General features: G+C 28.0%; 4 protein-coding genes across 4 annotated transcripts in view; 2 read left to right on the top strand and 2 right to left on the bottom strand.

Moving 5' to 3' along the window:
• The window catches only part of LOC100201758 (N-glycosylase/DNA lyase), a 32,085-nt gene extending 10,700 nt beyond the window's left edge, over positions 1-21,385 (top strand). Inside the window, exons 2-5 of the mRNA XM_065800434.1 lie at positions 4,096-4,272; positions 16,789-16,838; positions 21,130-21,189; positions 21,276-21,385. Of these exons, the coding sequence (XP_065656506.1) occupies positions 4,096-4,272; positions 16,789-16,838; positions 21,130-21,189; positions 21,276-21,338 (350 nt within the window). The 3' untranslated portion in view covers positions 21,339-21,385. The remainder of the gene's footprint in view (positions 1-4,095; positions 4,273-16,788; positions 16,839-21,129; positions 21,190-21,275) is intronic.
• On the bottom strand, positions 7,256-9,250 carry LOC136081964 (uncharacterized). The gene is made up of 4 exons (XM_065800433.1): positions 9,182-9,250; positions 8,606-8,966; positions 8,036-8,447; positions 7,256-7,932 (listed from the first exon to the last, which is right to left on the bottom strand). The coding sequence occupies exons 1-4, from the start codon at positions 9,228-9,230 to the stop codon at positions 7,549-7,551; spliced, it is 1,206 nt and encodes a 401-aa protein (XP_065656505.1). The 5' UTR covers positions 9,231-9,250; the 3' UTR covers positions 7,256-7,548.
• Positions 9,336-10,139, bottom strand: LOC136082072 (uncharacterized). Its single transcript, XM_065800650.1, has 2 exons — positions 9,745-10,139; positions 9,336-9,602 (listed from the first exon to the last, which is right to left on the bottom strand). The coding sequence occupies exons 1-2, from the start codon at positions 10,102-10,104 to the stop codon at positions 9,336-9,338; spliced, it is 627 nt and encodes a 208-aa protein (XP_065656722.1). The 5' UTR covers positions 10,105-10,139.
• Positions 21,386-31,036: 9,651 nt separating the features above from the next.
• LOC100213649 (mannose-1-phosphate guanyltransferase alpha) lies at positions 31,037-62,198 on the top strand. Its single transcript, XM_065800432.1, has 11 exons — positions 31,037-31,185; positions 32,404-32,501; positions 41,132-41,235; positions 41,716-41,923; positions 50,749-50,808; positions 53,381-53,508; positions 53,655-53,792; positions 53,931-54,037; positions 54,152-54,291; positions 57,276-57,447; positions 61,846-62,198. The coding sequence occupies exons 1-11, from the start codon at positions 31,122-31,124 to the stop codon at positions 61,944-61,946; spliced, it is 1,320 nt and encodes a 439-aa protein (XP_065656504.1). The 5' UTR covers positions 31,037-31,121; the 3' UTR covers positions 61,947-62,198.
• Positions 62,199-63,059: the final 861 nt, after the last annotated feature.

Here is a 63,059-nt window from a genome sequence, read left to right as displayed (position 1 = left end):
TTATTAAAAAAATGTTAAAAGTTATTTTATTTTAACCGCAATCGTTCAAAACAGTATTACCCTTTAGACTTTGATTAATTGTGATAAATAAAGTGAATAAAAAATTATTTGCTGGTCATTTAAAGAAGTATAGTAATATATTTTTTTTTTTTTGAAAAGGCCTATATAAGATGAAAAGTTTATGGCCCATGCAAGATTTCTGCATAGCCTCTGGGGCCAGCAGGCCGCTACCAGCAGGTCGGTGGTGTTAGAGCCAAACCATTAAGTGTGATAAGCATTAAAGTCACAAAAAGAACAATATTGGCAGAGGGATAAAAAGAAAGGGCTTGAGGGTCGTCCATAAATTAGGTCACGCTTAAGGGGGGGGGGGGGAGTTGGGGCAGGCAATTTTGTGATGATTTGCTATGAGGGGGAGAGGGGTCTCCGATTTTGTGATGCAACATTTTTTTTTAAGTTTTAAGTCTAGAGAAGACTTTCTTTTAATTAAAAGAGTATCTGACCAAACCACAACCCTCAGTTGATGTATCTACATGTTTATTGTAAAGTCAACTGTGCCTAAATCTTACTTAGTCGATATGTATACTCCGTTAACGGAGTAGTTACAGCCTGTTAACAGACTGTTACAATTGTAACAGTCAGAGACAATTTTACTAATAGAGTTTCACACCCCCCCCCTCCCGTTGGGTAAGTTTTAGTTTTGTGGACCTTTTTTTCTTCTTTTTTTTTTTGTCTATATTTTTTATTTAAAAAGAAAGTTGGTACTTTTTAAGAATACAATCCCTTTCCTCCCACCCCCTCCCCCCTCGATTTATTCGTAAAATCACCTCTTGGAACAGTCTATGTGCAGTCCATATTCTGCACTTTGACTGTATATGGTCCAAATGCAGAACTTTATTCAGTTGGTGCACAAAAGTGTGCAGCAACTAAAAAAAAATAAAACTGACTAAAAAAAATAAAAAATTTCGCCGATGTTAATTTATACAATTTATACAGAACTATTGGGTTGAAAAAAAAACATTAAATAGACTGAAAAGTAGTAATTAACTTAAAGAAGCTAAGAAATTTATAGACATCACATTTAAAAGTCGTTTAAAATTTTTTTTGGGGGGGAGTGGGGCGAACACAAAATTGTTGCAAAATATTGGGGGTAGGGGGAGGAAGGTCAATAAAATGTTACCCCATTGCAAGAGGTTGTTAAAATATGTCAAAAATTGTGTGACATAATTTATGGATGACCCCTTGGTCATTTTTATCAGAAATTACATCTAAAAGAGTGGAATCTTGAGAAGAAGGTGAGCGATAAAGAACAAAAAGAATTGTAATAGGGTAAAGTGGTGTTAAATGGAAGCACATAAAAAATGGTTGAAGGATTTAAACCTGATTTCTTGACAAATAGTTGAGTTGATGCGTAAGTATACACCCAAGCCAAACATGTGACTATTGGAGTTATTGTGTATTAAAGTTAAGTAGCCATCAATAATGAGATCTGAAGAAGAACAAATTTCAACTTAGTCTCACAAGGAGCAAGCAAGGCTGATAAATTTTGCAATTAGTAAGATTTAACTTATGGAAAGTTACTTTGAAAAACATGAATAATTGGATCTTTTAATTAATGGGCAAGATGTTTTAAGTCAATTGTCAGACGCTAATATTGATGAAGGTTTGGTGGCTCTTATTTCTTTACATTATTTGCTGAACATATCAAAGATGTTATGAAAGTTCTTTTACAAATAAATAAAGTTTTAAATTAAATAAAGTTTTTTTTTGTTTATGAAAGTTTTTTCTGATGCTTACATATTCTTTTTTTCCAGGCCTAGTTCGACATGAATCACTTAAGTATTAAATTTTTTTTTTATACAGTGAAGAGATAGCTAACAATCATTTTTCTTTAAAAAATTGTTTAACCATCTTTGCCTGGTATTCTGTAACTGCAAAACTATTTTGTACATTTAATATTGATCATTTTTGGGAGCCAGTGTGAGAAGCTGAACAATAGTCCTTTTGTTGGAATAGAGAGTTTTCCCTTTTATCAAGCTTATAATTTCATCAAAGTTTTCAGCATTTTTTTTCATGCTATTTGTTTCATGCTATCACACATTTTTGAGGGAACATTGACATGATTTTCAACTTTTCTAGTTATGTTGTTAGCTATTTCGTTGATCCATGCAGCTTTTCACTTTCCTTCTGAGAGTAAATGTTTTTATGATTTCAAATGAGATTTTAGAGATGTATTAAAGTTTTTGAGATCTTTGTTGATCTCTTTTCTTTTTACTTTGAATGATGACAAAAAATAATTAATGAATAAAAATAAAATCCTCATCTTGTTCACTGTGACTCTTCTTCTGTAAGATCTTCTCTACTGGCAATCTTTTATTTACTAGGTTGGCAGAATTTTTTCCCAGGAGCAATATTTAAAATACTTCTATTCATGACTTGTAACTTTTTTATTGTAACTTCAGCAAAATTTTCTAAAAATAATTAAATTATATAAAGCTCTTGTGTATATTTGTATAAAACTTTGTTTTGTTATGTTTTAGAAAATATAAAATAAAGAATTATAAATATATTAATAAAACATTTAAATTTTACGGTTTCTTACTATTGATTTTCTATGCATGTGCATTAAATGGATCGCAATAAGCTTTCTGCTATGGGGTACGTTTTCAAACTTTTTGTAGTATCCCTTTCACATAATATTGTTAAGTTTGATAATTCAATGTTACAGTGTAAAAGTATAATATAATTTTTTTCCTCATTGCTTAAAGTTTCAATAACATCTTCTTGACCTTCACATATATCTGATGTCACTAAGCCAGTAGAACACATCTTAATAAGTTAAATTGATATATAACTTAAGAAGTATTTCTTAAAACAAATTAATAAGAATTCTTTTTTCCTACTTTCCTATATCAGTAAAAAAAAGTTCTTAATGTAAAAATGGTTTAGACCTTCTTTAGTATAATGCTTTTCACTGATATATTTTTTTTATTCAAATAAAATTTTACAATTGAATGTTAAATATATATAACTGTACTTTTTATTACCTATATAATTGCCAAAATCTAAAAAACAAATACTCATCAATATCACACTCAGTTTTTACATAAAAATGAAGTGGGATGTGTTTTTTAGTTGTTAAGGTAATTTTCAGCTAATAATGTAAGACTTTTTTAAATATAACCTAACCATTTTTTCTTCTAAAAAGTTTATAAACCAAATTTAATACCTTATCAAAATTCTATTCAGGGTCGAATCCAGGATTTTTGGTATCTGAAAAAATTCCAGACATGGAAAAAACTCCAAACAGTTATATGTTCATGCTTATGTCAAATAAGGATGCTTTGCAAAAAATGGCAATGATTGGAGCCTGAGAACAAAAATACACAGGTATGAGGGGAGAGATTAACTAAAAATGTATGGATGCAGGTAAGGGGGAGGGGTGTTAAAGACAGTGAGTATGCCATTGAATTGCTGATGTATGCGGTTGAATCTCAAGCTCTATCTCTCCTAAAACTTGATTTTCTTTTTTGTTAAAAAATAATAATAAAGTTAAAAAAATCAATATTATGTTATTTAACATAGAATTGACTAAAAAAAATTTCAGTTTTTTATATTATAAAAAATTTATGCGTTGAGGAGGGGTTGATTTTGTAATAAATAATGTATGCAGAGTGGAAAAAGGGGTCTTTGAAAACAGTTGGAGGGAGGAGGAAGTGGGGTCTTTAATCAGTGTTTTTTTTATTTATGAATGCACCTTAAAATGAAATCTTTAGCAATCATATTTTGATTTATTTTAAACATTTAAAGAAATTTGTTTCTATTTTTTATTTCACCCAAATAATAGCCAAAATATAAAATATTTTTTCTAATTCAAATATTCAATAAGGCTTTAAATTAAATTTTTTTAGATTATTAAGCTTTGTTGAAAACACTACAGTTAAGAAAAACAAAGCGAATCAGTGAACCCAATAATACAAACATTAATTTTTATGTTTGCATTATTTAATTTTTTAAAATTCAAACACTACCTTTTGTTTTTGAATTACATTTTGTACTACAAACATTACCTTTTTTTTGTACATTATATGAATTTAGATCTTTGCTCATTGCCTGGGGTTGGGGCTAAAGTTGCTGATTGTGTTTGTTTGATGTCTTTGAACAAGAAAAATGCCATCCCCGTAGATACTCACATGTGGCAGATTGCATCTCAATACTATATGCCACACTTAAAAAGTAACAAAACTCTCACAAGCAAACTGTATAAAGATATAGGTATGTACTTTTATTGATATTTTTATATCTTTAGGAAAAATAAGAAAAAGTTAAAAATATTGATTAGTGTAAGATTAATTAGTGGCAGAAACTTGAACCTGTGTAATTGTGTAATTGTGAAATTCTACTATATTTTTAAAATTGCTTGAGTTTAAACTAGTTATAAAAACTGTAAACTGTTAAATCATTACTAACTTGATCTTTAAATAAAAAATTGTAACCACGAGCCTTCTCAGGAGACGCATGTGGTTTTTCATATTTTTCGTCCAGGCATAAGTATTTTATTTAGATAACTTGGTCACGGTAGTTTGGAAGTTTTATTATATTAGGCGTTTCAATACTTTGCGGGAAAAACTAAGTTTCAAAAACAAAGAAAGCAAAACTAACAAAATAGGAAATAAATTTAAATAAAAGAAAAAAAAAATTATTAATTTAAATAGTTTGTGCACTGTTTTTGTTAGGATTAATTGGATTAGGCAAAGCATAAAAAACAAACAAACAAAAAAACAGCTTTAAGTCAACATTAAAAAGACTGATTTTCATATATTTTATTTGTTCTTTTAAAGAGAAAAATAAAAATATAAATTGCTATCTATCTGTTTGTATAATTATAGTGCAACAAGCATGTATTGTCCCTATATGAATAGGTCTATGTAATGCATGGGTATATATTTATATACACTGATGTGATGGTTTATTCGTGTATACATACATATCTTCCTCATAGGCTTTACTTTCTACATCACTTTTTCAATTATACAATTCATAAGTCCACACACGTTTAGCTAATTTGGATAAGGCGTTTACTTCATAGGCGGAATGGCCGTGGTTCGAATCTCACCACTTTCTAATTTTTCATTGCTTTTCTTTTAAATACCGCTGCTCATTTATTTGTTTTGTAACCATTTATCTTTTCTTTTTTGTATATAAAAAATTTTTCTGTATGTTTTTTAATGACACAGGTCTCTTCACATTCAGATTTCTTATACCATTTAAGTTTCTCAGTGTATTTTCTAAGTAAGGCGCGCACACATATATACATAGTTTTTAAGCTTCAAATATACAATGCCATCAACACATTTTTCACATAGCCTTAATTATTTTATATTACCTTTCTATTCCTGTACTTTTTTTATCCTTAATCTTATAGCACTTTGTAATTTTGGATACCTGTTGCTTTTTAACATTCGACTCAGTGCACTTTGTTCTACCTGCCTCCTACCTTTAGATCTATTACAGTCTTTCACAGGAAGATGTGCAATCGCACGCCATTATATAACCAGGCAAATCATATTTTGCTTTGACGATTTGACCGCGGCTATTTTAAAAACATTTTAAAAACGTGCTAAATGAAAAGTATTCTGATTTATACCTTAAGTGAAATAATTTACATTAAAATTTCTTAACAAAGGTTTTTATATTAATAAAATGCTTTTAAATAAAGTAACAATTTACTGATAATGATTTATTTTTATAGTATAATTGACAGTTGTATATAAATTTTTTAATTTACATTATATAAATTGTTTAAGTATGCATTTTTTATTATTAATGTTATCAAAAAATAAAAAAGTTGTTTTGTTTTATAAGAGATGACATTCTATGGCAACGAAAGTCTCTTTAACTAATTGTAATATAAGAATAATTAAAGTTAATACATTTAAAAAGAATACATTAAGAAAGACAAATGTTTTAGAAAGTCATTACAATTAAATAAGTTTGATTTTAAATGCTTTTATATTATCAAAATGCTTTTTAATGTAGTAGCAAAACGCTTCTAATGAATTTTTATAAGTATTTAAAACTTTTTTTTTTTTTAATTATATAATTATGTATTTTTTATGATAAATGTTAATCTTTTAAAACATATTAAATAAATAAAAAAGTACAAATGTTAAAATAAAAAATGAAATGGTTTTTTAATGCGTAAATTAAATAAACTAAGCATTTTAGTTTGATGAGTTTTGTTTTAGTTAGGTATATATATATCAGGCCTTGTTAAGAAGCGCTACGCAGCTCGCATTTTGCTTGCGAAAAGGCGATTTGCCTATGCGTTCAGCAGTTTTGCGCTACGCAAAAACTTATATCTTTTAGAATATTTAAATTATCTTTTGATTGTCGTTAACGTGACGTTTATTCAGAAGAAATAAAGTCGTATTTAACCGCAATCATAAACTAATAGATTTTTTGTTAAAGAACAGTTTGTTAAATAATTTTTTTGTTGTTGTTAAAAATTAGTTAAAAAAATTAGGTGTTTTAAGTTTTATCTTAAGGAATTAAATATATAAATTTCTTTTACATATAAAATTTATTTTTAGTCATAATAGTTTAAAAAATGCACGATTTATTTTGATGTAAATGTTTTATTAATAAGATATTTTGTTTATTGTTAATTCAATAACGTAAAGTTTTAATGACGTTCGTTTAATTTATAAAAATAAATTATGATCACGAATATGTTATCGGTAACTGATAAACAAAAAAAAACTCTTTCTTGATTAAAAACATTAAAATGAGTTTATATATTAAATAAGAAAAAATTTATTAACAGTTAATAAAATAACCAAAAACCAAAATCATAAGAAAATAAACATAAAAATCATAAGAAAATAAACAAACATTATTTTACGTTTCATGAAAAAAATATTTTTTTCAAAGTAAAATTTAGTTCATATTTGAAAAAAATAATAAAAATAATTTTTTATATAAGAACTTAGATTTTATTTGTAACTTTTGTTATAGTGAGAAAAAAACAAACTGTTTGTATGATTTTTAACGCGTTAATAAAATAACTTTAATTACAATGCGGTACTTGAAAAGACGTGAGTGACGCAATATAACTTCTAACGATGCAAAATATATTTGATGAGTTGAGTAACTTAGAAATGCCTTACGCGTTTTCGCTACGCAGCGAAATCTCGTAACAAGGCCTGATATCTATTATTTTTGAATAATATTTTAAAAGTTTTAATTTGTTATTAATTTAGTGCTAAGAATTGTAGCACTGTGTTGTGTAGTATACACAATTAAAAAAAAGTATAAATATTTAAGCAAAAAAGTCAATAATCTAGTAATTTTAACATGTGTTTAAACTATAAAAGATATTCTAAATGGATGTGCTTTCTGAGTCCGAGTCTTCCCGCCCTAGACTACCTTCATCTTGTGATTCATAAACAAAATCACTGTCACTTTCTATATTAACTGCTTCAGACTCTGCCCAAGGCATTGAAGTGCTAGGAACTTTATTTACACTCGAGTTATTAATTTGAGGAGTAGTTATGTACCATTTTTATAACTGGTGTTTTCAATATTTTCAAGTTTTAAATTTTGTGAAATGAATACTAGTTTTCCAGCCCTTTCAATTGTTAAGCGATTTCTTTTCGCACTATGAATGTTAGAATAAGTGCTAAAACTTCTCTCACATGCTGCACTTGAAGCTGGGAGCTGAAGAATTCTAGACGCAACTTTTGATAGTTCAGTAAAGGAACACAATCCTTTCCACCAATTTATGGGTTGAGTTATTCCAACTGCAGTCCAAATAAAAAGTTTTGAAATTATACCACCCTTTGATTGGTAATTAGCCAAGTCAAACATCATAATTTCTTCGTTTACATCAGGCATACTTGCGGCAATGTTGTGTATCGCCTCACATGCATCAATCTATAAAAAGATTTTTCTTTCAATAATTTTAAAATTACTTTATTAATTTAAATAGTATTTTCAAATTTAAAAATTATAAATTTGAATTATGTGTAGTAAATACCTTTTGTTCTCCAGTCAAGACTCTGCCTTGAAATTTAGGATCTAGTATATTGGCAGCCAAGTGAATTTCTGTTAAACAAAAATCTTTTCTTTTCTTAAAGATTTTTTTGGCTTCTTCTTCTTCCTTCTTTGAGAATGGGCTAACTGTTAAGTTTTTAAAAATGTGGTCTTCCAAGAAGTGAAAAGTTTCCACAACAGTAGATAACAAGGGAGTATTTGACTCAGTTTTCTTTATTGCATCAGCTATTGGTGACAGCAATTTGAAAAAACCTTCAACCCTGTCCCAAAAAACATCTGATAAAAGAATATTTTTTGTTACTGAATTAAGTCCACTGTTTTCAGAAATAGCCAATGTTTTTAATGGTTGCTTATTTTTTTGTATGCTATCTAAGCATGCTACAGTTGATCCCCACCTTTAAATAAAATACAAAGAAATTATGATAATTTAATAAATTTAGAGTAAAGTAATTTACTAACTGAAATCTATTTTTATGAATGTATAATAAAATTAGTTACATAGCTCAATTTTTAGATGTAATGTACAGTATATTTATATTTTTAGTTTTATTACCTAGTTCGTACAGGTAGTTTCAAGGAAATGCATGTTACTACACCAGCTGATTTTTTTTGTATATCTCTAAATGCTGCAACAGATAAATGAGAATTTTTTATTTCTTTAACAATATCAGTTACTTGTGACATCAAAACAGTTAAAGTTGTCAATTTTAAAAAATCTGTGAACAGCAAATTTAAACCATGTGAAATGCATCCATAACAATGAAGATGGGGATAACAATCTTTTAGACGAGTCCACGCATTTTTCATATTTGCAGCATTGTCAGTCACAATGCCCAAAACTTTTTTAGGATTTATTTCTTCTAAAACTTTCTTTATTTCATTTGCCATATATTCACCAGAATGGCTTAATGTTCCTACATAACAATTTAGGATATATTATATATACTGTGCTATATAAATATTATAAATCTATTTACTGATACATTATTTCTGCTTACTGAAATGGTTTTCAGTGTTGTTTGTTATAAATTTAATATCAAAGTTAATTATAAAATAGTATGCATATTTTAAAAGTCTACGAGTCTGTTAAGTAAATCCATTGTATACAGTACTAGAATTATGGTTTTACCTGTAGGCAATGTCTTCCACAAAATGGGTGATGAAGAAGGTAATGTCATTACAAAGTTTATGGTAGCTTCATTTCTGTAAAGAAGAAACAGCATATAAACAAATAGGATCTGTTTATTAACTAAATAATATAGGTTTAATTGCATCAACTAATATTATAATAAATTGTTACTGTACCTTAAATTGCTCCATCCATCACACATAAATCCAAGATAATCTGCAGTTGCTACCATTTCTTTAACATTTGCTGAAATCCTTGAAAATTCATTATCTAATAACACATTTGACACTTCATGTCTTGACGGAAGCTTATAAGCAGGACGTAACTTGTTCAAAAAGATTTTCCAATAGTTATTTTCTACTATATGGAGTGGCGATCCACTAGCATATATTGCTCTGGCTAGGTGTGTATCAATCAATTCCTGCAAAATATAATGTCATACTGGTACATCAGTGAATCATGAAACAAATCTTAAATTTAAAAATCATGAACTTTTAATAAGCTAGTTGCCATATCAGTTAATTCTTCAAATAAATCTTAAAATTTCAAAATACAATACACACCTTTTCAGTTTTTGTCATGCTGTCAAACACGGAACATGGTGTTTTACTTCTACAAATTGATTCAGAAGAGGATGTTCCAAAAGAATCAGATCGTGGATTTTTTGTTTTCGGTTCAGCATCTCCAGAAGAGTCTTGCTGTTTTTGACTATGACCTGATTTATTTGCATATAGACTTTTTACTTCTTCAGGACATTTTCGACATTTTTTAATATGCTTAGTCATTCGAGTTCCGTTTTTAGAGATAATGTCAAAGCAAAAAGAACATTTAACTCTTTCCATTTTGCTAATTTGTTTCATAGGTATAAATAAATTGGAAACTACAGTTTTATTTCTCCCCCCTGTATGGCCTGTTTTACTCATTTTTATAATTAAAATTTACTATGTTAAGGAAAATATCTAAAATTTAAATATAATTAAATAGAGAACATAATTGATTATTAAAAAGAGCTTTTAAAACTCCTTATAACTTTTTATTTGCAACTCAAAACTTTGAAAGTACAGTAAATAAATTAAAAAAAAAAATAATAATAATAATAATAATAATATATATATATATATATACATATATATATATATATATATATATATATATATATATATATATATATATATATATATATATATATATATATTTATATCAAATAGTAAATAAAATTAAGTAAATGTAGTTAAGTGTAATAAACTTAGATAAGAAGTGTTTATTGTGTCAATATATAACAATAAAGTCAATAAAAATTAAATAGAGGAAGATAAAATTAACTAATAATTTTTTATACAGGACTGCTATCACCGTGTAAACCTAAACATTAATAATAAAACAATTACCTTTAAACATACCAAAAGAAAAAGAATTTTAGTCAAATTCAGCCTTAGGTCTCCTATATAAATCTGAAATTAAAATATGTTTAATAATATTGCCATTAAATTTAAATGTAGTAGCTTAAATGATGAATTATTAAATATTTCCCAAAAAAAAACAAAAAAACGACCAAAAAAACAAGAACCAAAAAAACGCATCACATCTCTCTCTCTCTCTCTCTCTCTCTCTCTCTCTCTCTCTCTCTCTCTCTCTCTCTCTCTCTATATATATATATATATATATATATATATATATATATATATATATATATATATATATATATATATATATATATATATATATATATATATATATATATATATATATATATATATAGCACACACTATATATAGCACACACCATATATATATATATAGCACACACTATTGTATAAAAATGTAGCAGTTGTCTGTCTGTGGACATTTTCATTTTCTGAGGCAAAATTGAAAACTATATTACATAACTTTGTTTAAAACCAATGTGAAAGTGATTTTTATTTAAAAAATTGAAAAAATAGTTTGATAAAGATTTATAGTTGTTTTAGTGAAAAAAAAAAGATTTTTAATTTAAAAAAACAACGCCATTTTAATTTATTTCATGTCTTTTGGTGTCAAATTAATGTGTACATTTTTAAATTTGATATCGCAAAAATCAGGTAATTTAATTCATTAAAGATTATTAATTTTTTTTTTGGTTTTGCAACTTTTACTTTTCCATCACTAAAATTAGCTTAACATATTTTATTTAACTTTAGCTAACATTTTGTGTTATTATATTTTATATATAAGTATGTAGCGGGCTACATGCTTAGGTAGCAGCTATGTAGTAGTTATGTGTGGGCTATGTAGTAGTTATATAACAGGTTATGTAATAGGTATACAAAGTTTATGTTGTAGCATTTCTATAAAAGCTATTTAGTAGGTGGGTACCCCTCGGACTATGTAGTACCTATATATTGTGCTATTTAAAAGCTACATAGCGGGCTATGTAGTAGTTATATTCTAAAAAATTAACTACAGCCAAATTAAAAATTGGACTAATTCTTCTTGCACTTGCAAAGACTATCATACAAATTACATTAATGTGAATAACTTTTGACTTGAAAATAAGGTTAAAATTAAGTAATGTATTTAACTTAAATTTTGTTTTTACATCCCTTACATTAGTGTCAAGTATTTTATGAAAATTTATTTAAAGCATATTGTGTTCTACATTTTATATTGGTAGACATATATCAGGTTGTTTTGTTTTTTCATAGCTACTTCATAAGTATGTAGTGGGCAACATACTTATGAAGAAGCTATGTTTTGGGACACAAGCTATGTAGTAGCTATGTAGCTGACTATATAGTAGCTATATAAATGGTTATGTAGTAGCTGTATAACATGTTATAATATGTTGTATCATAGCTATGCAGTGCGCGGGTAAGCTGCGGGCTATGTAGTACCTATATATCAGGCTATTTTAAAGCTATGTAGCGGGCTGCATAGTAGTTATATAGTGGGCTATGCAGTAATTATGTCCTAGAAATAATAAAAACTAATTATTTCTAATTTAAAGCATCAACTAATTCTTCCCCCGATTGCATGGGCTATGTCACTTGTGTGTGTATATATATATATATATATATATATGTATATATATATATATATATATATATATATATATATATATATATATATATATATATATATATATACTCAAGTTTTTAATAAGAAATCAGTAAATCTGAAACCACTCACTTTATAAAGCTTTCTTAAAAAAAGTTTTATTTTAAATTTTTCTATGAAAAAAATAAAATTATTTAAAGGAAACAGTAAAGTTTTTTTTAGCAAGTGGTTCAGATACTGGTTTCTTATTCAATGAAATTATTGTTTGTCATTTTTTGCCTGCCTCCATTTCATGGTTATTTATATGATAATTTTATACTTTCTATTTCTATCTCAGTTTTAATTCCTAAAATGAAAACTAATACATCATTTTGACTTTTAATGTTCTCAAGCTTTTGAGATTATTAAAGGAATGTTGTCTCCCAAGTGCTGAGACAAGTTAAGTTTATTTTGTAAAATCAAAAGCTCACGTTATTTATTATTTGTACTTTAAAAGAAATGTTAACATTTCTTATTAATATTTCAAATTTCATTAAAAAAAACAACTGATTCATTCAAAAAAATTTATTAACAATTAATTATCTTTCAAACTAAAGTTAGAAAAAAAACTTTTATGATCTCAAACTATGTTTATTCCTCCATTCAAAATACATTCGGTATTTTATTATCATTGAGTATTTTTGTTTATTCCATAAAATTTTTGTGCTTTTTTTTATACTGTAAACTAAAAATTGTTATGGCACTATTTTTATTCCAACAATTAAAAACATTTAGATTCTAACCATACACCATTTATTCTTGTCTTGATAAGAAGCCAACGCACTCTGATTGCTTGGAGGGGGCATTTGAGCTTGAAAAGGATCTCACTTCTGCTACAGCATGGGGTTCTCAGTGGCTGTTGACCTTTAACTCAAATTGAACTCAATCTTTTTCAGCTAACTGTTATCTTGAATCTTCCTATATTTATGAATGGTAATTTACCGATAAGTCATTTTCCTTTTATCTTCTAGGAATAACTCTTACTTCCGATCTTACTTAGAAACCATATATCAAATCTATTGCAAAATTAGCATCTGCAAAGGTTGCATCTCTTTATCGCGCTCACCTCTTTCTTACTCTGAATTCTATTCTTTATCTCTAAATCTCTAATCCATCCTGTATTTTATACTGTTTCCATATCTGGAGTGGATCTTCAAATGATGGTCTTTCTCTTTTAGACAGGGTGTAAAAACGCATTGTAAACACAGTTGGACCTGCTCTTGCAGCCAACCTTTAACTATTGTCACATCGTCATAATTTTGCTTCTCTTTCTCTTTTCAATAAATACTTTAATTAGGGCTGCTCTAAAGAGCTCTCATCTCTTATGCCACCTACTAAAATTCATTCTCGTGTTACTCGTCAATCAATTAAGTCTCATTCTTTTATTGCGACTGTGTATATATATATATATGTATATATATATATATATATATATATATATATATATAATATATATATATATATATATATATGTATATATATATATATATATATATATATATATATATATATATATATATATATATATATATATATATATATAGATTCATATTTGTATAGATTCATATATGTATATATATATATATATATATATATATAGATTCATATTTGTATAGATTCATATATGTATATATATATATATATATATATATATATATATATATATATATATATATATATATATATATATATATATATATATATATATATATATATATATATATATATATAGATTCATATATATATGCCCATATATATATGCACATATATACAAACTTTGACAGAAATGTCAGACTGTAGCCTTTGCAAGTCTCCAGACCTGTGTAAGACAGTTTTCACAGGTAAAATAAATAATAATAAAGCCCGTGCATATTATAATCTATTTAGTAAAAAAATATTATTGATGTTGACGTTTTTTATTTAGTTATTCTTTAACAACTCCTCATATGATATAATTTTAACATAGATGAAAAAAACTTCCAAAACTTCAAACTTCAAGTTTAAATTATGAAATTTTCTTTTTTAAATTAAAAAACCAAAAAATATAATTTAGTTTGTGCTAAAAAAATTTTTTATTTGATTATGATGTAATTTTATGTTGTAAAAAATAAAAAAACAAAATCAGTTGAAAAAACAAAATTAAAAAAAAACATTTTTTTCAAATAGCGAAAACTATTCCATACTACTTTATAAGTAAAATAATTAGTATGCTAAAATGCAAACAAAACACATGCATGCTTTGCAAAACCATTAGGATCATTCCATGCCAAATTGACCAAAATTTTAGGATTTCAACATGGACCACCTTACATTTTGATGAAACTTGGTGGGTTGGTTTATATCAATGAGAAAAACACTTCCTAAAAATTTCAGCACAAAATCTTTTGTGTTTCATGAGATATTTAAAATTTCTCATTTTTCTAAATGTAAAAACTTTAGTTGCGAACACATGTTTTGTTCATACTTTAAAGATCTATATTTAAAAAAAAAATTTCAGAAAACTTTCTAGTTTTTTTAATTGTAATTTAACTGTAGACTTACTTTAATAAAACTTTAACATTAAATTTTCAAATGTCACTTTATCTATAATGGCTACCTAACAACAAAATTATTTTTTACAAAAATAGAAAGTTGATTTTTGATGAGTCAGTATACAAAATCTGCAATTTAAGAAGTGAAAAGACATATTTTTTAGTTTCTATAAATGGCAGTCCTCCAAATTTTCAGAAATTTACTGATAAGATACAATTCAATAAAAAAATACGGTTTCTGATAAATAGCTCCAGTTAAAACTTAAGAAATTGTGCCTTCACTTCAAACCTCCAGTATCATAGGATCAATACTGATTTTAATAAGATTTATTTTTCTACTGATTTAGTTTTTACTGATTTCATAAAAAAAAATTAGTGGGTACTTATAGGGAAGTTACAAAATTAGAGCTATAAAATTTGCACAAATGCATTAAAAACAATAAAAATAGAGATGTTGATGTACTTTAGTTTGTATTATATATTGTAATACAAAGTATGTATATATGTAAAAGTATTTCATATTCAGTACTAGAATTAAGTCCTAAGTTAAGCCTGAATTAAACTCAGTTTTTAAATAGCTCTAGCCTCTTCCCCCTCTTTCCATTAACTTTTTAACATTTTTGTTTTAACCTTTTTTTTTAACATTTTTGTTTTAACCTTTTATTAACATTTTGCACATTTTTGACCAGAACTTAGAAAAAGCTGTAATTGAACATTTCTCTTTTCACAGTGTGTCTGTCATGAAACGTATTTACTATATAGTTATTACTATATGGAAGAAAATAAGATAAAATGTAAAAGTGTTTCTATTATTTCAAATAGTTTGCCTTAATTTACTTTGTAATAAAAGGTTGGTTCCTGATTTGCCCAGGGTGGCCATATGGGTTGGTTTTCAATAAATAATAATATACTATCAATAAAATAAAAAAGTGATGAAAAAGGCATTTGTGGTTTTTGCGGTAACTGGAAAAATCCTATCAGGTGTTAGTTAGAACATTCTTTATTGTTTTATTTGTGAAAAACTCATTTGAGAAATCAGATGAATAATAAATAAAACACAAATAGTTTATTTAAAAAAAAAAAAAAAATGTTTAAATTGAATTTAAACAATGTCATTAAAAGTCATTGTAATATTCAGTTAAACACCAACTTGGGCATCTTCCGTATTTAAAATTGTTGCGTAAGGCTTCTTAGTATATTGAGCAGCATGTGCACAATCACCTCCTATTTTTGTATTTTTTGCCACAGTACCAATTCTTTCCAAATACTGCATTCGTTGTTCCACAATCCCAGCACCGAATACAGATGTAATGTGAATCACATTATCAACGTTACTTTTAATTTTAGACCAGATTGTTTCCACCAAGTTTAACATTGGTCTGTAGAGTCCTAAACGTTACAACTGAGCTGGAGAATTTCTAAACATCTTTTCTAAACGAGCGTGACATGGAGCATTGTCTGTTACAATGAACAAATCCTCTAAAAGACTCCCGGATGTAACTCACTGGTGAAACATAACCAACATCTACTTGTTACAAGAATACTTATTCATGTGAATGGTATTCAGTTGCTTTAGTGGGTTAGGGGGTACAAGGCCAAAACAGAGATAATTAAATAACTCCATTCTTTTTCAACATAATGATTAGATGTTTGACTTCACAAAACAAGTAAAAGAAATACTAATAGAGCTGTAACTAACAGCAATTTCATTCAATAAAGATTAAAAGAATTTATCGAAAGTTACACTTTATCATAATTGTCTGCAATCTTTATAAATAATGTTTCCAATATCAAATTAGACAAAAACAGAAAAAGCTATCTATCTAAATATTGTCCATAATGTTAATATCAAAGTATTAATCCTTATAATTTATTTTATAAATTGATATTTAGTTTTAATGTTGATAATATTAAAATATCTTTTTAATAATTTAATTTCTTATTTGCAATAAAGTTAAAATATTTCTAAATATATAATTATTTTATTTATTGTTTTTTTTTTAAGGGAATTTTTTTCGTGAACTTTATGGTGAATATGCTGGATGGGCTCATTCTGTAAGTTCTTTTGATACTAATTACACTGCCCAACAGTGATTTTGTATCGGAACCAAAATTAGTTATTTCTTATGCATTTCCATCTGCTGAATTCGAAAATGACATTAAAAATGACATATTAGCTCTAGTTTAAGAATTAAAAGCAAAAATTTTCTCTCAAGGCAAGGGTTGAATTAAGTGATCGCGAAATGAAAAATCCGGAAAAATCCCTGGTCTTCAAAATTTTAGTTTATGCAAAACCGTGTACTTTGTTTTTAAGGACGAATCAACTTAAATTTGTTAGCGAAAAAGTTATAAAGTATAAAATAACAAACTTAGGACTACAAAAGTAATAACACTTTAGTAACTTCATTATAAAAGTAATAACACTATATAAGTGTAATACTTTTACAACGCACTTATAACTTTTATAATTCATTCTTAGTTCAAACAACATAAGTAATCCCAAATTTTAATTGAAGTAGAAAAGCATCTAGAAAAATAGAGTGGATATTTAAATAATATTTATAACGTGTTAAAGAACTTAAACAACTTCATAAAAACGCACTATATAAAAAGTTTAGCATTACAAAAAAAGCTTCTAATGGTCCGTAAAAGCGCGCAGTTATTTTTAAAATCAACCAAAAAAAACTTTATTGGTTGATTATTAAATTAGCGCGCGTTTTTTTGGACTGTTCGTAACATTTCATAATGCTGTTATTGCATTTGTAATCGTAAGTTTATTGTTTTGTTTTATTTTGTTTTTTATAACTTTTTCGCTAACAATAATTTGCTTCTTTAAAAACAAAGTAAACGGCTTGCATAAACTAAAATTTTAAAGACCAGATATTTTTCCAGATTTTGTAAATCGCGATCGCTTATTCAACCATTGCAAGGGTAGAAATTTTCATTTTTTTAAAAAAAATTTTTTTTTTGACTATCCAAAATGTTTTGTTCATGTTTAAAACTTGTGATACTAGTTATGTGTGTTTGCTAAAGTTTCTGGTCTAATCTATTCTTAGTTTTTATTTTTTTATTTACTAGTGTAAAATTTTACAAATCAACATGCCAAGGAAATGTGTAAATTTAGTGGACAATTTTTGTTACATTTGTGGTGAAATAACATTTTCTTCACAGAAAAGAACTATGACACCTCTTGTGCAGACTGCTTACCAGCATTATTTCAATATGAAGGTAGGGGACCAGGATAAGTCATGGGCTCCACATATATGCTGTAGCTCTTGTTCGGTTACACTACGAGAATGGTTGAAAAATAAAAAAAGATGTTTGGCTTTTGCTGTTCCAATGGTATGGAGAGAACCTAAAAACCATACAGATGACTGCTATTTCTGCTTGACCCCACCCATTAAAGCAGGTTTGTCAATGAAAAAAGTAGGAACAGTTAAATATCCGAATCTTCCATCTGCCATTCGACCTATTCCACATTCAGATAATTTACCAGTTCCTACTCCACCACAAAGTTGTGAGTTAGAAGCAGAAAATGAAGTAGAAATAGAAGAAAACAAGCCTTCCTCATCAAATGATCCTGGTTTTGTGTTAACAGATGTTGTGCCACACAGATTGAGTCAAGCAGAATTAAGTGATCTTGTTCGAGATCTGGACTTGTCACAGGAAAAGGCAGAACTTCTAGGGTCAAGACTAAAGCAGTGGAATCTTCTCCAACTTGATGTCAAGGTTTCACATTACAGAAAACGGCAGCATAATCTGCTTTCTTTTTTTGAGAAAAAAAATAATCTTGTTGTTTGCATTGATGTTTTTGGATTAATGCATTGTCTTAATTTGAACTATGATCCAATTGAATGGAGATTATTCATAGACTTATCTAAGCTAAGCTTGAAAGCTGTATTACTGCACAATGGAAACCGACTTCCTTCTGTTCCTATTAGCCATGCAGTTCACATGAAAGAGACTTATATAAACATGAAAGTTCTCCTCAACTCAATTAATTACAATAAACACAAATGGAAAATTTGTGGTGATCTAAAAGTCATTGCTATACTTTTAGGAATGCAGTTAGAGTATACTAAATACTGCTGCTTTTTGTGTATGTGGGACAGTAGAGACAGAAGTTCACATTATATAAAAGAAGACTGGCCTGCAAGAAATCTCAACACAGATGAAAAAAATGTTATTGCTGAACCACTTGTCGATCCAAAAGATGTTCTTCTTCCACCATTACATATTAAGTTGGGTTTGATGAAAAATTTCGTCAAAGGTATGAACAAAGAAGGACAGGCTTTTAGTTATTTAAGAAGCAAGTTTCCAAAAATAAGTGATGCAAAAGTTAAAGAAGGTATTTTTGTTGGGCCACAAATACGTCATCTTATGAAGGATCCTACATTTGATGAAGTTTTGAAGGGGCCCGAAAAGAAAACTTGGGAAGCTCTTAAGGGAGTGATTAGTGGATTTTTAGGCAACAAACGAGATTATAACTACATTCAATTGGTAGCAGTACTTCTGCAAAAATATCATCAACTTGGATGTAATATGTCCCTCAAGATTCATTTCCTCCACTCACATCTAGACTTCTTCCCCCCCCCCCCCCCCAATTGTGGAGCTGTTAGTGATGAACATGGGGAAAGGTTTCACCAAGTTATTTCTGTAATGGAAAAAAGATATCAGGGTCGCTGGAATGAGGCCATGCTTGCAGATTATTGTTGGTTTGTGTGTAGGGATGCTCCAGAACTAGTTTACAAAAGGAAAGCAAAAAGATCAAGATTTTGTGACGATACCCCATAATCATCTTTAACCCTATTAACTTGATGATCATGATTTCTTTGTTTAAAACTATTAGAATATATCTGTTATAAAAAAAAAATAAGTGTACTTTAAATGTTATTAGAATATGTAAATTATATGTCATATTGCTCTGTTGGAAATTAACTGAAATAAAAATTTATAGCTATTGTATATCTCAGAAACTAGAGCTAATAAAAAATTTTCGTTGTCATATTCTTTTTTCTCAACCCGAAATTAGTATAATTTTAATAAAATTGCTTGATATACAAAAAAAAAATATTTTTTTGTTGCCCCGTTTTAAAAATTTTTTTTTTTTTTTTTTTTTTTTTGTATTTCTGTTCTTTATTTTATGATATATATATCCACATAATGTGATAGTATATATATATATATATATATATATATATATATATATATATATATATATATATATATATATATATATATATATATATATATATATATATATATATATATATATATATATATATGAAAGAAGTGAAAAATATATTTGTTAAGTGATTTTCCACTACTTAATAATTGCTCTGTTCTTTAAAGAGCATTGAGCACTCTATTTTATAGATTACATTTTAAAATTGTTTAAATATATATATATATATATATATATATATATATATATATATATATATATATATATATATATATATATATATATATTTATATATATATATATATATATATATATATATATATATATATATATATATATATATATATATATATATATAGATTACATTTTAAAATTGTTTAAATATATATATATATATATATATATATATATATATATATATATATTTATATATATATATATATATATATATATATATATTCATATATATATATAAATATATTTATATAAAACAGCATTGATTATATCAAACTAAAATAAAGTGTTTTTGTGGCATACATCAACTGTTGATTTGGGCATCTAGATATGAAAGGCTTGAGATGTTAGGACAAAAAAACCTTTCCTTTTTTTTATTATTCTTTGTTTTTTTCTTCTTTTCCATGAAAACAATTTGGATTTAAATCATTTTTTGTATATGAATTTGAATTTAAGTTGATGTAAATCCTGTTATATTGGCTGAACTAATTGCCATCTAAAAATGCTAATGTCAATAGCTCTGTAGGTGGGATAAAAATTATATTATATCAACAAACATCTTCACTCAATATGGACACTGTTTTTCAATATGAACTTTGCCTCCAACAAGTTTTTATTAAATCTTTAAATGTCTGTATACACTATGTGTATAAAGTGTGTGTACAAAGTGGAAAAAATGAGTATTAAAAAGTGAACCACATAAAACTGACACTCTTTGCCTATTTCCTATTAACATAACCAGTTCATTTATTGCTTTCTTTATACTTTTATGACATGTTATGTTTTTTATTGCATTTTAAATTTTTTCAGGATCTTTAAACACAGACACATGAGTGTATGTACACACACAAGTGTGTATGTACACACACATTCTCATTTCTCCTACTAATACATTTATATATATTCTGCATTTTTTTCTTCATTTAGGTTTTATTTACAACAGATTTGAAAAAAAATAAATTAATGACCAAGACCAGTCTTTTGAAAGTAAGTTTGTTTTTGGTTTAAAGCATTTATCAACAAACCAGGTTGTTTGTAAAATGATTTCATTCAATTAATTTTATTATTTTTAGATAAAACCCAAAAGAAAATCTGATAAAGATAGAAAAACCTCAAAGAAAAAAAAGCTTCATTAAGCGATTTTGCATTTCATATTTAGTAATAGATTGTTAATTAAAATAAATGATGATTTCTTCGAATTATTACCAAGTTTTATGATATATGAAATATTTTATTACATATAAAGACCATAGGAGTTTTTTAAAACCACGCTTTTTGTGGTTTGGCATTAACGTGTTTCAAGAAAATCACTTTTTATATTTAAAGCATTTTTTATTATTTCATATGTTAAATGTTTTTGTTTTTTTATTTCGAAAAAAATATATATATATATATATATATATATATATATACATATATCTAATATAGTGTATATAGAACTGCAAAAGCATACAGCTTTTTCAAAAAAAGAGCAGAGAAAAGCTCTCCTAAATCGAACATGGCGAGCCATGCGAGCTGCTTCTCTAAACAACCTCTTATGAGAGTTTTTGGTTTTTACACAAGCTATCTGTTTACTAATTTAAAAAGTTGCTTATTATATACAAAATTTGGTTTTGTATATATAAAACCAAATTTTGTTGCATATGTTTGTAATGTATGTATATGTATAAATGTATATATATAAATATAAGTATAAATATATATATATATATATATATATATATATATATATATATACATATACATATACATATACATATACATATACATATACATATACATATACATATACATATACATATATATATATATATATATATATATATATATATATATATATATATATATATATATATATATATATATGTATATGTATATATATTTTTTGCTTGTGTCTCTGTGTTTTTATGACTAAGCAACTCATTCTATTATCTCCTAATGAGGGTACAGCTCTAAAACTCAGTTTTATGGTTCTGAGGCTGGCTGGTAGTCAGGTTTCCAGAAATTTGTGGTAGCTCTCAGAGAGGCTGATTCCATCAACAGCTGAAAAATATCAAAGTGTTAACAGTGCCATGTTCCACATAGATAGTGTCCCTGTTTGCACTTTTGGTGTACATTGCCAAGGCCACATTTCGAGTCCTTTGTTACGGCTTAGGGTTTATTAATAGTAATGAGGCAATTGCTTGGGCTATTAAACAGTGTACTGAGTACTATCTAAGCTTTGAATCAAGTTCTTTAACAAATTTAAAAATAAATAAAGTACCAACAACTATAAAACAAAAAAAATCATCACCACCACAAAGTTCTCTAAACCTATCATTTACTAGTATTCATAATCTTTGAAGTAACTTTTCTTCTGTTGAGTCTTATCTCTTGCAATGTTCACCAGACCTGCTTGCTCTTTGTGAGACTAATTTGAGTTCAGCTGTCTCATCTTGTGATCTTAGTGTTGGTGGTTATCTTCCTTTGTTTCGTAAAGACTCCAATAGTCACATGCTTGGCCTTGGTATTTACATTGGTAAGAATTCACTCATTTGTTGGGAAACTAAGTTTGAATCCACAGACTATTCTTTTATGTGCTTTTGTTTAGCACCACTTCACTCTATCGCCTGTCTCTTTGTTCTATATTGCTCTCCTTCATCTCAAGACTGCACTCTTTTTGATGTTATTTCTGATCAAGTTGACCAAGCCCTCTCTCTTTATCCATCAGCTAATATTGTTGTTGTTGGTGACTTAAATGCTCATCACACTGAATGGTATGGCTCTAGTGTCAGTGACTCTGCAGGCATTAAAGCTCACAACTTTTGCCTTTCTCAGTCCCTAACTCAAATAGTCAACTTTTCAATTCGTTTTCCAGGCAACCCGAATATTTACCTTCTCTACTAGACTTATGTCTTGTTTCTGATCCTTGTCAGTGCTCAGTTTCTCCACATTCATCCTTAGGTGCTTCTGATCACAGTTTGATCTCTCTGAAACTATTATCTCATCATCTGAATCCCCCTATTATCGTACCTCTCACAACTACCTTAAAGCTGACTGGGACTCTTTCTGTAATATTCTTTGTGATGGCCCTTGGGTAGAAATCTTTCGTCTTCCTGTTGACAAATGTGCTTTTTACATAACTTCGTGGATTCAGGCTGGCATGGAATCTTATATTCCCAATCGACAATTCCAGGCCAAGTCTCACTCTTCTCCATGGTTTTCCCTACATTGTGCTGCTGCGATTGCCATTCAAAGCCGTTACTTCCATATCTATCATCAAAATAATTCTCCAGACAACAAACGTCTGTTTATTTCTGCTTGAAACCATTTAAAGGTTTTTTCTAACGCCAAAGCCTGCTATTCTCAGGTCATGAAATCTCGTATCTCATCTCAAAAATTAGGCTCTCGTGACTTCTGGAGAATCTTCAACAGTATCAATAATAAGGGCAAATCTTTAATTCTACTTCTCTTGTATGGTTCAGACTTTGTCACCTCACCTAAAGACAAAGCTGAATTAATTGTTAAAAACTTTTCATCAATATCATCTCTTGATTCCACCAGTTGCGTTCTACCTGATATTGCCAACAAACAGGTTGATCCATTGCTTGACATTCATATCACTCCAGCATCTGTATCTAAAGTGATTTCCTGCCTAGACTCTTCTACAGCTTGTGGCTCGGACAACATACCTGTTATAGTCTTGCAGAAGTGTTCTCCGGAGCTATCGTCTATACTCTCAAAATTGTTTAACAAGCGCTTATCAGAGTCTTGTTTTCCAGCCTGCTGGAAAGTGGCATTTGTTATCCCTATTTTCAAAAATTCTGGAGAGCAATCTGATTCGTCTAACTACTGTCCCATTAGTCTTCTTTCTATCATAACCAAGATTTTTCAATCTTTAATTAACAAACACCTAATCTCTCACCTTGAATGTAATAACTTACTTTCTGATCATCTTTATGGATTACGATCTTCTCGTTCTACAGCTGATTTCCTAACAGTTACAGCCGATAGGTTTTATCGTGCATTAGATAAAGGTGGAGAGGTTAAGACCATTGCTCTTGACATTTCAAAAGCTTTAGATAAAGTTTGGCATGCTGGTCTTCTCCATAGGCTTTCTTCTTATGGTGTATCTAGCAACATCTTAAGGATTATTGAATCCTTCCTTTCCAATCGTAGTATAAAAGTTGTCCTCGATGTACAGTACTCTTCTTATTCTGTATTTTCAGGGGTTCCTCAAGGTTCTATCCTTGACCCTGTACTCTTTTTAATTTACATTAATGATCTTCCAGATATTCTCACATCTAAGATAGCATTGTTTGCTGATAATACTACCATTTATTCTTGTCTTGATAAGAAGCCAACACTCTCTGATTACTTTGAGGGGGCATTTGAGCTTGAAAAGGATCTCACTTCTGCTACAGCATGGGGCTCACAGTGGCTGGTGAACTTTAATACATATAAAACTCAATTTTTTTCAGTCAATTGTTATTGCAATAATTTAGACCTTCCTATATTTATGAATGTAATGTACTCGATGAGTCTTCTACCTTTCATTTTCTAGAATTAACTCTTACCTCTGATCTTGCTTGGAAACCATATATCAAATCCTTTTCAAAATTAGCATCTGCTAAGCTTGCATCTCTTTATCGAGCTTGACACTTTCTTACTTTGGATTCTATTCTCTATCTCTATGAATCTCAAATCCAGCCTTGTATGGAATGCTGTTGCCATATCTGGGGCGGATCTTCTAATGATGCCCTTTTTCTTTTAGACAAGGTGCAAAAACGCATTGTTAACATAGTTGGACCTTCTCTTGCAGCCAACCTCCAATCATTATCACATCGTCTTAATGTTGCTCCTCTTTCTCTTTTCTACAAATACTATTATTGGCACTGCTCTAAAGAGCTAGCATCTCTTGTGCCATCTACTAAAATTCATTCTCGTGTTACTCATCATTCAAGTAAGTCTCATCCTTTTTCTTTGTTTGTTCCTAAGTGCTTCAAAAACTCTTATATATATATATATATATATATATATATATATATATATATATATATATATATATATAGATATATATATATTTATATATATATTTATATATATATATATATATATATATATATATATATATATATATATATATATATATATATATATATATATATATATATATATATATATATATATATATATATATATATACAAACATACATAGCATACATTCATATTGCATAACAATACAAAGCATAAACAAACAAAATCATATTTCTTTTAATTGAAAGATATAATTCTTGGTATGAATTTGTTGAGAATATATATAATATTAATTATTGAGAAACAAAACAGTCATTGAAAATTATTTACATTAAAATTAGTCAATGAAAATTATCATTGAAATATAAACACAGAAAAAAATCATTTTTAAATCTAAAATTTATATTTTGAAGAACTTTAAACTATTAATAAATTTAGAATCTTGTGTTCAAGTCTCAGTAGATAATTATAACACTGAAATTACCAGGTTTATATAATCACGTAAGAACTTGTAAGTCATAATTTCTAGTAGTATTTAATGGTAAAATTAGACCATACTAGTTATGCAGAGTTACTGTTTGTAGTATCTTTTTTGATCGATGTTTTATCAAAACAGTAGTTTCAATATTGCCATTCCAGTTGGTAGAGAAGCAAATAAGGATTTTGTATCTTAAATAAGTTCTCTTACTGGTTGAATTTTGCCAGCCACTTGTAGTAGTGTTAGCAAATATATCACAAAATTAAAAGATGAAGTTTTCCAGAAGCTAGCAGTGTTGCAAATGTAAAGTATATCTTCTAGCCTGGAGTGGATCATTTGGATTGAATATAGTTAAAAAAGAAACCGAAATTAAACTTAAGAGGTGTTTTCTCTCCTGGACCAATTAAAGTTTGTAAAAGATGTTTGAATGTTATTGAACCAATATTTGCTCACCTGTTGTATTACCAGGAAAAGAGTTGTTTGAATGAAATGGTAAAGGAAAAAAAATAATTAAATAATCGAGTTCCTACAAAAGTATAATTTTACTAATAATTATAAAAAAAATAAAAATTATAAAGCATTTTTATCTAGATAAAAGAGAAAAAGTTTGAAAAATAAGAAAAAGAAGAAGACAAATTAATTTAAGTTGCAGTTTATAGAAATCTAATTAGTTTCCAAGGCCAAAGAAAATTTCAAAAGTTTTGTTTACTGATTTATTGATTTCTGCAAGTGAAGCGAACTTATTTTTAAAATCTCAGTAAAAGACTAGGGCTAAAGCTTTAAGTAATTTTTGAAGCTGGAAGGATTGCAAATTATATGAAAAAAACATGAAAGTTTTTAATTGAAATTTTATTAAATTTAAAGAACATGAAAAACAGACTGTTTATTTTAAATATATTTCAAGGTAAGTACTTTTTAGAAGTAAGGGTTGACAAAAAAGCTGGATTAAAAAAATTTCAAAGATTAGGGTATATGTAAAGATTAGGGTATATGTAAAGATTAGGGTATATGTAAAGATTGGGGTATATGTAAAGATTAGGGTATATGTAAAGATTGGGGTATATGTAAAGAGAAATTCGGTTAAGATAAGAGTATACGTAAAGAGAAATATGCAACAATACTGGTCTAAATAAGAGTCATTTTTAAATCTGAAAAAAATTTTCTGAAACTAAATTTGTTTAATAGAAACTACAACATTAACAAATCGTGTTGTATTGTTAGCAAAGATTTTCAAAATTTCAATTTTCAAAACAAATTTAAAATAATAAAATAATTATAAAACACTTGAAATAAATTAATCTTTATGTATTATTTACAAAATTGCTGCCAAAAATAAAATTATCTAATGCATTTTATCAAGTATGAGCCTTTTAGATCTAAGGTAACAACAACAGGACATCAGTATTTTAGTTGAGAAACTCAATAAAAAAACTTACTTATAAATTTAAAATCAGAAATCAGGTCAATGGATTACTAAAACAAAGCAGGTAATATATTAAAAAATTTACTAAGTATGCTTATTAACAATATGTGTACCTAATGCATTAGTATTGGATTGATGTTTAATTTTATGCCTCATTTTAAATACATTAGCTATGTTGTCAGTAAAAATGCTTTCTGCATGACACCCAGATTTAAGGGCAACTTTTTGTTATGCAAGTAGTAAATTTAAATTGATTTGATTTTGTTTTTCTTGCTATTTCAGAAAAGACCACTGCCGAATTTTTGAAATAATTTTAACTAAAATGTTCCAGACAAAAAATAGAGAAAGAATTAAAATTTTTGTAATTTAACTTATCCAAGTAAAATGACAATGTTTAAATTTTAGGCTTTATATCTATTTTTTAATGTTTTAAGTAGTTTTATTGGATTTCTTACCCCTAAATATTTAAAGGTATTTTCAACAAAGCAGAAAAAAGGGCTAAACTCATTTTTTTAAATGGCAGATTTTTTGTTGATACCAGTCAGAGCTAGGTAATAAAGTTTTTAGATAATCATCATTTATTAAAATCTTTGAGTAGTGTAAAAATCTGCTAAGTCTGGGACAACCTACTCACCAAGTCATTCTTCTGGCCCTGATTTGTTCTTATAGCATAATGTGACAAAAACCAATAGTTTTATTTAATAGGCCTTAACTAATTAGATCTTCTGTTTGCAATTTTTTTGGTTTTGATTAACAAAGACGATTTTTTATAAAATATTTTTCAGAAATAAGTTAACACAATTGCATATTGTGGATGGTTGTGGAGAAAAATGAGATTATAAGAAATGGTTTTTGAAGCTGAGTATGTTTCTAACTTATTAAGTTATTGCATTATATGAAAAAAATATCATCAGTTTAATGTTACTTTAAATAATTAAAAATTTGTATAAAAAGGTTTGATTTAAATTTAAAAAAAAAGACTTATTAGGTTTTTAAAAAAGTTGCAATTTTTTTTTCATTCTATTCTTATTTATAAGAATCACTTTTTTCCACTGAATAAGTTAGCAGATTTAGAAATAAACATAAATAAGTAATAACTCAAAATATTTTTAAAAAAATGAGGATTTTATTTTTCCATAAGAGTCTTCATATAAAATGTGCTTTATTTTGTGTTAAACACAAATATATTAAAACATATTTTTAACTTATGAGGTCTTTAAAAAAAGATTTTTTTTGCCTTTCAGGTCCAAATTTTTTTTTTAGTTATTGACGTTAAATATAACAGAAAAAATATGTTTGACCCATGGCTTCTCTTTATTTTTCATAAAAATTAGGTTTTGAGTGTAGCACTAAATTGTTTAATTTTTATTCTGCCAAAAACATAATGACTTAAGTGCAAGCACTAAACAAGAAAGAAAAAACAAAAATATGTAAACACTTGTTTTTTATGCACAAGTAAATTACAATATTGAAATTGAACCCCCATTTTACACCAAAGTCAGTCTTTGTATGATAAAGTTCAAAACAATCAGTAGGGTGTAGTCCTGGTTTTCTAGTGCAGATTTTACAATAGTATACAGTTTTTTTCACTGCAGACTAGACAGTCTTTGGCATTATTACTTGGAACTTGTGCAATAAAATGAGGCTTTTGGTTGAGGCGCTCTTCTTTCTTTCTTGAATGTTACGACATGCTCCAACTAATTGCTCAATGAGGTTATGTCTGTAGGTTAGGTGTCGAAGTTTGTTTTTACCATTGCGTTCACAAAATTTATTGAACAATATATAACTGTTTACAACTGCAACTTCCAACAACCAGAAAATATTTTGCTCCACTATTTTAAAGACTTGCATAGAAATAAATAGCTTGAACAATAGTGATCAGCTCGGTTAACAGCTCCCATGTGTTTTGAATAATTTACAATAACAGTTGGTTTATTTATGTCTGCAATACCTTGTTTTGTTCTTTGTTTTGCAACTTCAAACTAAAAGCTCATCACACAAATGCATCAAGATTCGACTTGTAAACTGCATCATAGGTCTTGCCAAACCTTCAGTAGTGCAATTACCATAATACAATTCAAAGAAACTAATATAACCTGTTTCACTATCAGCTGAGAAAAAAACACAAATGCCCCACTTTGTGGGTTTTTGTGGATTGTACATGCAAAATGCAACTCTACCTTTGAATTCAATAGTACTTTTATCAATTGCAATGTTACAAGATTGGTCAAAATATCTAGAACAGGAACTTTTCATTTCTGATACAACACGAAGCACTTTTCTTGCAGGTCTATTCAATTCATTAAATGGATTTGATGGTGGGGATACGTGCAGCATCCAATGTATCTGAAGAAATCGAGTTCTAGAGAAAACTGCTGAAAAAATAGCATGTATTTCAGCCAATCACAAGTAAAATAATGTTTTATAGTTGATTTTTCATTTAAAGCCATATTCAAAGTAGTACCAAAGTAAGCATGAATTACTTCTAGTGTCACACCTTTCCATTTATACCAAATAGATTGTGATTCCAAATCATTATTTTCAATTTTTGACTTAGCATAACGCTTTGTTTCGGTTACAATATCTGCAAGTAACTCATCAGTAAAAAATAACTTGAAAAAATCTACTTCACGTGTTAAGTTTATTGAATGCTGAGGGGCTACATTTGCTACTATGAATGGCAGTGCTTCAAATGCTGGAGTAACTTGAACTACTTTTGTCCATCCAATGTTCAAAGCAGGTCCATTATCATCAATTTCATTTAGTTCAATATATTCCTCTGACTCTGATATCTCTGAGAATTCAGTCTGAGATTAACTAAAAGTGTATTCAATGTCACTTTCAGTACTTGTTTCATCCAATGCCTTCAATACTTCCTCAGTTGTATAATGTTTCCTTGCCATTTGCAAATAGATTTTTATTAAAAATTTCTAAGCGTATAAAAATGTTACTGAAAATCACTTAGGTGAAAACACACTATAATATTACCAATTGAACTTAGTAAATTGTCCAAGTTAGCTTAAATAGATAATTTTTTCTGTATAAACAAAAACATAGTAGATGTCTCGTGGCACAAGACATTAGACCGCGATGACAATTTCATGATGTCCCATTGCGCCTGACATTGGACCGCAAAGGGTTAATGAATATTTTCAGTTGTAAATTTTCTTAAGTTTGTAAGATCAAAAGCTCATTACTTTTTTCTGAACTATTTTTTGTTTATGCTGAGTTTATTGGCTAACACTTATTATCACTTCTGTATTTTTTGACCAACATTTTATCATATTAGTTTATATTAGTTTCTTATTAAACGCTAAGATTCAATCAAAGCATTTATTCAATCAATCAAATCAATCAAAACAATTATTCAAACACTAGGTTAAATGCTTTAAAAACAAATTTCAAGACAGTTTTTATGCTATCACAAAGCTTCTATATAACATTGAAACAAAAATAGCATTGGCGCATCTATTTTCTTTTTTACTTATTATAATTTTTATTTGATTTGCTACATTTTTATGTGTTAACCAATCCTGTATTCGTCATGAATAGTAATAAAGTATTTAATTTTCTATTACTGTTGTTAATTAATACTGTTGCTGTTCAATTTAATGTATATGGAGTAGTATTTACAAGAGTAGACTTTTGACTATATTTAAAATTTATTCATGCAATTTATAATTGCATGAATAAATTTTTATTTACTTTAATTAAAATAATTGATATCTAGCAAATCTTACTTTAAAAAATAACTGTGCAATATAGTCAAAAGTCTACAATATAGGATAACATAGTCATGTGTGATTTCTATGTTACCTAGCTTAACAATGGCTATGCACATATGTTGTGGAGTAACATTTACAACTATGTCAAAAATACTTTAAGTAAAATATAAAATATATTCTTGTGAATACTATTCCATATACATTATGAATAAATTTTGAAATTATGTTGTTTTAAAATAGGATAATTTAAAAGTAATAGTAATAGATATTTGTTGCAATGTTGGAAACTAAAATGCCTGTAAAGATAAAAGTGGTTATTCTTGTTGGAGGCCCTCAAAGAGGTAATTATCTTTTTAGTATTTTTTATTCCTGTTATTTGAAGTTTTAAACACTTTTTAACATTTGAATATGTTTAATGTATACAAATTTTTGTCTAAAAACCTTAATGGAATATTGGTTTATTAAAAACAAAAGAAATTATAAAAATATGTTAGCATATTAAATCTAGTTCAAACTAAAGCAGAGTAAATTATGTGTTGGTGATATTTTTTAGTTCTTTGTTTTTTTCTTTTTTTCTTTATTACTTTTATTGTTATAACCTCTTTACTTTCTATTACAAAATTTTCCATTACAAATTTTTTTTTCCAAATGAGTTTGTTACAAGTTTTTGCATTAAAGAAATTAACTGTTAATTAATCTGAATTAATCTGAACAGTCCAATGTTTTTTATACATGCATGTATAAAAAACATTATAGTTTGGAATATACTTCCAAATATCATCCATGACAAAAAAAAACACAACTATTTATAAGAAAAAAGTAAAATCTTATTTAATTGTGAATGGTGAACAATTCCACCAGAAAACTTTTGTATTTTTAAAATTTTCACTTATGTAATAATTTGTTGCACAGCTGAGCAAGTGTTTTGCCAACTTATCCATTATTCTGTCAAAACACAGTAGTTGTGGGTAAACCTATGTATTTATTATTTAGTTTATATTTAAAATTTTAAAATTGAATAAGAATTCAAAAAATTGACTTAAAAAAGATTTAAAAAGATTAACATGTAATCTACTTTGTTTGATTTAATAACTTTAAAATGTCTACTTTATTTAAAATGTCAGCTTTATTCACTTTTAACACAGAAGAAAAATAATAAATTTTTTAAATATATTTCTTAAAAAATGTATTATTTAAATATATTTTTTAAGATATATTAAATTTTTCAAATATGTAATGTAATAAATAATTAATATTTTTTAAATATTTATTTAATTAAATTCTTTTAATGTAATAATTTTAATAATATTATTAGTAGTAATATTGATATTTGATTATTTGATTACTTAATTATTAAAATACTATCATGCACATATACTGGTAGTTTTGTCAATTAGCCTTTCATTAAAGACTGTGAGATGTGCATTAAAGTAATATTAGGATTAACTCCCTACTTTAACTACCTGTATCTTGTTGGCAATGAATTAGTATATTTAAGAACTCTAATATTACTGTTTACTGATGGTAATCAATTTAATATATCAATTTATTTTTATTAGGTACAAGATTTCGTCCTCTGTCGTTAGAAGTTCCAAAGCCTTTGTTTCCTGTAGCTGGATTTCCATTGCTTGAACATCATATTGCTGCTTGTAAAATGGTTGGTTGATAATAGAGTTTAAAAAATCAGCAAATTTTTGTTTCTATTTTTCACTGTTCATAAGATTCACAAAATAATATTAAAAAAAAGTTTATCATACATATATACAGCTGATTTCTTAAATGTTAAAAAAATAAGGTAGTAAAGTTAGAGGATAATCCCTGGGAAACAAATCCAATATTTATTTCAGAGCAAATAAAATCTTTAAAATACCTGAAGCTGGGATGAAGATCTACAAATTTTCCATCAGAAATCCAAAATAATATTCTTATCTTGTATATTAAGATCGGGTATGAAAAATATATATATCAGCTGTTTTTCCTTACAAACTTGTGCAAATGAGTGTTCTTGTTAATGCAGCCCTCGGAATTAGGAAAACTGAGGCCGTTGATAATTTGCTGACCTCAATCTTTTAGAGTTCAGCATCAGGTTGGCAGATAAAAAATTGAGACAAAGGTCTTACTATAAACCATAGAAACAAGATTGTCAATTTTTTGCCTACCTCAAACATTTTTAGATCGGCAGTTAGGTTGGCATTGCCAAATGCCGACCCTAATTCCGAGGGCTGTTAATGATTATATTATCTCTATTCTCTGGTGTTTTTTTTTCTGGTTAATAAGTTTCTGTATCATTAGGGATTTTTCTTCATTAGTTACGGTTGGATCTGCTAGTGATAAAATCACAACATCTTCAGCCAAGTACCATGTATGCCTAAGAAGAGGATTTTTCTGACTTTTGCCTAATATTTTGTCTTCTTCCTCTATGCTTTTCAGCTACTTTATTAGTTTTGAGACTATCAGATGGTGTCTGGATTATGATAGATAACTTATTAAATGTAAAATATTGCTACAAAAAGCAATTTTGTTGACACCTTCTTTTCTTGACACCTTCAGTTTCTTATGAATCAGTTGAAGCATCAATAAATATATCCTATTTGACGTAAATCTAGATAGAGGTTGAAGTTTAGTACTTTTATACCCATATAGAGAGAACCTAGTTCACATAAACTTATTTAGTTTGTTCTTATCTTGGAAAAAGTTTTCAAGGTAATGGCATTTATTCATTAGCTTCTTGTGCAATCTGATGCATGCAATAATTGTTTTTTAAAATGTTGAAATTAAATCTGTCTAATGAGTTAGTATCTTCATTGCATACCTGAAAATTTTATTCCTGTTAGCGCTTGCACTAAATGACTGACGTGTTTCTAATACAAGTATAGGCGACATAAAAGCCACATAATTTGCTTCCTGACAACAAACCTACTTATTCAATTCCTTCATTATATACACCAGTGTTTGAAGCAGTTGTGTCAGTAAAAATGCAAAAAAGTTATTTTTAATTTCTAGTACCTTTTTTATTTGTTTTGCTTGGTCTTTGCCTTTAGGTGAGCTTGCTTAGGACACTTTTAGTAGAATATCACTACTATTATCATCTTCATGGGCCTTTATGCTCACTGCAATCCTTTCCAATTTAACAGTAATATTTTTAAGATCCTATTCATTACATAATTTACTATCAAAGTGATTTTTGATGGTATGAAATCTTTTTGTGTAGATTTCTGATTTTAACAAAACAATATCTTCCAAATTATGCCCTGCATGCTTCAGAAATAAAGAAAAAATTGCTTTATGATCCCTTACATCAATATGAAATTTTGTAGCAACTTCACTTGTCGCTTTCATTAATTCACTCCCTAATATTAGGGTACAGCTCATCAGGTCCTTTTTTTTTCTTATTGGTACAGAAAATTTTTTATCTTCTTCGCTAGATACATTGAGAAATGAATCATTAGATGATTTTGATTCAAATTATATTGATTCAGTATTAGAATAAAAAAAAATGATTTTCAAATTAATGTTAACCCTCTATGAAAATTTATAGTTTTTCATCTAACTCATTCCTATGTCCAATTCTCTTTCAGTAAATCATATCAATATCCTCAGTTATACATTTTTCTAGTCCACTTTTGGTCGGTTAAGAATTTAATGTCCTCTTTAATTGTATCAGATGATCTGTTATGGTCAGCTTTGATTTTCATTACAATATTTTTGCAGTCTATGTCAAAAAGAATATTTTAAGCAGGGATGCAGAGTCCCAAATAGGACTCCGGATTTGAAAGTTACAAAAAGATTACTTTATCCTAGTTTTTGGTATCCAGGTGCTCTAAAAGTGTAAATAAGTTTATGGACTATTAATAGAAAAAAAATTAAGACTTTTAGGTTAGAGGAACAATCGTTTTTTGACCCGGAGTCCTTAGGTATAATGGTGGCAAGGACTCCGGGACTCCAGGACTCCGGGCTTACAAACAATAAGTTTCAAGTCATTAAATCTCATGAATTTTTTTATTATAGCACATAATAAATCAACAAACATGTTTAGAGCTTCTGGACACTACAGACTTGGAAAAAGTAGAGATATAAAGCCGGAGTCCTTTTGGGACTCCGCATCTCTAATTTTAAGTTTTTTTATAGTCAGTTTCGAGAATCGAAAGATTTTTTTTTGAAGAGAAGTTCAATCTAATATATAAAAAAGGACATAATTTACACACTTACAACTTTAAAAGACGTTGATGGTTAAAATAAAAGAAATAGTTACTTATTTTAAACGTATTAAGAAAATCTTAATTTTTTAGATCTATTTGCTTTCTCCATTTTTTGTTGAGCTTTTCAATCTTATCTCTAATGGTCATTTTATTATCAAGGAGTCTTTTTGAAAACCTGCTTTGCACCAGATATTTACTACTTCTTTGACAGGGCAATTGTTAATACCTGTTATTTTGCACCAGGGAGTTGATATTTTAGCTGATATCTGCATGGAGAAACTAATATTTGATTTTATTGACATAATTTAACTGCTTTGAGGAAATAATATGGCTATATCTTTTTAAAATGTCATCATTTGTTGATAGCTTGTATTTTGGAAGCTCTAAAATTGGTCTGTTCAAAAGATACAATGGTCTCCTTGGGTTTTCTATAACATTGTTAAACTTTTTTCCACATCTTCAAATTTTCTTTTTTTAGTTTGTTCTTCTGCATTGTTTATTGTTTATTTTCATGTAACTATTACTATATATAGGTTATGTTTCAAACCCCTAAATTTTTTTGGAACATCGTAATGTATACCCTTAACTGAAACTATGTTTTTAAAAATTGCTTTTTTAAAAATAATCAGAAATAATTTTTTTTTTTAAAGTAAACAAAAATAGTAGTGGTGATTAAAAAAAATAGTAGCCAATGGCAACCAATTAAATACCAAATAATAAAAAGACTTTCACAATATTGAAGAAAAAAAATCAACTCTTAAAAAACCATTCAACAACTATTAATTATTAAACCAACAACAACTATTTAAAAATACCTTTTCAGTGAAGTTAACAAAAAACATTCACAGTTAAGTTAGCAAAAAACCTTCACAGTGAAGTTAGTTAACTTTGACAAATATAAAAATGATGAGGAAGATGCATGGTTGGCATTGGTTGGATACATGGCTGGCTGATATTGTTATTGATTATGTAGTTAAAAGAATTTTAAGAGAGTATAATAAAGAAAAACATATTTACTATTTCAGCACAAGACTTTGGTCATTGTTAGAGTGATCCCCAAGTGCCATCACAAGTTGTGTTTATATCATAAATAATCCTTAAAAAAAAAAGCTTCATGTTAAATAAACTTTCCAGAACAAATTACTTATTGAGATATTAGTGGAAAACTTTAAACTTTTTGATGCAATTTTTTTCTTCTCAAAGGTAAGCTTTTTGATTTGAATAAAAAAAAATACTGGTCTGATTAACGCGCTTTTGTAGTTAATAAATGACGTCAATACAAAAAAAGTACTTTTAAATAACTTAAATTTAATTCTATATATATATATATATATATATATATATATATATATATATATATATATATATATATATATATATATATAAGATATGTAAATTTAAAAATTATACTGATATTTGTTAAAAACAAGTTCTGCTAAAGAATTTTAAAACCGAAAATAAGCCTTTTTTTATTTTTTGGATTTAGTAAGAAATAATAAATAAAAGCGAAATATTTTAATGGAAATAAAAATAAAACAAAGTTAGAAAAGCAATATTCTTACACTTCAACAGCTTCTCTGCGCAGCAACCTTGTTTGTCAAGGTTCATTTAAGAAATTACAAAACTTCAGACAAACAATTTATGATCCCAAAAAAACTTATAATTTTTTGAATTTCTCGGTTGAAATAGAGTTTGATGCTAATACCTGGCAATCATTAGAGAGTTCTGATAAATGTAATGAGCCATTAAGACAACATTTAATAAATATGTTGCACTGGGTTGTCAAACTTTTTTGGGTTTTATTCTATATGTTATGTTAGACTTTATATTTAGTCTAGAATAAGCTAAAAACTGCTCTTTTACCATTTGGACAATTTTTAAAGGCATAGCTTATGTTTTTTTTTTGTTTTTTTTTGTTTTGTTTTTTTGTTAGATTTTCACTTCCATCAAGCAACCACTATTAGAGTTGGAAGTTTATAGAGCAAGTGCATAATTAACAAATGACTTAAAAGATTACAAATTATATGAATCAGGAAAATAAAAAGAAGAGAGTGAATTCTAAAGAAATTATGTTCTAGGAAAAAAACTAGACAAATAAGAATTTTTGGAGCACTTAAAATGACAAGTAACTCAAGAATGAATTTTAGTAGGTGGCACAAGAGACGCAAGCTCTTTAGAGCAGTATCCGTTATAGTATTTACAGTAAAGAGAAGCAACATTATGGCGATGTGATTATGGTTGGAGGTTAACTGCAAGAGCAGATCCAACTATGTTTACAATACATTTTTGCACCTTGTCTAAAAGAGAAAGGGCATCATTGGAAGATCCACCCCAGATATGGCAACAGTATTCCATACAAGGACAGATTTGAGATTTATAGAGATAAAGAATAGAATCCTGAGTAAGAAAGTGGTGAGCAGGATGAAGAGATAACCTTAGCAGATGCTAATTTTGCAATTGATTTGATATATGGTTTCCCAGAAAGATCAGAAGTAAAAGTTAATTCTAAAAGACAAATGGTAGTTGACTCATCGAGTACATTACCATTCATAAATATAGGATGATCTAGATTATTGCGATAATGATTAGCTGAAAAATTTTGAGTTTTATTTGAGTTAAAGTTCACCAGCCATTGAGAGCCCCATACTGTAGCAGAAGTGAGAACTTTTTCAAGCTCAAATGCCCCAATCAAGCGATCAGAAAGTGTTGGCTTCTTATCAAGAAAAGAATTATTGGTAGTATCATCAACATACTATGCCACCTTAGATGTGAGAATTTCTGGGAAATTGTTAATATGAATTAAAAAAAGTATAGGGCCAAGGATAGGACCTTGAGGAACCCCTGAAGTTACAGGATTTGAAGAAGAGTGCTGTCCATCGAGGAAAACTTTTATACTACAAGTGGTAAGGAAAGATTCAATAATCTTAAAGATGTTACCATAAGAAGAAAACTTATGGAGAAGACCTTATGGAGAAGACCAGCATGCCAAATTTTATAAAAGGTTTTTGAAATGTTGAGAGCTATAGCCTTAACCTCTCCAGATATCTAATGCAAGGTAAAATGTATCGGTTATTACCATTAACAAATCAGCAGTAGAACAAGAAGACTGAAATCAATATTGATGATCAGAAAGTTATTTGATTCAAGATGAGAGATTGAGTATTTGTTAACTAAATACTCAAAAACCTTGCTTATGGTAGTAAAAAGACTAATTAGTCAGATCGCTCTCTAGAGTTTTTGAAAATAGAGATAACAGATGCCACTTTCCAGCTGGCTGGAAAACAAGAATCTGAAAAGCACTTGTTTAATTGTTTTGAAAGTATAGATAAAAGCTCCGGAGAATACTTCTGCAAGACTGTAACAGGTATGTTGTCCGGGCCACAAGTTGTAGAAGAGTCTAGGCAGGAAACCACTTTAGATACAGAAGCTGGAGTGATACGAATGTCAAGCAATCGATCAACCTGTTTGACGACTATATCAGGCAGAATGTGACTAGTGGAATCAAGAGGTGATATTGATGAGAAGTTCTTAGCAAACAGTTCACCTTTGTCTTTAAGTGAGATGACAAAATCTGAACCATGCAAGATAGGTGGAATAACAGACTTGCCCTTATTAAAGATACTGTTAAAGATTCTCCAGAAGTTACAAGAGCCTAATTTTAAGATGAAATACAAAATTTCATAACCTAAGAATAATGGGCTTTAGCATTAGATAAAACTTTTTTACAATGGTTTCTATCAATAGTAAACCTGTTTTCTGGAGAATTATTTTGGTAATAGATATGAAAGTAATGGTTACAATTGTAAATTGCAGCAGCACATTGAAAGATAAATCATGTAAAAGAATGAGGCTTGACTTGGAATTGTCAAGAGAGAATAAAAGATTTCATGCCAACCTGAATCCAAGAAGTTACTTAAAAAACACATCTGTCAGCAGGAAGAGTCAGAAAGAGTCCCAGTTAGTTTTAAGATAGTTGTAAGAGGTATGATGATAGGGGAACTTTGTTGATGAAGAAGAATGGGATAATAGTTTTAGAGAGATCAAACTGCGATCAGAAACATCTAAGGGTTAATGTGGAGAAACTGAGCACTGACTAGGATTAGAAACAAGAAATAAGTCGAGTCGAGAAGGTAAATGACTCAGATTGTCTGGAAAGTGAGTTTTAAAGTTGACTTTTTGTGTTAGACATTGAGAAAGGCAAAAATTATGGGCCTTAACGCTTGCAGAGTCAATGACACTAGAGCCAAGCCAATTAATGTGATGAGCATTAATGTCACTAACAACACTATTGGCTAAAGGACAAAGAGAGAGGGTTTGGTCAATTTGATCAGAAATAACATTGAAAAGAGTGCAGTCTTGAGATGAAGGAGAGCGATATAGAACAAAGAGAAAGGCGATAGAGTGAAGTGGTGCTAAATGAAAGCACATTAAAGAATAGTCTATGGATTCAAACCTAGTTTCCCTACAAATGGGTGAATTCTTACACATGTAAATGCCCAGACAAAGCATGTGACTAATGGAGTCTTTAGGAATTAAAAGAAGGTAACCATCAACACTAAGATCACAGGATGAGACAGCTGAACTCAAATTTGTCTCACAAAAAGCAAGTAGGTCTGGTGAACTTTGCAAGAGTTAAGACTCAACATGAGAAAAATTTCTTTGAAGACTACGAATATTAGTGAATGATGTTTAGATGATGGTTTAATAATAGTGAATAATAGATTTAGAGAACTTAGTGATGATGATGGTTTTTTGTGTTTTATAATTTTTCGTACTTAAATCATTTGTAAATTTGTTAAAGAACTTGATTCAAAGCACAGATAGTACTTTGTATGTTATTAAATAGTTCAAACAATTGCCTCATTACTATTAATAACTGCTCAGCCATAAAAAAGAGCTCCAAATGTGACCTTGACAATGTACAACAAAAGTATGAACAGGAACTGAGTTTTAGACCTGTACTCTCATTAGGAGATAATAGAATGAGTTGCCCAATCATAAAAACAGAGACACAAGCAAAACCTATGCATTGAGTCAAAAAGATCTAGCCTTCAACATCCTTAACTGGGAACAAATTATTATAAATACTTCTATGCCAGCCTAATAGTTGAAGAAGGAGTGCAAGGTTGGTCAACAGATAGAATCTGTTTATCCCTTAAGTCTTTGTCTAGGAAGGCTTCCTCAAGACAGAAGCCAGATGCATTGAATATCTGCCCAAGATGAATATTTTTATCATGACACCATCTGTAGCCTTTACTCAACCAAGAGCCCCAATGCAGAGAGTATTTTAAGTTGGAGTTAGCTTCTCCTAGCCTTTGCCTAAAAAAACGTATCCTACAAGGCAGCAGGACATGAAGCAGGTTGTACTGGGTTACATATTACTAGTAGCAAGATAACCTGACCTGACATTGAGATCTCAGTTCAGTTGTGGGTGTATGTTAAATTTAACAACAGAAAAAAACAACACTTTTGGTGGATTCATTTCCTGCAGATTAGTTTTACTCATTAACTTAGTTTATAAAATGAATATGTAGCTGGTTTCATAAAAGTTAGAAAAAAATAAGATTGTATAAGAGAATAAAACCTTAACCTTATAACATTTTGATTATAGAACAAACAAAAAAAACAATGAAAGAAAAAATAAAAATTATAAAAATATAGACATTATTATAAAAAATAATTTTTTGTGTGCGTTAATATAAAAATCTTTTTTGTGCCATTTGTCATAAAAATATTGATTTTAAAAATATTGGTTTTTATGGCAAATATATAATATGCAGTAGTGGTGTAGTGGTAAAGCACTTGTTTCATAAGCGAGAGGTTCCAAGTTTGATCCCCACCACGTCCCTGGTGTACTGCGCTCAACTTGTTTCTCCCCGCAGCGGCCTTGTTTGTCAAGGTTCGTGTTTCAGAGTTATAGAGTTGAGAGAGGGTTATAACCACTATTAAGTAGCCTCCTCATCTGTAGTGGCCTTCTTGGCCTTGAGGAGGTGAATAACAAAACAAAAACAAACAAAAAATATAATCATTTTTTCAAATTTGAACACAATTGGTATGATATTTTAAAAATTATGAACTTTTTATATAGGTTGAGGATATTGGTGAAGTTATTCTATTAGGTTATTACCAGCTCAATGAAATTATATCACGATTTATTGATGATATGAAAAGAAAGTATAAACTCAACATTATGTAAGTAAATCATTTTTAGAATATTCAAGTAATAAGTAACTTTTTTTACTTTTAATTTCACATAAGGTTGTTTTTTTATCATATAGAACACATTAAGGTGAGTGCCGTAGATATTTTTTTTAAATATTGGTTTTTAAACCAACCTAGTGAACCTCCCATGCTTAGTATGGCGATGTAAGTTAGAATTAATTTTCCTAATCTTAACAACAACAATTAGAATTAATTTTAATTATCTTAATAACAACAAGTCTTTTGAAGCAGAAGGGCATATTGCAGGTTGCATCGGATTACATGTTCCTAGTAGCTAGGTGGTCATTAGTTAATCAGTTGCTTATATGTGACAAGTTTTAATAGGTTAAATAAATTCTCATAACTACTTTGATTTATTTTTATGTTTGATTTATGTTTATTTATTTATTTTTATTTTATTTTTTTTAAAAGTGTTTATTTTAGTTTTTATTAATAAAATTCTTTTCATAGTTATTTTCAAGAATACCAACCATTAGGTACTGCAGGTGGTTTGTATCATTTTCGTGATCAAATTATTAGTAAGCATGCCTCTGCTGTTATTGTTATACATGCAGATATATTTTGCATTTTACCATTAAATGAGATGCTTTCATTGTTCTACCAAAAAAACCAGCTTAAAGATGGTTCGCATATTGTGTTAGGAACTCAAGTACATATGGTAAATTTTATATTATATAAATAAAATATATTTTTTTATATTTATATAAAATATTTATTTTGTATTATGAATTTAATTTATTACAAAAATAACTTTTGTAAAAACAAAATTTTTTATTGTAATAAATTTTGTAAAAAAGTTTTTTTTTTTCCAATAAAGAGTTGAATTTTAGTTAGTTGCTCAAATAATTTTTTAATATTAATTTATTTCAAAAATATTTATTTATAAAAACACAAATAAATCAGTAACATCGTAATCACCATTTAAGATTAATAAAAATTTACGAGTACTATGTGATCATAAAATATAAAGGGAAATATCATAAGCCCAAGCGTGATAAATCTTCGTTAAAAAAACTGTGTGTCAACACACACATATCCCCAAATAAACTCTGGGTTCATCACTGCTATATATGTGTGTGTGTGTTTGTATTTGTACATGTGTGTGTAAGTGTTTATATTTATTAATTAGTTTTATTATTATTTGTGTAATTATTATTATTATTAATTCTGTTATGGCTGTTATTGATTACTGTTATAGTAATAGTATTTTTAGTTATATTAATATTATTTTTATTGCTATTAATGTTATTGTTATTAATTAAGGTTTTTACTAAAAATTAGTGTGTGTTCTATTTGTAAATATTCATGACGTGTAATGTACCGAAGCCAAGAATTTGCTGAAGCCACTTAGCCAAAACTTCAGCCTAATCTTAAACTTTTATATTTATAGAGCTAAAGTTTGCTATCTTGCCTATCTAACTATCTATTTTACTAATTGTTAAGAAATGAAACACATTTGATCCTAAAAAGACAAGGTTAAAAGGTTTTATATTATAGCTTTGCTTTTTTGCTGTTTATTTTTTATTTAAAAAAGTGCAAAATTATTTTCATGCACAGGAAACAATACAGGAAGCACTTGTATGTAGAAATTAACATTTTAAGTGGGCAGTTAGAAGTTACTTGTAACTAATTTACTGCTTTTTTTTTTAAATATCTTTATTTCAAAAAAGCTGCAAACAAGCACTATTAGAGTTAGAAGTTACTGGAAGAAAAAAGATGAAGTGTATAAAGCATGATAACAGTTAACAGACAACTTATAAGATAGTAAATTGTATGAATCAAGAAAACATGAAGAAAGTGAATTTCAAAGTATTGATGATCAAGGAAAAAAACTGGACAGAAGATAATTTTTGGAGCACTTAGAAACAGTCATAGTAAAAGGATGAGACTTAATTGAATGAAGAGTAACACAAGAATGAATTTTAATAGATGGCACAAGAGACACTAGCTCTTTAGAGCTCCTGTTATAGTATTTATTCAAAAAAGAAAGAGAAGCAACACTACAATGATGTGACAATGATTGAAGGTTGGCTGCAAGAGCAGGTTCAACTATGTTTACAATGCGTTTTTAAACCCTGTCTAAAAGAAAAAGTGCATTATTTGAAGATCCACTACAGATATGGTAACAGTATACCATAGAAGGGCAGATTAGAGAAAAAGAATAGAATTCAGAGTAAGAAAGTGGTGAGCGCGATAAAGAGATGCAACCTCGGCAGATGGTAATTTTGCAATGAATTTGATATATGGTTTCCAAGAAAGATTGGAAGTATAAGTTAATTCTAGAAGATGATGGGTAGATGACTCATCGAGTACATTACCATTCATAAATATGGGAAGATCTAGATTATTGCAATAATGATTAGCTAAAAAGAATTGAGTTTTATTTGAGTTGAAGTTTACCAGCCACTAGTAAGCGACCGGGGTTGATATTTGACCGGGGCCGGGTTTGATAAAACATAGCCGGGGCCGGGTTTGTGACCGGGGCTGCATTACTATTGATATTCTTTATAAATATATTATTGTTATTTAAAATATATGATATATTTTATATAAAGGTATATATATATCATCTTATCGTCATCATCATCACCATCATCACCATCATCATCATCTCTACATCATCATCTCTACATCATCATCTCTACATCATTATCATACTCATCATCATCATCATCATCATAATATCATCACCATCATCATCATAATATTATCATCATCATCATCATCATCATCATCAAGCATACAGTTGATGATGATGATTAAGATGATTGTGATGATGATGATGACAATGATCATTATCATCATCTTAATCATTGGCATCATTATCATCTTCTCTGATACACACTATAAATATAATTACTACTCTCATACTTTCTCTAAGATCATTGCTTCTTTAACTATCTTTTAAAGACACCATATATCCATCTGATCTACTTTGTTCTTATTTGTCATTATAAATATTTATGAATTATATTATATTTATAAATAATATTTTTGTGACTTTTTTTATATTTTCTTAAACTTTCATAACAAATTTTAACTTGAACAAAAAAAAAAAAAAAACAGCAACAACAACAACAACAAATCCAGCCCCGGCTAGTAACCCCTGCAAATTGTGTTTGTTTAGCCGGGGCCGGGTTTGCAAAAACCAAGCAATTAGAGAGTGTTACCTTCTTATCAAGACAAGAATAAATTGTAGTATTATCAATGAACAATGCCACCTTAGATGTGAAAATTTTTGGGAAATCATTAATGTAAATTAAAAAGTATAGTGTCAAAAATAGAACATTAAGGAACCCTTGAAGTTACAGGAAATAAAGAAGAGTGCTGTCCATCAAGGATAACTTTTATACTACGATTGGTAAGGAACAATTTAATAGTCTTAAAGATGTTACCTGATACCCTGTAAGAAGAGAGCTTACAGAGAAGATCAACATGCCAAACTTTATCAAAGGCATTAGAAATCTTGAGAGCTATAACCTTAACCTCTCCAGATCTAACTATTGCACGATAAAACCTATTAGTTATTACCGTTAACATATCAGCAGTAGAATGAGAAGATCGAAATTCATATTGATGATCAGAAAGTAAGTTGTTAGATTGAAGATGAGAGATTATGATAGTAAGAAGACTAGTGGGACAGTAGTTAGACGAGTCAGATTGCTCTCCAGAATTTAAAAAAATACAGATAACAGATGCCACTTTCCATCAGATTGGAAAACAAGACTGATAAGCATTTGTTACAAAGTTTTGAAAGTATAGATAACAGCTGCAGAGAACACTTCTGCAAGACTATAACAGGTATGTTGTCTCGACCAAGAATTCACTTTAGAGACAGAAGCTGGAGTGATATGAATATTAAGTCACTTAAATTAATTACTTATTGGTAACTCATTATTTATTAGGTAAATAATAAAAGGTATGAAGCTGAGTCTACACTTTAACTCTGCAATTCTGAATGTATGACTCATTTAGACTCTTACCGAATAAATGTAAATAATAACTTTTATTTATATATTGAATATTCTAATTGAACTTTGAATGCATTAAGCTTTACATTTGGGCATTGGTCTTTGAAGATTGAAATTAGATTTTGAACTTTAAGTTATATAAAAAGCTATTCACTAATTGATAACAGTGTTTAGTAATTACTATTTAGTAAATGAATAAATACATAGATTCTGGAACTTGAATCACTTTATCGCATTAATTTAATCAAACCTGATAAAAACTATAAAGCTCAATTATAAACATTAATTTGAATTTTAATGTATATTAAATAAAAAATTTAATTGTATTAATACAAGATATCAGTCTATTACTAATTAAATAACAATTTTTTAATGAAATTAGACATATTATAATTTAAAGATGCAATATGTTCTCCGTGCTCAGGAAAAAGCCTGTTTCTTTTAGCTTTAAATGTATTTCTAGTTGTGCTAAATAGACATTCACTTTTAACAGACGAAGGAGATGCACACAAAAACTTTGAGAACCTTGCTAAATCCCACTTGTAAGTTTCTTTACCAGAGCAAGTGTAATTGTATGCACCCCACCACTTAAAAGGATATTCATTCCTTTGCAGTGTTGGAAGGTTAAAGTAGAAGTTGACTTCATCCATGCTGAAACAGAAATTATGTATTTTAAAATTTAATTTGAAGTTTTAAATATTTAATCTAATTCAATTAATTCTTATTCAGCTTTTAAACTCTAATTAAAAAAGATAAAAGATCTATAATTTATGAGTGGTTCGTGTGGCAATGTGCAATCAAAATTATCATATGCAAAGAAAAAACAAGAAACAGAAAATAATCTACATATTATTTATCAATTAGACTTAGAATTTTAAAAATACAAATCTTCAGCTAAATAAATTCTTCTTTCTTACCATTTTTCTTTGACAGTTTCAGATTTTCCTCTTGGATTTGTATCTTTCTTATTTTTTCTTCCTTCATCAGTGTTTTTAGAATTTTGTGATGCATTCTCATTTGTACAAATTTGGTGGAAGAAGTTGTATACATTCATGCTCACTAGTTTCATTTTTTTAACTGGAGTATCATAACCATCAAGATCAGAGTTAGACTCTTGAAGTTTTAAATCTGGGTATGAATCACATGATTCTTTTATGTCTGATTGATTCCCATCTGAATCAGCAATGTCAACTTCTTTTGCTTGTTGTAAATGAAAATGATAGTGGTAGTACTCTTGATAGAGAATTTCTTTTAACATATTATACTTCGTTTCTTCAACAATTTTTAATTTAAAATGTTGATCAGGCATTTTTGCAATTTTCAGAGCAGCTTTATCCTTGTATTTTTGAAAATTATTAAAATCTTTTTTAAGTTAATCAACAACAGTTTTGATTGGTTGTTAATAAGTTTTGACTCCAGTTGCTTTGTCACAAGCATAGTCTAAAAACTTTTCCATTGCATAAATAAATGGTATGATCTGTGATGTACATGCAGTATGTACACTCATATCTTTTGTAGCACTTTCAAAGTGTTTCAGAATGCATACAAGCATTTCAGCAAGTTGCCATTGATTTTCTGTTGAATTTTTTACATTTGTTTTAGTTCAGGTAATTAAATACAATATAATAACCATTTCCTGTTCACAGAACCTCTCAAGGATATAATATGTTGAGTTGATGATGCTGGAGACAACATGTCTCCACCAGATGTTTCCACCATCTGGTGGAGACATGTTGTCTCTACCATTATTGACTCAACATATGTTGAATTATATTATGCTCTGGTAATTTAGTTAGATTTAAATTTCCTTTAGCTTTGCCACAGCACTCGACTAATGGTGAAAATGTCCAATGCTTGAAAAATAGCAATTACTGCTGTTTGTACAATACAAATTTGTAACAAGTTGTGACACATGGTAGATGTGTATCTTCCAAATGGGACACTTAAATGCCAGACATGATATTGGCTGCATTTTCAGTTAACAATACCTGAATCTTTTCATATGGAATTTCTCAAGTGTCTCAAATATTATGCCCTGCGTGAGACTTAAAGAAATGTGTGACTTGTAAGATGACATGTCTAATTTCATAATCAAGTGTCACAAATTTAGGAGTTAAGCTGTAATACAATTGGATTGTGTGCTCACATGTCCAACCATCACAAGTTAAACTGATGAAATCTGCTCTATCTAACTTGTACTTTTATTGTTTTATACATCAGTGGAATCACTTTGGTGGAAAAATGCTTTTGACAAGGTATTGTATACTTTGGAGCTAAATCAATTAAAAGTCTGGTAAAACCTTTATCGTCTACAATGCAGTATGGCTACAAATCTAAACATATCATCTCACCAATAAGTTTAATAAGACTTTAAACCTTAGGGTTGTCATGTTGCCACATTTCTTTTCATGTCAAAATCTCACCTCAAAGAGGCTTGATACAAACTCAAGCAATAAAATAAATGCAATAAATCAATAAAATTACCAAGTAAGTAGTAATTATTGATGAATCGAGCTTGTTGTACTTAAAGGAGGAGGTTATCCATGGAGGAGGTTGATCCATGATCAAAGTCTAAAAAACTGTTTAGAATTGAAATAAAAGGAAAATTCTGCGTAAATGTTTTTAAAAAATTTCTTAGGGGTAACTACTCTTTTACTTCTTATCCTATTTGTATTCGCCACATTATAATGATGTAAAATAGTAAATATAATATAAATTGATTACTTATTGTGTGTTAATTTTTATCATTATAATAGTGAATAAAAAAGAAAGACAATTTACGCTTTAAAATTAGATAATTAACATAACCTTTATAATAATATTGTTAGGAGTTTGAAACTTTTGTTAAACTAAAATCATTAAAAGACATTCTACATTTAAAATTTAATTAACCACTTTCAATTATTCATAGTTTTAATGTTTTGTTTCAGTATGATAGGAGTTTTCAAAAAGTCCATTTTTCCAATTGAGTTTTTTCAACATTTGAATTCTTTATTGAAAAAGATATAAATCTAACTGTGTTAGTATGAATTAAAAAAATTGTTCAACATCTTTATTTACGATTACAAAATTATTGATATTCAAAAATTTGCCCAATAATTAGTTTATTTTTGTTTTTCTCAAAACAACAAAAATGTGAACTTTTTAGATAAACGCTCTTCAATTTCAATGAAACAAAAATATTAACGTTTAAAAGGATGCTATTTTACTCTAGCATTCTAGTTTTATTTATTAATTTTATTTTATGTTGAAACTTTCGGTATAAATAAAAAAACCGGAACAAAATTTCCAAATGTTTCCAAGTGCTTAAGTTAATTTTTCACAAATCAAAAGCAAAAACCACTCAGAAATATTTTGAAACTTTAAAGGAAATTAAAGTGTATTTCCGGAGTTCACTTTAATTTCCTTTTAAAAAAACTCATTTGTGGTATAGCAAAAAAAAAAATTAGATATAGTTTTAATAGTGTGTGTTAACAAAGCAAATTAAAATATAAATAAACTATGAAAATATTTTATACGCTTTTTTAAAACTTTATGAAATTTTAAAATATTTACTTTCAAGATACATCCTGGTTATTCTAAAACCTTATTCTTGGTGTAATTTTTTTTTTTCTTTTCTTTATTTTCATAAAATTTTTTCCTATCACTTAATTTTATATTTCATAAAACCTGTTTTTTCATTTTATCACATATTTAATAACCGCATTATATTTCATAAAACCTTTTTTCATTTTATCATATTATATTTGATAACCGTATTATGTTTTATAAAACTTTATTTTCCATAGTTTTTATTTTACTGGTCAACCTTGACCAGCAAGAACTCATTTTTTGAATTCAAAAAATGATGTTGATTATTAACCCTCTTTATTTTTAATACTGAATAATAAAATTGAGTTAATTCTCTTTAAACTATCAATATTGTTATATTATTATACAATATTATTTATTTGTATATTTATATTGTTACTTAAATTGAATAATTAATATAGCAGATGCTTAGACTTGGTGTTTCTAATAGTTGTGGGAAAGTTGTTTAACAGTTGTACAACAAATTTGCTTTACAATGGTAAAGCAAATTTGTTGTACAACTGTTAAATGACATTAAGTTGCATAACTAGTGTAACGTTAAGTTGCATAACTAGTGTAAGTTATGCAACTTAACGTCAATTGTATAATGAATTTTATGTTGTAAAATAATTGTCATGGAAAAAGAAACATTGATTCCGGCAAGTTACTGTACAACAAGTTTGCAAAACTGTTTTACATTATTTATACAATTATTGGAAACTTAAGTAATTTTAATTACCAAAAAATAATTTGCCTAAGCCAATGATTTCGCAAACAATACCTTGGCTTTGGTCAATACCAAAACTTCAGCCAAAGTGCCAAAGCTGTAATAGTTATTACTAAGAATGTACCAAAAATTTGACTTTTACCGAATTTTCGATACATCCCTAGTAATAACTATTTCAGAAATATATTAATTGGTATGAGTGGTACTTTTAGTGCTTGTAGCTTATCTGATGTAGCTTACTATGATGAGGCTATATTGGACCCATTCCTATGATGGTCCTGAATGAAGAGGACCAATTGTTGTTTATGATATTTGTTAGATAACCAAAGGTTTAATGTAGGTTTCACACATTTTGGTGAAAAAGCAAAATTTTGGCCTACATTTTGTTTTTATTGTTTTTATTGCTTGACATCATTAGTTGTTTGAGCCCAGTCATTTGAATATACAAGTTATTATCAATAGGAGCAATTTTTTTAATGCAAAGAAGCTTTTGAAATTAAGAATAAAATTAGAATTTTTATTATTTTGCCTACATTTCAGACAAGTCACAAATTGCTGTATGTTTATTCTGTCCAGGCTTCCTTTAAAAACCATTTAAGAAGCATTGAACAGTAAATGTTTCTTAATAAGAAGCATGGAACAGTAAATGTTTCTTAATAAGAAGCATTGAACAGTAAATGTTTCTCAATATTTCATAAATAGTTTTGTGGCTGCAGTTAAACATTTTTTCTTTTTACTAAATTTTTTTTCAGTAAATTTACTCTTTACCTTTTAATTAAACATTTTTCAAATTTAAGCCCTTATCTTTGGATTGTTCATTTGAGGTATATTATAAGCTCAACATTATAGTAAACATTATAGATTACAAATTATAATTATAAATTATCCACATTATAGATAATGTTTAGTTTTTAGTAACAAATGAAACTGTAACTGATATTTAAGAAAATTATTTAAGCAAATTTTTCAATATTATATCTTAATTAAATCTAGTTTTTTTTAATATTGTTAAAGTTGATGTCGGAATTATAGAATATAGTATAATTTAATTAGGTTCCATCTTTTCAAAATTTATTCTATATACTATTTATTAGAAATTCCTGCAATTTTTTGTGTTTTATATGGTCATTATTAAAGCAATTCATTTTAAAATGTAAAACTTATCATCAACTTATAAAAGCTATTCTTTTATTTTATTTTATTATTTTTATAAAGGGAAATGTTACAACTCAGTCTGAACATGGAAACATGGTAGTTGATCCAATCTCTTCAGAAGTAAGACTTTACACTATTCTTTTTATATTTTTTTTTTGTGTGCATATATATAAATATATACATATATATATATATATATATATATATATATATATATATATATATATATATATATATATATATATATATATATTTATATATACATATACAGTCGTCCCCCGGTTAACGAACTTAATTCGGAGTACGAACTAGTTCGTTATCCGAAAAGTTCGTTAACCGAAACGCGTTTTCCCATAGGCCGCCATTAAAAAATTTTTAATTGGTGGATTTTGCCGAAATAATGGGGGAAAAAATTCAAAAAATTGTCCAACTTGATAAATAAAATAGGCAAAGGTGAAATGATTGAAACCTGAGATTTATGCACTTTTAAAAATTGAAACAAATTGAAATTGTGCATGAAAATTGCTTGTCAAAGTTTTAGAAAAAAGTAAAAATTGAACATGAACATTGCTTATCAAAAAATGGTTGATTTATTCACACCAAACTCCTTAGCCAGGTCACTTTGCTTTTCACCTTTTTGCACTCTTTGAATGATTGTCTTTTTCTCTTCAAGAGTGAAAACTTTTCTGCTTTTTTTCGCAGGGTTCGACATTTTGAAAAATCGCAAAATCGAAAAAATCGCAAGTGGGAAAAAAACCTAGAAAAAAGCACAAAAATGCATGAAAAATATTAGTGAAACAAGAAAAGAAAAAAATGAAACAACAAAAGCACACCCAGCACAACCATTCACCTCCCAGGCTTCCATGACACTCACAAAACTGAGGGGGAAATGCTGGACGGCGCGCCCGACCTTCACGCGCGTGTGCATGCCATTTGGCGGTCCCGGTTCGTTAACCGAGTTCCGGTTCGTTAACCGGGGGAGGATTTTGGGCAAACTTTCGGTTCGTTAACCGAAAGTTCGCTAACAGGGGGGTTCGTTAACCGGGGGACAACTGTATATATATATATATATATATATATATATATATATATATATACACACACATATATATATGTATATACATATATATATATATATATATATATATATATATATATATATATATATATATATATATATAGTATATATAGTATATAAATTATTTTAGTGTATTCTACAAATAGTGTGCTCAATATTCTTAAAGAACAGAGCAATAATAAATTAGTAAAAACACTTATCTAATTTTATCTTCAACAACTTGTTACACCATCAATAGGTTCATCAGGAAGCCTTCTTGATGTACCTACTGATGAAACAAGTTGTCAAAGATAAAAATAGATAAGTATTTTTACTAATTTATATATCTAGTATATATGTTATGAGTTTGTGAAATCAACAAAATTTTGTCAATTTCCTGATTTCAGCATCGTTGTTGCCAAAATACTATTAAAACATGAAAATTATTATAATATATATATATACAAATAGTCCATACATCGACTATCTTATAGCCTGCTGCCGCAAAGGAATGCTATTACATCAACTAAGATTTTTGGCATGTGGCAGCAATCTTTTCTTTCATTCTTATTTTATTTACTTTTTTCCTGATGAAATCAGAAATTAAGGTTAAATTAAATTAATAATAAATATTTTGTGATGGTACATGTGTATAAATAAAGAATAACATAATCTTGAATACTATAAAACCTTTTAAATGCTGTCATTTCAGTATAACATGTAATCGTGTTGCTTTCCAGACAATAGGGGGATCCAAAATTAACTTTTTTTGGAGTTTATATTTTAACCACTTTTTTCCTAATTAATTTTTTATGCTGATTTTGAATTACTTAATACTTTTTTTTTCATTATAAATATTTGGCCTTCTACTTCAATTTCAATAAAAGTGATTATTTTGACAAAACAAGCAATTGTAATCATGATTATCAAATCCATGGCAAATTTTTTTTTTCTTTCTTTTTATAAATAAAATACGTCATCATTATGTGTAGTTATAAATACGACAAAAAATTAAGCATTAAACATGAAATCACTTCTTATAAGGAACAATTTGTAAAATTATTAATGTAAATGCGAAATAACTTAATCGCAACCGTGGTACAGTGATTTGAGTTCTTTCTTAGAATCAAGAGGTCTGAGGTTCGATGTTGGCTCTGACCAGATAAGTGACATTAGTAAGAAAGGAGGTGTAAACTTCCATGATGCTTTATGATAAGAAATTGATAGCAAAATATTTTTTAGCGAAGTAAATCAAAACAAATTTTTAACTAAATAAGACTTTTTTTTTTAAACTCAACTTTCATTTATCTTAATTCAAAGTTATCCAATCAAAATTTAAATTGCATAAGTTTTAACATAAAGTTGCACAACTTTACACACAAAGAATGCGCTGCAAAGATTTCTAGTTTTTACGTTTTTAAATATTTTTAAAATGTTAAAAATTGAAGTAGAAAGTCAACCACAAAAATTAGCAAAAACTGAATTGTTTATTGATCTTTTCAAAAATAATTAAAAATAATTGGTTAAACAAAAAATATAGAATTTTGGATTACGACCAATTTTTTTATTGATTAATTTTTTTTTAGGTTTGTTACCAATATTTTTATACATTAATTACTGGCAATTTTTTTATAGATTAAACATTATGTTGAAAAACCAGAGAATTCAGTGAGTGCTATTATCAATTGCGGTGTATATATTTTTCACCCTTCAATCTTCAAATCACTTTCAGAAATGTATATGCATAACTTACAAAAAGCAAAGTAATATTTTTTATTATTGTTATATAAAATGATATATTGATATTTATAATATTAACTATTTTTTATTATTGTTATATAAAATGATATCTTGATATTTAGATTTGTAAGTGTAATATGTAAGTGCTTTTAATTGAATTTTATTCAAGTGAACAAGAAGATTGCAACTCTAGTCGTAATCCTGAACTTATGTTTATTGGCAATTTGTTTTCACGCATTGCTGGGAACAACCAGTTATTTTGCCATATGCTTTATAAATCATTTTGGGGTTCAATGAAAGGTGCTGGGTATGAAATTCAAGGAATTTAATTATAATTGTTGTGTAGTGTCTTACATTTTTTGTATAATATTAGCAATGATATCATGCATGACAGAGTTTAATATAGTTTTCAGTTTTTAATATATTCATTTTTCTTTGGAAATAGTTCTGCAATTTTTGCAAACAAACAGTATCTTGCTGCTTATAAATCTAACTCAAGTATACAGTTGGCTGAGTTAGCTTCAAATCCACCTTTTAAAATGGAAATTATAGGTTTATAAAATTTTTTTCATGCACAAAAACAATCTGTACATATGCTATCTATATATATGTTTAATTATTTTTTCAATCTATTTTTCATTCATTAAAATATCTTTGAAAATATAGGTGATGTGTATATCCATCCATCTGCTCAAGTTGATCCAACAGCTAAGATTGGACCAAATGTATCAATTGGCTGTCACTGCATAATTGGGCCAGGAGTACGTATTCGTGAATCCATCATTTTAGATGGTGCTGAGTTGAGGGTAAATTATATCTTTTTTAAATGTTAACAATTTTTTTTTTTCTTACAGAAATTATTTTTAATAATCAAAGTTGTCAGTAAAATAAAGTTTTTTTGTTCAACACTTTGACGAAGTTTTTCTTTTTTTTTTGTTCAACACTTTGATGAAGTTATTTTTTATTTTTTTATTTTTTTAACTTAATAATCACCCATGCTTTTTTTAATGCCAAATCTTTTTTTTTTTATATATATATATAAACCAATTTTATTAATCTTTGTTATCTATTACGCGATCAAATTTTGTATTTTTTAATTGTATTAAATTAGATCCCAAGGCAAACTTTTTCATAAAAAATAATCTTTTAACTCTTTAATAAATCTTTTATTATATAGTTTCCTAATAATAAGTTATAAATAGATACATTTCTTAATTCTCTAAATAATTTAATAGTTTAGAATTTTTTGTGCAAAAAATTTTTATGAATAGTTTAATTTTTTTGTCTTGTAATAAGTTGGTTTTTGTTAACATAGTATTTACCTCAATTTTTAATTGCAATTCAATGCAATTAAAATGCCAAAGAAAAATTACTCTTATAAAAATCCCATTCCATTAGAGTTGAAGTAATTAATTTTCATGTAATTTTTATAGTTATTTCAAAGTAATTTTATGTTTTTAAAAAAGAAAATTATTAAATGTAAGTTAAATTAATTTAAAAATATGTTGGTTTCCATTAATATGTATTCACCTTAAAATTTTAATAGTTTCTTTGATGTATTATGTAATATTTGTAACATTGTTTTTTGTTTTTTTTTGTTCTGTTTTTAATTTTATGGCAGTTAGTATTATTATAGTATATTATAAATATATATTTATATATATTATTTAAATATATTATTATAATATATTATAAAAGTTAGTATTATTATAATACTAACAATATTGATTTTAATGACATACTGAATGATTAAATAAGACAAGAAGACTAAAATCTTTCTTTTGTTTTATCTCATTGTCTCTTGTTTTGTCTTGTTGTCTCTTGTGCATCTTATGCTGGGCTTTTCGTTTTCTTACAATTAAGCAAGTTTGTTTATATCACAAACTTAATATTAAACAACTTTGATGCAACATTTTTTTTATTTTTTTGTTTATTTTCGTTTCCCAAAACATTTTGCAGAGTTTTGTTATATAAAACATTTTAATGTGATTGTTAAAATTTTTTCCATTTAAAAAAAATTTTAACAATCACATTAAAATGTTTTATATAACAAAACTCTGCAAAATGTTTTGGGAAGCAAAAATAATTTTTTCCATTTGGAAAAAATTTTAATTTTCACAACTGAAACTGAGAAATAAAGAAAAATCTGTGTAGAACACCAAATAAAGTTTTAGATTTTACTGAAGTTTGTGCAGACTTGTGTATTACCAAATTTAATAATAACTGCCTTGTATAACATATATAAAATTTATATTTAAAATCCATTTCCATACATCTTTTATATATTTTCATCAATTACACAAAGTAACAATTTTCAACTTTTTTTTCTGGGTCTGGGAAATGTTTTGCTTTTTTAGTTTTCCATGTGTATTGTTAACAGTGGGGAATTTGACATATATTTGACATATAATTACTTAACAATTATTTATCAAATACTAATGATCATTTTTTAACTTTAATGTACACCATACTACCTATTTTAGTGTTCTGTCTGTGTCAAAAAAAGGTAAAATAATTTCATCCACAATTTGTTTGTTTCAATAAGAGAGTACTCATTAAAATAGAAAAGCGTTTATATATACATAATAAAGACCACATCTTTAATTTATGACTCTAGTATGGAGACCACCTGATAATATAAATTTGTAAAAAGTTCACTTGATACTTGTATGGGGCCCACTTGATTTTATGTGATAATAATGCAGTGGTTGTGCCCTGACTTTGTAAGTATAACAGACCCACCACATCCCTGGTAGTATTGTGTTCAACTTGTTTTTTTTCCTTACTGTCTTTTTAGTCAAGATTATTTCATTTTATTTCAGAGTTAAAGAGTTGTAACATGTGTGTGTATATATAGATATATAGATATATATATATATATATATATATATATATATCTTAGGGTGCATATATAACAAACCTAAGATATATATATCTTAGGTTTGATATATATATATATATATATATATATATATATATATATATATATATATATATATATATATATATATATATATATATTATATATATATATATATATATATATATATATGCACACGCACACACACACACACACACACACACACACACACATCAAAGTTTCCTAAATTTTTAATGTTTTTAGCTGCCTTAAGGGAGCCATAATAACTAAAATTAGGTATATTTTTTAAAAATTGCCTGTTTTAACCATAATTATTTTTATCAAGGAGTAGAAAAGAAGTAGAAGAAGAAGTCCTGTCATATACTATTTCAAAGATTAGTTAAAGGTGAAAAAAAGCATATAGGTCATTAAAATATGTTCATGTTTGATAAAAATATGAATATTTCAGTTTCCGGTTTCTGTATTTTACAGCACCTTGCAAAGACTATTGGTTAAAATTTATAGCTTTTATTTTCCAGCTTTTTAAGCATGTAGATGACATGTATGTCTTTTTTTTCCTGTAGACATGTCTTTTTATTCAGATTTGCCAGTAAAAAGCCTTTTAGTGTATGAAAAATAAGGACTCTTAAACCAATCTGAAAATGTCACTTCATTAAGCCAACTAGATTTAATTAATTATATCTATTTCCTTTTCACCCACCTTCTGACTAGCATTTCCTTTAGTAAAAAACTTTGCAAAAAACTAATAGTTGCTACTGTACCATAAAACATTATAGCTTGCCTTGGTACTATCTTTAGTTTTAAGTTGTAAAGTTAGTTAGATTTAATTAATTTAGATTTAATATTTTAAAACTATAATATCTATTAAACTTTTTAAAATTTTTCTTCTATGATTGTTATTTTTTCTAGGAAAATTGTTGTGTTATATACAGCATTATTGGATGGAGATGTTTAATAGGAGCCTGGTCACGAATTGAAGGAACATCAAGTGAACCTAACCCTAATTATCCTCACACTCTATTTAACAATGAATCATTGTTTCATTCAGATGGAAAACTGATTCCCTCTATTACCATATTAGGTATTAGTTTAAAATACTCTTTTTGATTATATCTCCCTAAGTTGTTAAATTATTGAGATACAAAAACGAGGCAAGTTTGAAGCGTATGCAAAGTGTGCAGAATTAAAAAAATTGAGAAGGTGCAATACCTACTGTTTAGTTAACTGTACCACTTTGTTTGAAATTTAGGCATTTAATCGACGTTTATAAAAATTTTATTTTTGATAATTACATAACTGTTTGCTTATCCAAAGACTTACTTTTTCATAGCAGGCGATGAAAAATATTTTTCTTGACATTTGATCACAACTGTTTAGATAGTTTCACAATTCAGAAATAAGCTTCAGAAATAAAAAAATTAACGCTGTAACTTTTGCATACTAAATTATAGTATTTCACATTTCTGGAAAGTTTCAAGTCATTTCCATTTTCGGTTCATTTTTAATAGCTTAAAGAGTGTCAAATGTTGCGACCGCCACTCTCGGGGAATTGACCATATATATATATATATATATATATATATATATATATATATATATACATACATACATGGCGACAACATAAATAGCACACTTTCATGACCAGTTGGTTTTACTTTTTGATGCCAACTTTTTTGTATTTATAGCAATTGCTGTTATTTTTTATAGCATCAACAATGTTCACCTTTTAAAATGGAAATACTCATTTGACATTTGTAGCTATCAAAATTGCTTGTTTTGAGCATTTAAGCGGTCATATTTATCTTTTGAAGGTCATTTTAAATAGCACGCATTTACTTTTTATTTAAAAAAAACCAAAGTTCTTTTATTATATCAAAAGATAATCATTCTATTCAGTATTTAAAGAATATTCTTGTAATTCATTTGGCAAAAAAAAAAAAAATTCATTATCTATCAACTATGGGATGAGGTAAACATGGAACAGATGTCTTTCGAGGACAAGTACAGGCATTTCGAGATCTAGGATTGAACAATTCTGAAATAGCTCGAAGATTGGGTTGTTCTCGTAAGAAAGTTATTAATTTATTTAACGATAATGGTTCATTAAGCAACAAAAAATGCGAACGAAAGACAACCCCCAGAGAAGACGCAGCCATTGTCCGTATTGCTTAGCTGAATCCTTTTGTTGGCGCACCAAAAATTAAAGAACAAATTACTAAAAACTTGATCTGTCTATCAGCACTGTTAAGAGTTGCTTACACAAAAATAAGCTATTTTGAAGGGTTTCCCGAAAAAAACCATTGCTCTCAAAATGAAATCTCATCAGCCGTTTGAAGTTTGCAAAACAGCACGTACACAAAGATTTAAGTTTTTGGCAAAATGTGCTTTGGACTGACGAGTCTAAGTTTAATCGTTTTGGATCCGACGGAAAACAATATGCTCGTCGTCCCCTAAACCAAGAACTCAGCCCTTGCTATACTCTTAAGACCGTAAAACATGGTGGTGGCAATGTGATAGATTGGGGCAGTTTTTCATGGTGTGGTATGGGCCCGTTGCATAGAATTCAAGAGGTAATTGACCAACACATCCACAAAGAAATACTTGAAAACGTCATGTTGCCATATGTTAAGGAAAATCTCCCTTTGGTTTGGAAATTCCAACAAGACAACGACCCTAAGCACACCGCCAAAAGTGTTAAAATGTGGTTTAACGCTAAGAAGATTAATGTATTGGAGTGGCCTGCACAGTCACCAGACCTAAATCTGATAGAAAATTTGTGGGAGGAAGTTGACAGAAACATAAACCGGTTAACTGCAACAAATTCAGACCGACTTTTGATCGAAATAAAGGCTGCTTGGGACCCCATTACGCCTGAACGATGCCAAAATCTTGTCAATGGGCTGTCGTTGTCAAGCAGTTATTGACTCAAAAGGATACCCCACTAAATATTAATTTATCTCTAATAAAGTTTTCTAAACTATTTATACAAAGAAACTCCATGATTTTGGTAGCAAAAGGATGAAATGATAGTTTTGTACAGGGTGTGCTATTTAAATTGCCCCCTTATTCTGTCCTTCTAAATCATTTATACGATTGTACTTTTTTTTTTAACGAAGTTACTTTCTTTTCTTACTCAGTAATATTATCTTCTAAAAATAATATTTTATTTGGCTGAAAAAGTTTAGATCTCAAAAACTCAGATCTCTGGAAAATATATCATTACATATTGAACATCAATCTGTGCTATTTATTTTGTCGCCACTGCATATGTATATTAAATAATTAATGATCATGTAATTTTTATTTTTATTTAAAAGTATTTTTTATTGAAAACTACTAAAAACTCGCCCAAGTTGAGTAATTTGTAATAGATTAAAAAGCAGCTACAAAACTCTTGAAATTTTATTTTCACACTGTTTCCTCTAAGTTTATGACAAATATAATACATCGTACATGAATAGCAAAAAAACATCAGCAATGACCAGCAAAACCATTCTCAAACAGTTCTGTAGTTATTCTTAAACCTTCTTACAGTTATAATCAGCAGTACAGCTCAAAAGTTGTAATGAATATTCTAGATATGTGACATCTCTTTTGTATATCTCCCAGTGAAGAGACCATGTCCTGTCTTTTTGATTTTGATGACCTGTGTTACATGGTAAAAAATAGCATGCACTTTTGATGTGATGGAAGTTGGGAGTTTGTAGCTGTCATCTGAATTTCATAATTTTTGATTCAAATTCTTGATCCAGTTAAAATGCCAGAGCATGCAGTAACCACACCTCTAAAATTAGACAGAGTATGGATGAAGGGAATAACCTGATTTAAATTGGCAGAGTCAGCAAGCTGCTGCAACTTGCCCAAACCTTTAAAAAGCTTCATACAATCATTGCCATTAAAATGACCACCATCTAGGGCTGAAGTGGAATATGCAGTGCTGATTGCCATTCCTTTGCAACAGGCCAATATCAACCAGGTTTTTCATTAGATGGTTCACAATACCGAGCAGAAATGTTGCTCAATTGATTAAATAACTTTTAATATAAGCTTTTGGTCTGGAAACTCCAAGAATGGTAGATGCACCACGTTTTGGAAGACTTTTGATTTTCTTAAATCGCTTCCTGAGCTGACAAATTCTTTTTGCTTGCTTTTTATACCACCAAAAGGTTTTAGGATTCCACACACCAACAGCAAGGGTGCCTGTTGCTATGAGATTGTATACCACACATATTGGCAAGCTTCATATCAGATGAGACAAACAGGGAATCTTTGACGCACTTTTCTTGAATTTTGATGAGATCAAGAATGAACTTGAGATTGGCATAGATCTCTGGAGTGTCTTGAGTAATTTTGTTTTTGTTGCTTGACACTGGTAGTTTTTGATGATGTAGGTGTCATCAATCTGATATTTTCTTTAGTGGGCTTTGAGGCTCATCTTCATATTGAACCATAATTAGGGTAAAGCTTACTTTCAGAAGTTTTTCTCCTCCATCTATTTTAACAGTTATCTAAAAAAGACGATAAATATTAAAAGAGACGATAAACGTAGTTTGCGTGTTTGACATAAAATTGTTGCGAAGCCTGAATTACTCAACGTAGTTAAGGCGAATTAGTAAAAGTAAAATCGAAAATTTTTATACCTCATCTTTGACAGTATATAACTTAGGTTTTAAATAATATAAAAACTTGTTTTTGTTTAATGCAACTACTTTTTTTTTTTTTTCTTTTTTTTTAAATTCTTCAAGTTTTTTTGTTCATACAGAATTTAAGACTTATCAAGTCTTTTTTTGAACTTCTTTAGGACTTTGCTCAGTCGGTTCGCTTCAAATTGTTTTAAATAAAATTAAAAAACGTCCTTAATTTAGACGTGATTATAAGATCAAAAGAGCTAGAACGTTTTCAAAGTGTTTAAACATAAATTTTATAAAAAAAACATGTTTTTCGCAATTAAATTATGTAACATATTAAGTCTGGATTTGCATATTGCATTTTAAATAAATTTAAAAAGATTGTTGTAGTCCACTAGTGGAAAGGAAAACTAAAAAAAAAAAAGCTAAAAATCTTACAGTGCACTGTATGATCTTTGGGTGGTTTTGTGACGATTCATACAAAACTTGCTACTTAAGTGTTACGATTTTGTGACGAGGGGAGGGGGAGGTCAAATCGGTCGAAAATTGCGTGGCGTAAATTATGTACGACCCCTTTAGTGTTTGCCTTTTAAACAATCTGTTTACCTCACAGACCAGATATTTTACGCAAATATCGTGGTTGTTTAAACTAATAACCGACTGACGGCGATTTCTTGAAAAGTACATTAACTATATTGAATAAGCAGATAATACGGGTTTGTTTTAAAAAAATTATTCGATTTTTCTCGATTTCTTTTTTGGAGCACAAATTTTATTTTTATGAATAGTTAAAATTTATAAGTTGATTGGTATATCTTGAACTACAATTTTTTGATTTAAATTGTTTTTAGGATGTAACGTGACGATTCCTCGTGAAGTCATCATTTTGAATTCAATTGTTCTTCCCCACAAAGAGCTGTGCTCTAGTCACAAAAATGAAATCATTTTATAATTTTTGGACGCGCAATTATAGTGAAGGTTATTTTGACGCGCCGTCTTAGTATTAGAGTGATAGGTGATTAGGGGCGAAACTTCACATGTGTATAATTTACATTAAAAACTTTATTTATAAAAATTTTGACCGTAATTATTTTATATGCGTTATTGTGAATTATTTATTTTAAACGTAACAGTTTTGTGAATTAATATTTTCATTGTGTTGTAATCAAATTTCTGGTTTCAAATGATATTTTTTGATACAAAATTTTTTTGTCTTATTTTTTTATTTATCGGATAATTGTATAGGGATTTAAATGTTATTTCTTAATTCTGAAATAAGATTATTTGGATTTTGAAAAAAAAAAACTCTTTTTTTTCTTATGATTAAAATAAAATTGTGTTAATAATATAAACACCCGACGAATCAGAATATCTCCCATTTTTAGAGCATCTGTCTTAATATAAACAATTAATGTTTAAGTTATGTTTTTAAAATGTAACGTCACAATTCCTGGTGAGGTTCCACGAGGAATTATCGCGTTAATGATAATCTTTAAAAAAATGTCTTTGCTCATAAAAAACATCATAACTCAATTCATCAAAATCTTTTTTAATTATTTCATGAAAGTCAGACAAGTTTACTTTTGGAGAATTAGTTTTCATCTGTTTCGTTTACACTTTTTTTCCGTTTGTTCAAGTAATTACTAGCAGTTGGGCAAAAAATATGTCGACGCAATTTATATGTATATACATTTATAATTTTTATTGAAGAAAATCTGTCTAATAAATCACACATCAATAATATTTTTAATAAAGTTGCAAAAAACATTGGAATTCTATACAAATCTAGAGGTATTTTAAACAAAAGCAATTAACACAATTATATTACTTTTTTATTCATTGTCATATCAATTATGCAAATATTATATGGGGAAGTACACATAAAACTAAACTTAAATCTTTTTATTGGCATCAGAAACACTAAATGTTTTGTGTTTCATGAACAAGTATAAAGAACTTCTGTCCCCCGACGTTTTTGTAAACCTTTACAAAAGTAAACCACAAAACAAATATAACCTACGTATTCTAGCATTTTGGAAAAACCTTTTTTTGCAATAATAACAAG

The sequence above is a fragment of the Hydra vulgaris genome, chromosome 06 (genome assembly GCF_038396675.1).
Source record: "Hydra vulgaris chromosome 06, alternate assembly HydraT2T_AEP".
Taxonomy (NCBI): Eukaryota; Metazoa; Cnidaria; class Hydrozoa; order Anthoathecata; family Hydridae; genus Hydra; species Hydra vulgaris.
Note: the sequence above shows the minus strand (reverse complement) of the source record. Positions and strands in the feature narration are given on the sequence as shown.

Excerpts from the sequence above, each read along its gene's own strand:
- LOC100213649 (XM_065800432.1), top strand. The coding sequence starts at position 31,122 with ATGTTGGAAACTAAAATGCCTGTAAAGATAAAAGTGGTTATTCTTGTT. Across the intron at positions 50,809-53,380 it reads TTGATCCAATCTCTTCAGAA|ATTAAACATTATGTTGAAAA; the intron begins GTAAGACTTTAC and ends ATTTTTTTATAG. Across the intron at positions 53,793-53,930 it reads GGTTCAATGAAAGGTGCTGG|TTCTGCAATTTTTGCAAACA; the intron begins GTATGAAATTCA and ends CTTTGGAAATAG.
- LOC136081964 (XM_065800433.1), bottom strand. The coding sequence starts at position 9,230 with ATGACATTACCTTCTTCATCACCCATTTTGTGGAAGACATTGCCTACA. Across the intron at positions 8,448-8,605 it reads AAACTACCTGTACGAACTAG|GTGGGGATCAACTGTAGCAT; the intron begins GTAATAAAACTA and ends TTTTATTTAAAG. Across the intron at positions 7,933-8,035 it reads TCTTGACTGGAGAACAAAAG|ATTGATGCATGTGAGGCGAT; the intron begins GTATTTACTACA and ends ATCTTTTTATAG.
- LOC136082072 (XM_065800650.1), bottom strand. The coding sequence starts at position 10,104 with ATGAGTAAAACAGGCCATACAGGGGGGAGAAATAAAACTGTAGTTTCC. Across the intron at positions 9,603-9,744 it reads GCATGACAAAAACTGAAAAG|GAATTGATTGATACACACCT; the intron begins GTGTGTATTGTA and ends TATATTTTGCAG.